Genomic DNA, 50,712 nt, shown 5'->3' with positions numbered 1-50,712 from the left:
TATTTCTAGGATTTATGGACATGTATAATTCTACATATTGATTCATATTATTTGTTACATCACTACTAGCCAGTGTTACTATGTGCTTATGTTTTAAGAGTGAGCCTCTTCAGAGACCCGCTAAGCTGATTTGATTTTCCATTTCCTTTGATGTTTTCATCTCCCTTCCTGAGATGTCAGGGAGGGCATGATCACCTTCTTTTATGGTGTTTTTATCCTTTTTTGAGCAGTCAGGGAAAGCATGATCACCTTCTTTTTGAGGGGTTCTCACCTCCTTGAGAAGTCAGGGAGGTCATGACTTACCTATGTTCTAAAAACAAAAGAAAGTGGGAGATGTCATGGGCCAGAACTTGAAACAAAGTGCTAAGTGGAATTGAGGATACAGTGATTAAATCTAGTTTAGCATTGATTTAATCCTACAACAAATAATGGTTTCCTAGTGATATAATGATTGGTATATACTCATTGTGGGATATCTAAGGAGGAGCTGTCAGGGCCAGAGAGGACAAGTGCATTAGAAGCTTTCTGAGGCTGAGATAGATTCATTCCATCATCTACCTTTATTGTGGCTGGAGGCTCAAGCACAGATCTTTGGATTTGGAGACATTTGAAGGAAGCTAGAGGCAGAAGCAGACAGAAGCAAAGGACTAGCAGCAGGAGTTCTTGGAACTAAGGAGAGAGAGAAGCCTCTAAGAAAGCTAATTGGGCCTCAAGTGAAGGAGTCAAGACTTTGAAGGAGATGATAAAGGATTTGGACTTTAACTCCTGGCTGCATTCAGGGTGATTACATTGAATTTACAGGAAGACTGCTCCCAGAAGCCCTCCAAGAAACCTGCTCCCAGAGAACATTACATTTTAGAGAAGAATATTACAAGGAACTATATGAGCAAAACTACAAAACAATTTCCACCTAAATAAAGTCAGAACTAACCAACTGGAAAAATATTAAGTGCTCTTGGATAGGTAGAGCAAATATAAAAGACGACAATATTACCCAAACTAATCTATTTATTTAGTGCTATACCTATCAGACTTCCAAAAAACTATTTTAATGACCGAGAAAAAGACAACAACAAAATTCATCTGGAAGAACAAAAGGTCAAGACTTTCAAGAGAACTAATTTTAAAAAAATCAAATGAAGGTAGTCTTAACTGTCCCTGATCTAAAACTATATTATAAAGTAGCGGTTATATTCAACATGTAAAGGACTGCTTGCCATCTGGGGGAGGGGGTGGAAGGAGGGAGGGGAGAAATCAGAACAGAAGTGAATGCAAGGGATAATGCTGTAAAAAATTACCCTGGCATGGGTTCTATCAATAAAAAGTTATTTTAAAAAATTAATTAGTGGTTACCAAAACCATTTGGTATTGGCTAAGAAATATGACTAGTTGATCAGTGGAAAGGTTAGGGTCACAGGACAAAATAATCAATAACTTTAATAATCTAGTGTTTGACAAACCCAAAGACCCCAGCTTTGGTAATAAGAATTCACTGTTTGACACAAACTTGTGGGAAAATTGGAAATTAGTATGGCAAAAACTAGGCATGGACCCACACTTAACACCGTACACCAAGATAAGTCAAAATGGGTTCATGATCTAGGCATAAAGAATGAGATTATAAATAAATTAGAAAAACATAGGATAGTTTGCCTCTCAGTCCTGTGGAGGAGGAAGGAATTTGTGACCAAAGAAGAACTAGAGATCATTATTGATCATAAAATAGAAAATTTGATTATATCAAATTGAAAAGCTCCTGTAAAATAAAACTAATGCAGACAAGATTAGAAGGGAAACAATAAAGTGGGAAAACATTTTTAATAGTCAAAGGTTCTGATAAAGACCTCATTTCCAAAATATATAGAGAATTGACTCTAATTTATAAGAAATCAAGTCATTCTCCAATTGATAAATGGTCAAAGGATATGAACAGACAATTTTCAGATGAAGAAGTTGAAACTATTTCTAGCCATATGAAAAGATGCTCTAAGTCATTATTAATCAGAGAAATGCAAATTAAGACAATTCTGAGATACCACTACACACTTCTCAGATTGGCTAGAGTGACAGGGAAAGACAATGCTGAATGTTAGAGGGGATGTGGGAAAACTAGGACACTGATACATTGTTGGTGGAATTGTGAATACATCCGGCCATTCTGGAGAGCAATTTGTGCTCAAAAAATTATCAAACTGTGCATACCCTTTGATCAGTGTTACTACTGGGCTTATATCTCAAAGAGATCTTAAAGAAGGGAAAGGGACCTGTATGTGCAAAAATGTTTGTAGCATTCTTTTTAATGGCTAGAAACTAGAAACTGAGTGGATGCTCATCAATTGGAGAATGGCTGAATAAATTGTGGGATATGAATGTTATGGTATATTATTGTTCTGTAAGAAATGACCAGCAGGATGATTTCAGAAAGGCCTGGAGAGACCTACATGAACTGATGCTAAGTGAAATGAGCAAGACCAGGAGATCATTATATACTTCAACAACAATATCATATGATGATCAATTCTGATGGACATGACTCTCTTCAACAATGAAATGAACCAAATCAGTTCCATTTGTTCAACAATGAATAGAACCAGCTACACCCAGTGAAAGAACTCTGGGAAATGAGTGTGCACCACTACATAGCATTTCCAATTCCTCTATTTTTGTCCGCCTGCATTTTTGATTTCCTTCACAGGTTAATTGTACATGATTTCAAAGTCTGATTCTTCTTGTGCAGTAAAATAACTGTATGGATATATATACATATATTGTATTTAACATATACTTTAACGTATTTAACATGTATTGGTCTTCCTCCCGTCAGAGGAAAAATTGGAACAAAAGGTTTTTCAATTGTCAAAGCTGAAAAATTACCCATGCATATATCTTGTAAATAAAAAGCTATAATAAAATTTTAAAAATAGATATACAAGCTAGTGACATCACACATAGGGCAAAATATTTTAGAGACTTTAAGGTTCTATAGCTATTCAAGCCAGTAATGTCACACATAGGGCCAAGTATTTGTAGAGACTTTAAAGTTCTATAGATATACAAGCCAGTAACGTCATCCATAGGGCCAAGTATTTTAGAGATTTTAAAGTTCTATAGATATTCAAGCCAGTAACATCACACATGAGGCCACGTATTTTAGAGACTCTAAGGTTCTGTAGATATACAGGCTGGTAACGTCACATATAGGGTTAATTAATGGTATGAGTCAATATAGATTTTGGGCTTTCAATTAAAATTTGAGGAAGGATGCCCTAATCCTTGGTTACCAATCCATCAAGTAAACAAAAGGGTTTTATGGAGTTGTTACTACTGGAGCTAGTATACTAGGCTCATGAGTATGTCATTCATAAAGAAGAAGCACAAGACATGATCTTGTTTCAAGGATGGTCCACTTGAGTAGGCAGACAGAATGCAAAGTGTACAATATAAAGCTATATAAATGGCACTATCTGTCAAGGGAAGATGCTTTCTAGCTTCTCTATTACACAGGAAGAGTAGCAAACACTGTAACAAAAGGTATATTTACCTTTAAGCAACAGGGGAAAGGAGGCAGTCAGGTGGTTCCACAGGGCACAGGGCACTAGGCTTGGAGTCAGGAAGGCTTATCTTCTTGAGTTCAAACCTGGCCTCAGACACTTATGTCTGATTCTGCCCAGGTGATCCTGGACAAGTTACTTCACCCTGGTTGCCTCAAATTTTCTTATCCATATAATGAATTGAAGAAGGAAATGACAAACCATTTCAGTATTCTTCCATATTCCCCCAAAATCACCCCTCACCAAAAATGTGATCATGAAGAACCAGACAAGATTGAAAGAATTCAACAATAAAAAGAAGGAATAAGTAGACAACCAGGGTTATGAAGACATTACTAGTCATAGGCACCAAAACTTAGGTTCAAATCTTAGTCTCAGATTTTTCCAAATAACCTGGGAAAGGTTTCCATTATATAATCTTCAATGACTTAATTTCTTTTGCCTCCAAGAATATTCCCCATCTTCATGTCATCGAAAAGGAAAGTCTGTACAGCTACACAGTCCTTCCCCAAACTCTATCTGAGGTTGTAGGGCCAAATCCCCAAGTTGTGGAGACTCTTGCAATTCAAGCTATTGGTTACGCAAGACAGAACTCTGGAAACAGATTGGAGTAGCCTTTGTACATCTGAATTGTCTGTATTAAGATAATAATTAAATCTATGTTGTCAAGACAGAGAGAATAGGAAAGGGGGAAGGGAGAAGGAGGGAATGTGTGCATGAGACAAAGGGAGAAAGGGAAAGACAGAGACAGAGATAGAGAAAGAAAGAGAGAGAGAAAAAAGAGAGAGAAGAAGAAGAAGAAAAAGAAGAAGAGAGTGAGAGAGGAGGAAGAAGGGAGAGAGAGAAGGAGAGAAAGAGAGAGAGAGAGAGAGAGAGTAAAGGAAGAGAGAGGGAAGGGGAAAGAAAGAGAGAGGAGGGGAGAGAGGGAGGGAGAGAGTGATGGAGGTAGACAGAGTCAAGGGGAGAAGAGGGTCCAGGAGAAAGCCTTAGGATACACTTAAAGTTAGGAAGTGTGACTGGATGATGTACTAACAAAGAAGTCTGAGAAGGGGACATCAGATAAGTAGGAGGAGAGCCAAGAAAGAGCAATGTCACAGAAATCCAGGATGGATTGTCAGATCTATTCTTTGAATATACATTTATTAAGTGCTGGGATCGAAGCTATATCTGCTATGTGCCAAGCACCAAGCATGCAAAGAAAGATAAAAGACAGTCCCTTTTTTCAATCTAATAGGGAAGATAACGTGCAAAATATTATGTGACTATGTACAAATAAGCTATCTACTAGAAAAATAATCGTGTTTCCATAAAAAGGGGGGGATTGTTGAGGACCACGCCTAAGTGTGAAGCCTAGAAAGCCTGTAAAGGGCTAAAGGAGATTGTACCATTAAGGGACAGGTTGATTCTCTGAAAGCCCCCCAGCTGTGAATCATAACACACTTGAAGGAATTGGAAATCAGCCTTGGGAATGAAATAAATCGGAGGCAAGAGGGAAGAGGAGGGAGGTCAGAGAATAGAACTGCCTCTCAGTCTCCTTGTATCATCATCATCATCCTCTAACATAAAGGGATCCATTCTGCTGCTCAGAATTAGATCCCCAGGAGCCACTAGCAGGTGGCTCCCGTAACAGACTGGATAAATTAGAGATAATCAACAGGGAAAGGCACTAGAATTAAAAGGGATCAGGAAGGGGTTGCTGTAGCAGATGGGATATTAGCTGAGATTTGAAGGAAGCCAGAGAAGTCAGCAGAGCTGAGGATGGAAAGCTCTCTAAGCATATAGGATGGCCCATGCAAATCCCCAGAGGGAAGATGGAGAAAAAAACAAGGATTACAGCGCCATCAGATAGCAGGGTTTATAAGGTGTTTAAAAAAAAAAAAAAAAAGTATAAGGGGAATCAGGTTTTTAAAGGCTTTGAGCACCATACAGAGGAGTTAACATTTAATTCTGGAAATAATAGGGAGTGCTGGAGTTTATTGTGTCAGTTAATAGATAAGTGCCTACTATGTGTCAGGGATTGTAAACACTGGGGACATTAAAAAAAAAGAGAGCCTCTCTCTCAGCAAGAGACAAGCAAACAAGCATGGACAAAGTATATACAAGATAAATTGGACAATAATTAAGAGAGGGAAGTCATTAGAATTAAAAGGGGTTGGGAAAGGCTTCCTTCCTGTAGAACATGAGATTTTAGTTGTGACTTAAAGGAAGCCAGGAAGAGAGAGGAGAAAAGACTGAGGGGTGTGAGAGGCCTATGCTTCAGAAAGATCACTGGCAGCTGCAGTGGGACTCGTGGCAGGGAGACCAAGCAGTGGGTTATTCCCCTAGTTCAGGTGTGGGGTGATACATACCTGATCTACAGATTAGGTTGGGAAAGGGAAGGGGAGAGAGAAAGTGAGGAGGAGAAAGCCTAATGACTAGGAGGACTGCTGCTGCTGTTGTTTGTTTGCTTGGTTTATTTTTCTCATGTTTTTTCATTTTTGATCTGTTTTTTCTTACGTAGCATGTTGAATATGGAAATATATTTAGAAGAACTGCATGTTTAACTTATCTTGGATTGCTTGCTCTTCTGAGGAGGGATTAGAGAGATGAGAGGGAGAAAAATCCGGAACAAAAGGTTTTGCAAAGGTAAATGTTGAAAACCATCTTTGTATATATTTGGAAAAATAAAATACTATAATAAAAAATATTTACTATTAGTTAACTATATGAGCTACTCCCCCTCCACAGTGTGATACCACTAACTCATATGTAATACTCCATCTCCAGGGTCTCCTTCCCAAGCACTTCCTTGGCTGTCCTTCCCAAGCACCTCCTTGGTTGGATGCATTCCCTCTCCCCCAAGCTTCATACAATCTCTCTCTTCTTTCAAGATGAAGATGTAAGTTTTTCTTAATTCCTCTATATGTTGGTGCCCTCCTCCCTATCCAACAATCTTGTTTTAAATTATTTTGTTAATTTTATTTATATTGACTCTACATATACTCTATGTGTTTGTTGTCTCTCCCATCACAATGTAAATTAGGAGTAAGAATCAGTTCGCTATTGTATTTATATCCCATAGTGCCTGGTACAAAGTAAGTGTTGAATAAGCTCCTTGATGAATCAGTTCCTATTTTTTCCAACTTTTCAATATCCATCAATATTATTGATCCCCCTCCTGGCATTTTAATTATTCTTTATATTATCATCCTTTTAATTCAGGAAGAAAGATGCAGTTGCATGCTAATTTTTGAATACTGAAATGACAATACAATTCAAGGTCATTTAAATTAAGTTAATCAGGAGGCAATATGATATTCTGCAAAGCATAATGGCTGTAGAGTCAAAGGAGCTAGGTTCAAATTCTGCCTCTGTTGTTTTGTGAACATGAGCAAAATCATTTAATTTTCCTTGGTTTCAGTTAGCTTCTCAATGAAATGAGATGTTGGACCTGTTTTCTGAGTTTCCAAATCTATCTACAATCCAATGAAAGACATATAATGTAGAATTTATAACTAATGCAATCTCAGTGCAAGAAATCTCTCTACAATGTGCCCTTGGTGTAATTATCCAGCCTTCATCCAAAGACTTTTAGAGTTAAAGAGGACTTGCTCTCTCTGGCACTGCCCACTCCACTTTTATGTTGTTCTTATTGCCATGTTTTCATTTACATTAATCCCAAATCTGCCTCATTGCATCTTCAACCCACTGCTTCTCTTTCTGCCCTTTGGGGGCTAATAAAAATAAGTCTAATTTCTTTTCACACATGAAAGCCTTCAAATATTTGTCAATCCATCCCTCATCCTGCTCTTGGGCTAATATTTTTATACATAGCCAATAGGGCTCCTAAATGTAGCAGTGGATAGAGTGCCAGGTCCCGAGTGAGAAAGTCTCATGTTCCTGAGTCCAAATCTGGCCTCGGGCACTTAAAAGACTCTGGGCAAATCGCTTTACCCTGTGTCCTTCAACTTCTCGTCTGTAAAATGAACTGAAGAAGAAAATGGCAAACCACTACAATATTGTCAAGAAAACCCCAAGTAAAACAAATGGACAACAACAATGTATCCTGCATATAGCTTACTTTGTATATACATTTGCATGTTGTATTCCCTTTATTAGATTGTAATCCCCAAGTGCTTAATACAGTGCTGGGCACATAGTAGGTACTTAATAAATATTAACTGATTGATTAATCACTTTGAATATATGTACATATAAATAAATATTAACTTTATGCTATATATGTACATAAACATAGCATGTATATATTTCTATTTGTACTGTTTGTTTCTTCAATGAGAATGTAATTTCAATGGGAAAAATTAATTTTCTCATTCTTTATATTTGTATCCCTAACACTTAATATAATAACTGGCATGTGGTTGGCTTTTAATAAATTTTGGGGGCAGCTAGGTGGTGCAGTGGATAGAACACCAGCCCTGAAGTCTGGAGGACCTGAGTTCAAATCTGCTCTCAGATACTTAACATTTCCTAGCTGTGTGACCCTGGGTAAGTCACTTAATCTCAAATGCCTCAGCAACAGCAACAGCAACAACAACAACCAAAAAAAAAAAAAAATGGATGAATGAATGAATTCTTATTGCCTCTAACCTGTGACTGACCAGAGCAGAACAGGGTAAGCTAGAAACAGGAGAGTTGGGAATCAAACAGAACTTTAATTTCAAAGTGAGGGAAATGGCTTGTAAGCAAGCAAGCAAATTAAACACATGCACTGGCCTGGCTCCTAATAGAGGGACCCAAGGCAGTGTTATCTTATCCCAGTGGCTGTAAGGGGTAATCACAACAATAAGACAAGTTTGATTCATAACAGGACTTCACAACCAGAGCTTTTCTAGTCAAGGCTCTTTTGATGCTTGTTCATGCTCAGAGAACACCTGGTGCTGGTCAAAGCAATAGGATAATTATGTGATTTTGAGCTTGCTTGCTGGCCCTTTGCTCTGGAAAACAGTATCTCCTAGTATCTTGATAGTGAATAAATGGTAAAATTTTCACATAAAATTGTACAACTTGGAAAATATTCACTTTACTTTTTGTCTCAATTTGAAAAAACTTCTTAGTCTAGTATCTTTTAATGGAGAACAAAACATATTCCATTAAAGAGCCAAAAAAACCTAGACTTTTTCCTATCACAACCATTACAGGTGTCTTTTTTATGCTGATTTTACATTTCAATTCTGGCTTCAAATTTTGTCTACCTTGAATTATATTCATGTGAATCACAGTTTTACATATAATAGGTATAATCCAGGTGAACCCTCTCCTCTTAACTCAGACTAGAATTCAAACCCCAGATCATACTGAAAATTTCATCTTCAAAGGAGCTTAAGTACTGCCTGAGTCTAATTTTCAAGCCTCTGTCTCTTCTGCTTGGTGTTTCTTTCTCTGAGAATAAATACCTGAACATTAAGAGATGGACTTTGGATCATGGCTAACTCAGGTGATATTAGACATACTGTCTTCACTATAAGAAGTTCTGTAGTGATTCTTGAAGTAGATGATGAAGAAATCACCCAACTCTGGATTTGTTTGCCAAAAGACTAAATCTTAAAGAAGTTATTTAAACAGTAAAGTGACAAGATGAAGGTGAAGTGCTAACTTAGTAATCTCACAAAATGCTCCATATTTTGATATTTTAAGTATTAATCTGCTAGTAATGACAGCAGTTCTAAGATCCTATTTTGTGATTAAGTCTTTATCAATTTATGTTTATTTTTTTTGTGTCTTCAGCATTTCTTTTTTTGTGGAGTAAATGAATATTTGTCCTATCCCTGATCTACAATGCACACTGAAGATCTTCCTGCTTCATTTTGGAGAAATCTTAGACATGAGCCAAATTTAAGCTTTAAGTTATTCTCCCTGGAGCTTAAAACGTGGAAATAAACACCCAAAAAGCAGGAGAAAAATAGTCTTTAAAAATTCTTTAAAAATTACACTGTTAAAGGATTCAACTTGATCGGCATACTTGAATAAAGAGCTAGACTCTTTTAGAAGGAGAACTACTAAACTAAGCAGCAAGGTTTAATTGTTACATATATAAAAATCGTTTTTATAAACAAAACAAAATTTGTTCATATAGATTTTTAAAAATATAAATTGTTGGTTTCCTGTTGGTTTTTATTGCAATATTCTTCAATATCCAGCAGTAAACAATTAAGACTATTAGATGCCACTTACATTAGCTTTGCTTGATGGAAGTGTTCCCAGGGCTTATCATTGAAAACACACAGGAAGAAATCCAAATATGAATCTCAGGGGGAACAAAAGAATCTTTGAGAAACACATTGGAACACATAACTTTATAGAATTTGAGAACACCGTGGAAATTTTCTTTTCTAGTTTTCTGCCTTCTAGGGAAAAAAAAGTTTTGGCCACTTTAAAAAATAATAATTTCCATGTAACTCCTTTGATTTCATTAAACTATACTTCAAAATATGCATCTCTCATCACTTCCTCCTTTTGAAGATTCACAAACTTTAATGTTGCAAATCACCTAAGCACCAATGTCTGACAACATGCATATTTTATGCACAATTCACATGAATATACAAATAACCATAGTGGATTTCTGCCTCAGTAATCCTTGAAAAATTATTTTTCATATTAAGAAAGCCTGAATCATTTTGATTCAGCATTTTAACAAAATTTTTCACTAACCTAAATTTAATGTGCAATGGTGTTAAAAAAAAAAAACAACTTTTTTTTGGACTAACCAGTGCTTGGTTTACCACATTTTTATTTCCTGAAATCAGTTTTTTTCTCTAAGGCTAGTGTTTTTTAAAAATATTTTTGTGGGGTTTTTTCCTGTATATGCTGTTCCATTCACAAAAAAGCATCAGTACTTAGTATATCCTAGTCACGATCCAAATTTTTAAAAAATCACTTTCAGATTCCCCAGAGAGATTCTAAGAATACATTTTATACTCAATACTTCTCAGGAAAAGTTTTATGTTTCAAAGAAATTTTTATTTTTCTTGTAGGAAATGCTCCCCTTTTAGCACAGATGCTAAAATCTCAGCTTGATTCTGGTATAAATTAAAAGATTTGGATTATTAAATATGGATCTGAGGAAGGAAATGTTGCTTCAAAGAAGGATTATCATCTTTTATCCTGTCATGCTGAATGTTATCAGTATGATCAGGATTTTCAGATAATATCTTCTTCATTCAAATTTCAAGTTTCTTGTGAGTTCAGTATAAGTAATTCATCACTGTTTAAAAAAAGGTCTTACAGCTAAGTATTTAGATTTTGTATATGTTTAGACTAGAGGCAATCTCTAATATATTTATTATCAAAAATAGCAACTTATCAAATTTTTTTGTTTTCTCCAATTAATTGGATTTACCAAATGACATGTAAATAGAGTCACCCAGCTAAAGACTAACATAAGAATTGGAAACTGAGGGGATACCCATTAATTGGGGAATTGCTAAACAAGTTATAATATATGAATGTAGTAGAATACTACGATGCTATAAAAAATGATAAAAGGAATGGTTTCAGAAATACCTGGGGAAACTTGTAGAAACTGATATAAAGTAAAGTAAGTAAAACCAGGAATATTGTAAAACAAAATCAATTGTGAAAGACTTAGTGACTCTGATCAATAGAGCAATCTATCACAATCCCAATGGATTTATGATGAAAAATGCTATCTACCTCCAGATATAGAACTAATGGGCTCAGCATTCAGATGAAGTATTTTTTCCTCTTTCTTTTTCTTGCTTTTTTCCCCCAGAACATGACCAATATAGAAAAATGTTTTTGTATGTGTATAAATGTTACATATTATACACCATTTTCTTCTGTTTCTCACCAGTCTTTTACCTTTCACCCTCTTTCCTGTTGCCCTTCTCCCAAAGGAAGAGAAAAACAAGAGCCCCAACTGATTGCCAATGAGGAACTGCTTCTGATTTTCCCTGAAACCTTGTGATTACTGAAGTTGAGATTATAAATATGCTGAACAGACATGCTGAGAATGCAAGTCATTCTCCAGGGTGACTCTAAGTTATGTTCCTCACCCTTCTGAGAAACCCCACAAGAAGAAAAGAAAGGAGCAGGGAAAGTGGTGGTAATAATGGATATGAAGATTTGGGAATCTGCAGTTTAGGGAAGCTTTCTCTTTCTTGTTTCTAATCCTACTGTCTATTCCCTCTTTCTGAGCTATCTCTCTTCAAAGACCTTTGTTATAATGGCTGGTCTGGTGAATAGGTGGTCTCTATAAGGTGTAATATCTACTATGCAACCTAACTGATCCCCCCATTTGCCTGTTACAGTGCCCAGAATTTCCACTACTTTGGATTCATAGGATAATTGAGTTAAAATTGTCAGGGAAGTAGACTTTCTCATTTTATAAGTGAGGACACAGTTGCCTAAAAGTGAAGTGACTATCCTGAAGTGTTCTAATCCACAGGAGAAGCAATGTGATATACTGGGAAGAAAAACAGATTTAGAATCAGACAATGTCACTCATAACCTACCACTTACTAGCAAAGCAAATCACTGAAACTCTATGGTCTTTGATTTCCTCATCTATAAAATAAGGGGATTAGACTATACGAGTTCTGAGTTCCCTTATCATTCTAAATGAACCTTTTTATTTTATATGTAGGGAAACTAAGGACAAAAGTTTTGACCAAAGTTATACATGTCATAAGCAGCAGAGCCAAAAATTCAAACATGGGTTTTCTAGATTTGAACTTTAGTGCTCTCTTTACTATTTAAAGTATCACTAATTATAGTGTAGACCCCCTTAAATATGAGCCACTGAATTATATCAAGTTTCCAATTAGATAAGGACTGAGTTTAGAACTATTTGAATATAAGGAACCATGTTACATAATATCATATAATAAATTTCTTTCTATTCAAATTTCCGATTAGAAAACTCGTCACCCATATTTTTTCTCTCTCACATACCTACATAATGATGATCCTCCAAAAATATCTACTCTGATCCTCTCAAAAAAAAATCTTCTCTGTTCTTTGTTCTGTACTCCCCAAAATCTAAAAAAGAGGAGATGTACTCTTGATTAATGTCTCTGGGATAAAAATGGAATAATCCATTAATCTTTTTAATAGCAGACAATATGCCCTTGATAATAAATGTTATCTTGCTCAAAGGTGTTGGAATGACCCCGAGTTCTTTAAGTGGAACACAAATCTTACCTTGATGAAAAGGCTTCACACATGACATCAGCAACAAAAGGAACCTGCTTTGTAAAGAATAGCCTGACAAAATAGGGAGAGTAATCACTCTATACATGCAATTATTGTTAACATTTAGAAAGTGCCTACTGTACCAGGCACTGTGCTAAGTATTTTTACAAATATTATTTTATTTGATCCTCATGACCATTCTGGGAAGCAGGCCCTAACATTATCCCCATTTTACAGTTGAGGAAATTAGCAAACTGAAATAGATACTTGCCCAAGATGACATTGATAGATGTAGGAGAGTTGGGATTTAGAATCAGATACTCTTGACTTCAAATTCAGCATTCATTTCATGACACCTGAAATCTGGACCATTATAAATAGGAATTTACTGATGAGGTTAAGATGTATCTTATATCATTTGTTTATTGATCCTATTTATTGATTAGTTGATTTTATCCTGTAACTGCTTAAGTGATGGTTCGTTGTCTCTGAACTTAGTTCAGAATTCAGCTGGTCTGGGAGCTAAATTTAAAAATCCAACTCTCCTAATACTCACCAATCTACTGTTGCCTCAAGGAATTTAGCTTACCTTGGGGGATGTGTGTGAATATAAGGGAATAGGATCTGATCTCTTTACACTTACAAGCTATTTTTCAAGAATTTCTGATTTGCTGTCAAAAATCTGGTTTACTACCTTGCACTTTATGTAGCACAATTTTGGGTTATAGTTTACACCATAGTTTATAGTAATAAACCTTTAATGAATGCTTGTTGAATTGGATGGAATGGAAACTGCACAGGGAAATTTCTAACATTTCCAGGAAGCACTTTCAGCATCTATTGGAGTATGTTTCAGCACTTCATTAATTTGGCTAACAGAAAATGATGAATGTAAAAAGTTGCTAGTAAATTTTTCTTTATCCTAGTAACAGTAATTAGCTTACATACTAGACATGGAGTTTCTTTGCTCTACCCCTGCTGCCTATGTTCATGACTACTAGATCACTCAAAATAAGCCCTCCTATGCCTTACCATCAACTGCATTAAAGCACTTTTAAAACTTTGGGACATTCTCATTCTTTATAGTTTAACTTTCATAACTATGTCTGTCTCCTTTAGTTAGATTTTAGATCCTTGAGAGCAGACTGTATTCCTTTTTCTAATTATATCCTCAATACAAACCACCATATTTGGTACAAAGCAATCACTTACTAAAAGCTTTTTTCATTTATTCCCATTTGAACTCCTCTTAGCTTTCTTTTGGCTACTTAGATCTGTTCCAATAATAATCAGTGTAAACAACATTAATATATGTTTCATCAAGCAGAACCAGGAATACACAATAACAGCAAGAATGTGCTAGGACCAGTTATGAAAGACTTGGTTCTTCTCAGTGGTTGCATGATCCAAAGCAATCCCAATAGACTTTATAGAAATAAATCTCGTGTTACCTGAAACCTGAATCATTACAAACAAGCAGGAATTTACTACTGCTATTAAGACTAATCCTGTATCAATAATTTATAGAACCTATTTATAATCATTAATTTTATCCTGTAACTGCTTAAGTTATGATTCTTTGTTTCTGAAATTAAATAGAAATATAGACTAATAAAAAATGCCATCTACATTCAGAAAAAGAACTATGGAAATTGAATGTAAATGTAAATCAATACATATTATGTTCACTTCTTTTTTTGCTTTTGTTTTTTCCCTCTCCAATGGTTTTTCCCTTTTGCTATGATTTTTCTCTCCCAAGTTAATTCATCAAGCAATGTGTATTAAAAATAAAAAATAAATAATTTTTAAAAATATATATATATATATGTTTCATATTAAAGAGTTTGTTCCTGACCCAATAGGAGGAAGATGGGCACTTGGAGGTTTTTGTTTTCTGTTGTGATCAGCCATCCCTATTCTGTTGCCTAATGGAATGATATAAAAATGAATCAAATAACATTCACACAGTAAGAGAGGATCATTTCTTTTAGTCACATTTTATAAAAATTCTTTATGTGGCTGTTTATCCATAATAATAAAAAATAAAGATAGTATTTGAGATTTATAAAGGTCTCTAGGGTTTACAAAGCATTTCACAAACATTATTTTGTTTCATCCCCACAATCACCCTGTGAGGTAGGTACAATTGGTATGATTCATTTTTCATTTTTCATTTTTCAGAAAACTGTGGCTCAGTTCAGGGTGCTAAAGTTGGGCGAGATCTTCCTTAATCCAAGCCCAGTGCCTTATTCACTAAAACATGCTGTTTGGAGGGATAAAGGAATGAAAGCCATTTTCCTCTAAATCCATTCCCTAATTCAGCACATATTATCTGACTCCTCATTTGTTGTTAGGTTTTTTTGCTGTTTTTATTATTGCTCAGTAATTTTTCATCCTTCTGGACTTCATTGGAGGTTTTTTTAGATAAAAGTAGGTATCAGACTGGCTTGTCATTCCCTTTTCCAGCTCATTTTGCAGATGAAGAAACTGAGACAAGCAAGGTAACAAAACTTGGCCAGGATCACATGGTTAATAAATTTGGGGCTGGAATGGAATGAAATAAAAGGTCACCTAGTCCAACCCACTCATCTGACTCACTTTTTTTTTTTTTTTTAAACTTAGAAAGGGTTTGCTCCCATAATAATGAATAGGTTACATTCTCCTCAGGATCAATAAATGGAGGACCATTGGCAACGGCTCTTTACCACCTGCAGCAGGGGCTTCTTAAAGGCCAGGAAGATCACCACACAGGCTACCAGAAGGGTGAGACAGGTCGGGAGGATGAGTACCAAGTAAAGCAGACTAAGATTCACCCTTCCCCACTTGCAATCCTGGGCTATATCCTCAGACAGCTCTACCACACGGACTATATTGGAGGAGAAGTTACAGGTGACAGCTCCCCAGTCTACAATGTACAGGCTCTTCAGGCTGTGGAGGGGACCCCAGCCCTCCAGCCAGCAGCAATCGTACGGATTCTGACTGAGGTAGAGAACGCGAAGGCTCTTTTTGAGTTGGCCAGAGCCGGCCCATTGAGGAAGGGCGGTGAGCCGGTTCCTCCGAAGATCCAGGGTGTGGAGTTCTAGGCCTTCCCAGAAGCGGGGAAAGCTGGTCAAGGAATTGCTGGACATATCTAAGTATCTCAGACTCCCGAACCCAGAGAAGTCCAGCTCCGTGCCGTTGGGATGGAGGCGGATATCTCTGAGAGACAGGACCTGCAACGTGGGGGCAACATCTCGGAGAGGAGTGATGCCCTTCCGCAAAACGCCGCGGTTACCGGACAGGTCCAGGTGAGTGAGGGGCGTCCCTCGGAAAGCGCGCCCTTCCAGGCTTGGCAGTCCACAGTTCTCGAGAAAGAGGCTCCTCAGGGAGGTAATATTTCGGAAGTCGACGCAGGCGGGTTGGCCAATCTTTTCCGAAGGGGAGCAAAAGGTGATTTGATTGTGACTCAAATCAATTGTAGTGATGTTACTGGTGCTGGAGAAGAGGCCCGGGGGGAGCCCCTGAAGCTGATTGTAGCTAAGGTTGAAGTGTCTGAGACTGCTCAGGGAGCCAGGGAGCCTCGGAGCCAAGCGCAGCTCTGAGAGCCGGTTCTGGCTGAGGTTAAGGTCAGAGAGGGAGGGCGGGGGGTCATCCTCTTGGATGTGGAACGTCTGCAGGCAGTTCTGATTAAGGTTAAGGTGGGAAAGGGAAGTCATGTTCCTTAGGAATCCATCGGGTAGGTACCGGAGCTGGTTCTGGCTAAGGTCCAGGAAGTGAAGGGCAGAGAGATCACTCAGGGCAAACTCCTCCCAGAGGTTGACGGTGGTCACGTTGGTCACATTGCCGCTGACGAGGAGGAACTGGACCACAGTGTCTTTGGGGGATGAGACATTGTAGAGGTCCTTATAAAAGCCCATCTCATTGTCCATTAGCAACAGGGTGTGAAGCCTGTTCTGTTGAGGGAGAAAGGGAAAAAAGAGCAGCCGATTGTGGGAGAGGTCCAGCGTCTCCAGCGCAAAGGCAGCGTCTCCACTGTCTGCTATGAACCATTCAAGGCTGTTGTAGCTGATGTTCAGCACCTGAAGCTGGGTAAGACCGAAGTTCACAATGCAGGGAAGGTGGTTAAAAGCCAGATTGAGCCTCCTCAGCCACTTCAGGCCGTCAAAGGCGCCACTTTCGATCTCAAAGATGTAGTTCCTTTGCAAATCCAGCTCCTGCAGTCTCCCCAGGCTCTGGAAGATAGCATCGTCAAGCCTCATGATGACATTCCTCGCTAGAGACAGGGACTCCAGGGAGGAGAGGTTGAGGAGCATCTCAGCGACCATGTCCTCGGTCAGGGAGTTTCCAGACAGGTCGAGCTCCCTCAGGCCCAGGAGAGATCGCAGAGCCGCTCCAGATTCTGTGTAGTTTACTGAGAGAAAATTGTTACTCAGGGCCAAAGAGTGGATGTAGCTGCTCCCCTGGAAAGTGTTTCGGTCAATGCATTCCAGCTTACAATTAACTAGACTCAGCTTCTTCAAGTGGGAATACTGATGGAGGGAATGATACCCCAAGGTCTTGATGGAGTTAGCATCCAGCACAAGCTCCACTGAGTGCGATGGGAGATCACTGGGCACGGAAACTAGGTGTCTTCTTTGGCAATAAGCAATTCGACCCACCTAAGTTTGAAAACATACTGATCAGCAATAATTGTTCACATTCTATATGTTTTTAATTGATTTTTAGAATTATCTCTAGTACCTACAATCCCAGTCATAACCATGTCTCCTTCCACCAACATCACCTGCTGACCAGTTAGTACCAACGGGCAGGTAAACTCAAGAGAGATAATGGCAGCAAACACTGGTCCTGCTTCCATCCCCCTTCCCAGGATTACCTAAGGAACCCCCTTGTGGACATGGCAATTGCTTCTTTCCGTGTTCCAGCCCCCACCTCCTCTTCATAGGCATTGAATAGCCAGAAAAAAGTGTTCAGCACTAACAACCTTGGAGCTGTCAAAAAGTTCAATGATGGGATTCTTTCAACGGAACTGACACTGACTACAGGAGTAGCCATCTGCCTGGCTGCTTTCCATCTAACTTAAAAAACTTCCTCTTTGTTTTCTCCTGTTTGAAAGTAAGATCCTTGACAGCAGGAATTGCCTTAATTTTTCTATTTGTAATCTCAATATTTAGCAGAGTACTTTGCACAGAGTACTGAATAAAGCCCTTTTCAGTCATTTATTTATTCAGGGCCACTAAAGGCCACGATTTTAAGCAAATAATAGAATACATAGTATATAAAACTGGAGGCATATGGTTGGAATTACTCAAATCATCTGAATGTCTCAGCTCACATCTGAAACAAGTGAAATCTGGATACTTATTCAAACATTCTCAGAATTGGGGATGATGAGTTTTCCTTACAAATGGGCCTCACTCCAGAATCAAGAGAACATTGCATATAGCAACAGCAATATTATACAATGATCAATTGTGATAGACTTGGCTATTCTCAGCAATATAGTGATCCAAGAAAATTCCAAAAGACTCATGATGGGAAATGCTGTCCATATCCATAAAAAGAACTGATGGAGACTGAATGCAGATCAAAGCATACTATTTTCACTTTGGGTTTCTTTATGAGTTTTTTCCTTTTGTTTTGTTTCTTCTTTCACAATATGACTAAAGTAAAAATATGTTTAACATAATTGCACATGTATAGCCTAAATATAATTGCTTGTCATCTTAAGAAGGGTGTAGAAAGGGAAGAAGAAACATTGCAATTCAAAATCTTATTTAAAAATGAATGTTTAAAGCTAGCTTTATGGGTAGTTAGAAAAAAATAAGTGTAAAAACACAATGAATCCCAACAAATAGCTGATAAGCTTTCAAGGGCCATGTCTGTGAAAGTACTGTGTTAGGTACAAGACAAAAATGAAATAATCACTGTCCTCAAGGAGCTACATTCTATCGGGTGAAATAAGCATAGTACCTTAAATGTAAACTAAAATGTAAAGATAAAGATAAATAAAAAGAAATCAGGAGAAACACTACTAGTTTAGAAGATTCACTTCCTTTAAGAAAGGTGAATTTTGAAGGGAACAATGGATTCTAAAAGATGAATATGAGGAAAGAATTCATTTCAAGACATGAAAGATAACCTGCATAAAGGTATAAATATGGGAGATAGAATGTTGTGTACAAGGAATAGAAACCTAGAGTGTGTAAAATGTATACAGTAATGTATAATAAGCCAAAAATTGAGCTAAAGCCTTTTTGGGAAGAGCTTTAAATATCAAATAGAGGCATTTGTCTTTTATCTCTTTGGCAATAGCCTTTGCAGCAGGAGAATATCACAGGCTTGTGCTCTAGGAAGATCAATGTCCCATACAACTGCCAGCTATTCTGCAGATGAGCTACTCATCCTGGGAGATCATCATTCTGTTCAGGTCAATAAGAAATTTTGCTCAATAGTATCACTGAGATTCTACAGTACTGAATGTTAGGGGACCTCAAAGGTCATCTTGTTCAACTCCTTCATCTTACAAATAAAGCAACGAAGCCCTAAAGAAGTAACAGAACTACGACTAGATCTTTTGACTTCCAGGCCAATATTCCTCCCAATGCATACTGTGCTGCAATTCTTCTAAGAGCAGTTTGATATCCAATGGCAAACTGGGTAGAAAAAGTTCTGGTTTCTCTCCAAGGAGCAATCACGGTTTGCGGAAGCCTTTTATTCTATCCACTATTTTTCAAGTCTGATAAAAAGGAGGAGCCAAAATGAACACCAGCCTTAAATCTCAAAAAATAGGGTAAAGAGAACAGAAGGGAAATTAAATTCAGTTTAATGAGTTTATTTAGTGCCTATTATGAGGAAAACATTCTGCTAGACTGTTAGGAAAAATACTATGTGGAGGCACTTTGCTAGGCACTGAAGTGTTTATATAAATAGATATGGTCCCTAAATTCCTAGAACTTACATGAAATACATCTCTATTGATGGATTATCAATAAGTCAACTTTCTCTTTACCAAATTCCAGTAACTTGCCCAAGATCATATTTCACCAGAATCACAAAATCTGCAAATCATAGAACCCAAATGATAAGGTTCCTAGAAGTCTGGCAATTCCTTTGTACCTTAAAGGTTAAGAACAACTGGGACTGGTAACTCCCTGGATCTTTCTGAGAGTGAAACAAATACTTATCTGTCAAGGACAGTTGAGGAACAGTCCTAAACTAGAGCAGGCAAGAGTATAAACAAACGGCCAGGAACACAAGACTTTTTTTTTTAATCTGGGCTTTGCCAACTCTAGACCTTCTACATCAATAAGAGTGGAGGCAGAGAACTCAACCAAACTAAACCACTTGCTATTGCTCAATCTCAATTTCTTATCTTCTTCCTCCATGAACTTTCACATGAAGTTCCCCATATTTGACATGACCTTCAGTTTCACCTCAGCTTCTCAAGGCTTTGTTTTCCAAATGGGCAGGGTGGCAGTCTAGAATTCCTGCTGCCTGGAAGGTGGAGATTGGTGAACTGCTTGAGCTTGGGAGTACTGAGCTTCATTGGGTCAAGATGCCTACCCTAAGTCTGGCATCAAAATGGTGAGCCATATCATAGGGACATTGAACCTATTATTGATTGGTTAGCTCTTGGACTTCTAGCTTCCAGTTTGATTCTTAAAGGGAAGGAGAGAGCAGAAAAGGGAAAAAGGAAGAGGAGAAGGAGGATAAAGAAATAGAGGAAGAGAAGAGGAGAAAAAAGAAAGGGGAAGAAGAAAAGGATGAGGATGAAAAAGGGATGAGGAGGAGAAATTATTAAGCTTATGTCTAACTATCTCCTTATGTTCTCTCTAGGGTTGATAACTTCTCTGTGCACTAACTTATTCCCAGCTTCTTGTGATGGCAAAAATAACTATGTATTTAAGACTTTGCAGGACATACTCACCATCTTGCAAACCCCTTGGTATTCTGCTGCTGCCATTCTAGTTCCGTTCTGCAACTCTACAACCAACACAATGAAACTCAGGGAGAACCAAAAGGACAGTAACTCCATCTCAAGAGCAGCACTGTAAGAGGAAAAGGAAAGAGAAATAAGATTAAGGGGGGAAAATATATATACATCTTGGCTATCTGTGTTGGAAGCACACAAGACCTTGGGAGTTGACAGATCATATAAATAGCATCCTTAAGTTAGAAAAATTTTGACTTATTTTTAAAATTAATTATTCTGAACTTAACAAACACAAATATTCATAATCAAAAAAAATCAAAAGCCAAACCAAAAAACAAACCAATCCAAATCCACATATTCACCATATTTGGAAATGAATGCCTCATTCTGCCCCACTAGTCCATCACCTTTGGAGCTTGGTAACATTCTTCATTACCAGTCCTTTAGAATCCTCACTGATCATTGTGTTCTTAAATCTTTCAAAGCTTTTTTTTTTTTTTAACAATGTATAGTAATTGTATAAATTGTTCTCCTATCTCATTTACTTCACTCAGCTTTAATTCATATAAGTTTTCCCAAGTTTCTCTAAATATGTCACTTTCATTATTTCTTACAAGACAATAATATTAATCTACCATAATCTGTTCGGCCATTCACCAATTAATGGGTATCTCTACAGCTTTTAGAGATTTAGTTTTGAGGGAATTTTTTTGACTACTACAAAAAAAGCTGTTATGAATATTTTGGGATAAATAGATTTTTCCCTCTTTTCAAAAATTTCTTTAAGGTATATGTTTAATAGTAGTACTTCTAGATCAATGTTACAGTCTAGTTTAATTTGGGGAATAATTCTTAATTGTTTGCCAGAAAGACTAGGAAAATTTGTAATTCTACCACTAGTATATTATTGTGGCTATCATTTCTTAGTCCTTCCAACAATTACTCTTTTTTTGGTCACTGTTGCCAATCTAGTGGGTATGAGATGGAAACTCAAAGTTATTTTAATTTGTATTTCTCTTGCTTTTAGTTATTTGCAGAATTTTTTCATATGGTTTTTGACAGATTGAATTCTTTCCCTTTAGAACTACAGAAAGATGAAGTCTCAGCTTCTATAGGCAGCCTTTCCTAATCTTTCTTAATTCTAGTGCTTTCCCTTTGCTAACCATTTCCAGTATATCCTGTATATATCTTGCCTATATATGGTTATTTGGGCTCCCCCATTAGAAAGTAAATTCCTGGAGGATAGAGATTATCTTCTGCTTTCTTTGTATCTCCAATGCTTAGCACAGAGCTTTGTACATAACTATCACTTAATAAATGCTTTTTCATTCATTTATTTTATTCATTCAGCACAGTGTATATATGCTATTTGAGGGAAGAAAAAATTCAAAAATTTCAAAAAATTAGAAACAATCTAATGTCCCCAGGTTCATCGCCCTATCCAAGACAGGCTTGCTCAACAAGCCTCAACTTTTCCCTAAAATCCAACTAATGAAAAGCATCAGCCCTTAAGAATTTTGTATATACTGGAGAGTTTGAGCTAAATCTTCTCATCGCTAAGTCAAAGGTGTCAGCAACATAAATACTTTTGTCTTGAAAGATGCAGTCTTATTTACATCCCTTCCTCTTTCTCTTGTGTCAAAGAAGTTGACACATCTGGAAGACTAATTTTAACTTGCTAGAAAGATTTGAGTCGTCACAAGTGAGAAAGGGCTAACAGAAAAGTTAAGTGAAACTATTTAATCACCTTTGATCTTTTGAACTGAGTTGTCATTTCACTTTTCATCCAATCCAGAGTTGTTTTCTTCACCACATAGGGTATTGCCAATTCAGCATTCAAAAATGACTTAATGGAGGCTAGGAATTCCCCATTCATAGGCCTTCCCCTTCCAGAAAGGCACTGCTATATGTGTGGATCATTCAACAGCACAGGACAGCAAATTCTCAAAGAAATCACTTTTTTAATGTGCCTCTCAATATCTTCAATATTCATGGAAACCATAAAGTCTTAGTGCACTTATGAAGCTACTAAAGCTTAATAATTAAAGCTATTAAAGCTTAATAACTACACTTATTAGAAAACAGTTGAATGAGATGTGGTATATAATTATAATTCTTTATTCTTTCTTGCTTTTTTTGCAACATGTCTAATACAGAAATATATTTTGCAGGATCACATGTATCACATTGCTTGACTTCTCAATGAGGAGGGAAGGGGTTGAAGAGAGGGAAAGAATTGGAAACTCAAAAAATTTTAATATGAATATTAAAATAAAGTATAATTAGGAGCAGTTTGATGGTATAGAGGATAGAGCACTAGCTCTAGTCAGGAGAATCTGAGTTCAAATCTGGTTTCAGACACTTGACACTTATTAGCTATGTGATCATGGACAACTCATTTAACCTTAATTACTTCACACATACCTCCCTAAAAAAAAAAGTAGAAATGTTTTCAAAAAATAAAATAAAAGATACAAACCAGGGGGAAAAGTTAGTTCATGTAGCATCAAGCTGCTTGGGATCTTTAAAAGTTTAATACAATTCCTGGAATGCAATCCAGCAAGAAACTGATAATATACATCACACATATATATAGCACTTAACTCACACTAATCTTGTGAAAAAAATAGTGGTTAATAATGATCCCCATTTTATAGGTGAGAGAATTGAACTGAAAGATTAAATGATTTACCTAAGGTTACATAAGCAGAAGTCCTCAGAGGTGAGCCCAGGTTCTTGGATTCCCCCATCTTTGGCTCCCTCCCCTGAACCACAATTTCTTTTGATTTCACATCCCTTTCTCTCCTCACTATACCATGCTGATGAAAGCGAGCCTGAATTTTCCCTAGCACCTTTAAAATCCTATATTCTGAAATTTGTGTGACCTGAGGTCATCTAGTCTGACACCTGACTGAAGGAAGAATCTAGTCTTCTATTCCTCAGCAACTCTCTTAACTCTGAAACCATGTCAGTTCATTCATTTTACCCCATGGAGTAACAGTCTGAAAGGAAAGACAAGGAATATAAGATATTCCCAGCACATATAATAGGGTGGCTCCTGACTAATTAAACATCCCATCTCTTTATTTTTTAATTATTTTAATAGCATTTTATTTTTCCAGATACATGCAGAGTTTTCAATATTCGCCTTTGCAAAACCTTACATTCCAAAATTCTCCCTCTTCCCCCTTCCCAAGACAGCAAGCAATCTCATATAAATTAAACATGTGCAATTCTTCTAAACATATTTTTATCTTCATCATGCTGTGCAAGAAAAATCAGATAAAATGGGAAAAAAACATGAGAAAGAAAAAAAGAAAAATAAGCAAACAAACAATAACAAAAAAAGGTGAAAATAACTATGCTTTGATCCACATTCAGTATACAAAGTTCTCTCTCTCTGGATGCAGATGGCATTTTCCATCATAAGTTTATGGAAAATGCCTTGAATCACCTCATTGTTGAAAAGAGCCACATTCTTTACAATTGATCATCACATAATCTTGTTGATACTGTGTACAATGATCTCCTGGCTCTACTCACTTCACTCGGCCTCAGTTCATGTAAATCTCTCCAGGCCTTTCTGAAATCATCCTGCTTATCATTTTTATAGCACAATAATATTCCATTACATTCATATACTACAATATGTACCATAATAATCAATCATTCCCTTAATTGGCACATCCCATCTCTTTATCAACAAATTTTAATTGGACTCACACACCCACACATACCCCTTCATATACAGAGTAAATCTATATTAGAAGCAGTTTTTATTTAAGGAGACAGACGGGACATGCCCAAAGATTCTCATTTAAATTGTAGGTACCCAAGGAGACAAAGTTTGAGAATTTAAAGGACATCTTCTTTATCCCAGTCAACCACATCTAGAAATCTAATTCTATATACCCTGAATGAATCATTTCCTTTGATAGACTCTAAGCATAGCAGAAATTAATTGCTAGTTTCACCTGATTGCTTCAGGTATAGTTCTATATTATTCTATTCCTTTATTCTATAGTTGATTTACAATCTCTTTTCTTCAGTCATATCTGAATCTTCATGACCCTATTTGGGGTTTCTTTGCAAAGATACTGGAGGAGTTTGCTATTTCCTTCTTCAGCTCATGTTACAAATGAGGAAACTGAGGCAAATGGAGTTAAGTGACTTGCCCAGGATTACATAACTGATAAGCGTCTGAGACTAGATTTGAATTCAGGTAGGTAAATCTTCCTGACTTCAGACCCTGCATTCTATCCATTGAACACCTAACCACCCCATCAAAACCTCTTATTCCTAGCCTAGAGAAGATTTGGATCATCTTTTACTAATTAATCAATCACTCAACAACCATTTATTAATTGTCTACTCTGGGCTAGGTATCTTGAGAATACACTGACAAAAGTAAAAATAGTTCTTGCCCTCAAATAACTTAAAGTATCAGAGAATGTCAGTAACAAGGACATGCTAGTAAATGTTTAACAACCAACTCTATTTTTTAAAAAAAATCTATTTATGACACACTTTTAAATTTAATCTGCAAATAACATTTTCTCCAACACTTTTTTAAGACTAAACAATCAAGAAAATAATAAATCAAATCCCTATTTTCTGCATTTTGTAATTTCCAAGATGTAAATACTCACATTGAAAAACTGGCTTTGAGCTGGCTCCAGCACAGTCCTAGGACTAGACACGTTTTGTATAGTTATATACAAAATAAATATCCTCTGATTTGAGGGGAAAGACAATGGGACAATAGGAAGGTCCCATATAAAAGCTACTGTTTGAGCTGAGCCCTGAAGAAAACTCAGGATCTTGAATGATGAGATGAAGAAAGAATATATTCTAGCATGGGATGACAGACATCACAAAGGAACACAGCAGGATAAAAATGTGTGAGAGAAAAGAAGAGGAAAGTATATATTTGAATCCAAAGACTCTGAAAGATAATCAGCCAATTTCCAACAAAATATTTCCAATGACTAAGAATCCACTTCCTCACAAAGCTATGTTCTTCATTTTTAATAGCTCTAATTATTTAAAATTTCTTCTTTATAATGAGTTGAAATCTTCTCCTCATTTTTCTTAGACTCCTCCTTTGGAAGCATATGCAAATTTCCTCTTCTAATTGACAATCTTTCTGATATTTGAAAATGTGATTCCTTTGATATTCTCACCTCCAAGTTGAGCATCCCCAGTTCTTTCATCACACAAATAAGTTTGAGAGCCTCCAACCTCCTGATCCTCCTCTTTTGGATTCTCCAGTTTGTCATGACCAGGACTGTTCTGGAACCAGCCCAAACTAGCTTTTGAGAGCCAATTGTTAAATTTTCAAGGTGAATATTTTCATCTCAGAAATTATCAAATGCTACAAGTCAGGTCTTGATTTATTGTTTTGTTGATTGTCTAGATTTAAGAAAGTGATAGGAAAATGTTAATATTGCAGATTAAACTTAAAATGTGTTATGGTTACATTTTTCCCTCCAGAGGTACAGAAACTATTTACCAGCACACTACTAGATAATTCTCTCAAAGCACAGTACCTCAAAATAAATACAATATTCTAGATATGACCTAACAAATACAGAATTTAGTAAGACTATAACCTCTATTGTTCTCAACACTCTATTTCTATTAATATAGCCAAAAATGACAACATGCTTTGTGGGAACCAAAACATTCCGTTAATTTATAATTGAACTGGTATTAAGTTGAAACTCTTAAGCCTTTTCCACATGAAGGGCTTCTAAGGCAGGTCTATTTCCCCATTCTATAGCTGTGCAGTTGATTTTTTTAAAAATTGAATGCAATAAAAAAAGGGAAAAGGATCCACATGTGCAAAAACCGTTTGTGGCAGCTCTTTTTGTAGTGGGAAAGAACTGGAAACTGAGTGGATACCCATCAATTGGAGAATGGCTGAATAAATTATGGTATATGAATGTTATGGAATATTATTGTTCTGAAGAAACAATAAAGAAAGCAGGATGATTTCAGAGAGGCTTGGAGAGACTTACAGGAACTGATGCTAAATGAAGTGAATAGAATTAAGAGAACATTTGTACATGGCAACAGTAAGATTATACGGTGATCAATTTTGATGGACTTGGCTCTTCTCAACAGTGAGGTGATTTAGGCCAATTCCGATAGACTTGTGATAGAGTCATCTGCATCCAGATAGAGAACTGTGGGGACTGAAAATGGATCACAACATAGTATTTTCATCTTTTTTGTTAATGTTTGTTTGCTTTTTTGTTTTTTCTCATTTTTTCTTTTTGATCTGACTTTTCTTGTGCAGCATAATAAATGTGGAAATATGTTTAGAAGAATTGGACATGTTTAACATATATTGGATTGTTTGCTGTCTAGGGGAAGGATTGGGGGAGGGTAAAGAGAGGGAGAAAAAATTGGAACACAAAGTTTTGCAAGGGTGAAAGTTGAAAACTTTGCATGTATTTTAAAAACAAAAACCTATTATTTTTTTAAAGTAAAAAAAACTGAATGCAAGATTAAACATTTATCGCCATTAAATTTCAACTTATTAGATTATCCACCCATTGTGCTAGCTTTTTGATATCACTTTGAATCATGATTTTGCCACTACTATATTGACTGTTCAACTTAGTTTGGTTTCATCCACAAATTTGGATCATTCTATCATTTCTCCATCCTTTTGTACACATGGAGATAACTGTGTTCATTCACATTTATCAAGTGATTTAAAATTTACAAGAAACATTTTTCACAATGTTCTTCTTACTACTAATATAACTTTCACCTAAGTTAAGGGCCTTAATATCTCTTGTTTAGAATGAACTTGGATATGGCACTACAATATCCTCTTAATTGGTTTTCCTGCTTCAAGTCTCCCAAATATCTTTTGCACTGCTGTCAAAGTGATTTTCCTTAAGAAAATCTCTAAATACATAAATTTCCCACACAATGAACTCCAGTAGCTCCCTAGTATTTCTAGTTTCAAATAGAAATTCCCCTGTTAAGATTTTACAATTCTTTCCATCCTGATCCACACCTACCTTTCTATCCTCATTATATCTTAACACCTTCCAGTATTCTACCAATCCTTTCTGTTCCTCACACATGACATTTCATCTTTTTGCCTCCATGCTTTTGTATTTGCCATCCTCACTGCCCTCTCTACTTCTAGCTCATAAAGTAGCTTATTTCTTTAAAAATTCACTTTTTACAACCATCTACTTCTATGTCTTTCCTTATCCCCCCTTTTTAGTTCTATCCTTTCCCAAAAAAAATCTTGAATCTATTTTGTGTACATATACACATATGGAAAATAGATTATACATATGTAATAAACATAGATGTGGTCATATAAATTAATATAGACATGTATTGTACATGTGTGTATATCTGTATAGATCTATTTTATATCTATATGTAGAGGTATATGTAGTTATCTATACACAAATATATATCTCTATTCCTTTTGAACTTGAACTTATCAACTAAAGAAGTGAAGTGATCAGATACAGAACAATCTATACAGTAACAATATTAAAAGGACAAATAGCTTTGAAAGATTTAAGAATTCTGATCAATGTAATGGCCAACAACAATTCCAGAGGTCTAATAATAATACATAGTACCCACTTTCTGTCAGAAAGGTGAGGAACTCAAGACAAAGAATGAGAATGTATTTTTGGAAATAGCCAACATGGAAATTTGTTTTGTTTAACTATTCATGTATATTATAAGAGCTTTATTTTGATTTTTAGATAAATGCTTATTAGTTGAAGAAGTTAAAATTTGAAATTAAAAAAGATTTGAGTTCATCAAAGAGCTCTCTGTGTAGGATCACTGATTGATCTAGTTGTCTTCATTTTTTTGGGTTCATTGTTATCATCTATATCATTGTCATAGCATTGTCAGAATTTCATTTCTAAGAGTTTTCCATTCTTTCTCAAGCTATTTTCACATATACTCTCACCTATAATTCTTTGAACTTTTTGAAAGTCTAGAATACATAAGAAACTGTGCTCCATAGTCTCCTTCTTGGCTACCAGCAATCCCATATGCCATGATTGCATTCTCCCAAGGTTCCCCATATCATTTCACCAAATCTTTCTCACTGAGCAAAATTAAGTAGGGGAAAAAAATCCCAGCAGAATAGAGTGACGAGCAAGAACTTAATATCTGTTGTGGAAGATGGACAATGGAGAGCTCCTCTCAAATCCTCCATTTAAGGCAGGTGTCCAGAACAACATCTCATCACTTCCTACCTGGCTATACTCCTGGACTTCATCTAAATCTTATTACCATTCTGAAAGATGATTGCAAGCCTTAAAAATCAAACCTGCCTCTGGGACCTCTCCCTCCTTCTGATTGGAAAAGGTAGGAGTGGACAGTGAGAGTTCCTCCAAGAGTCCACTTAAGAAGGATACTTACGGCAACCATCTCATAATTTCTCACTCCACTGAATTCCTCTACACTTTATTATGTCCCTACAGAGTACCTTTCTTGTTCTCCTTTCTCTTTTCAACTTCTTTTTATTAGTTGTCTTCCCCTATATGACTGGAAGCTCCTTAAGGATCTATATAGATTTGTATCCTTAGCATTTAGCACATTTCCTGGTTCATAGGAGGCACTTAATGAATGTTTATTGACTGAATTTTAAAAAGTCTGTAAATTCATCAGTGTGGGTGAGTGCTCCACCCAATTATATAAACCACAACTCCTCCATGCCTGAGTGAAGTGTCTTTTTGAATTGCTGCTCTCCAAATAAGTTCTTAAATATTGACCAGGCTTCTGGTAACGGGCCTCTCTGGATTTAACTAGGCTGGTCTTCGGGTGATCAGTAAGCCTATAATCAAAGCTTTGCTAACTTGTCAAGCTTGTCAGTCTTGTGCTCCACTAGGGTAGCCTTCAAAATCCAAAAATCACCTCTAAACTATGGCGAACACTTCAGTTTAAAGTTAATAAATAAACTAAAACCTTTTTAATCAATAAAGTTTTTAATAGCTATCTTCTGTTTGATTCATGAATAGCTAGGTGGTGCAGTGGACATCAGGCAAAATCTGATTTCAAATCCAGCCTCAGACATTTACTTGCTGTGTGACTTTGTGAAAGTTACTTCACCCTGTCTGCCTCAATTTATTCATCTACAAAATGAGCTATAAAAGGAAATGGCAAACCACTCCAAAATCTTGACCAAGAAAACCCTAAATGGGATCACAAAGTGTCAGGTACGAATAAAATGACTGACAGTAACAAGAATTCAATTCTTGTTATTGCTTATTGTGTCCAAAGCATATTCTAGGTGTTAGAGAAAATATAAAACTTTGCTCAAAGTCCTTGTCTTCATGGAGCTTCCTATTATATATCTAGAAATATATTAACAAGCAAATAACTACAGGAATATGATTTTATTCCATAATGATAAAACATAAAAGATGAGGATTATATGTGTACTAATGGTCTTTTGTGGTATGAAAACTGTAAGAAAAAAAACTACCTTTTATCTAGTGATCAAGTTTCCAGGAAATAGAAATAGTATTGAAGTTTGACATTAAAGTTTACATCCAGATAAGGAAGACAGCTTAAAACTGAAGATATGAAATTAAAGATGGGCATCACAATTTGAGGCTCCCTTCTCAGAATATCACACCAAAGAAATGACAAAAACTCAAATAGAAAAATGAGTTCCCAACATTTGGGCAAAATGCATGGAGACTTTTATATAAAAGGATGGAATAAAAGGAAGATGCAGTGATATATATACCCAGAAGCTGCTGATCACTTTGTCAACCTTTCCCTTCTCCATGATGTCATCAGTCTGGCTATTCTTCATATGAACTTACTTGGTGATAAAGGTCACGTAGTTGAAGCCACAAGGTATAGTGGAAAGAGCATGGTTATCCCCTCCACATTGCAGGGTTAGGGGTGTTGGTGCCCTAAGATGCAATCTGGAGTATCTGCCTAAAATTGTTTGGCCCTCCTTTCATATCAGAAAAGAAGTCTGAATTATTACGGTATTAAAAGATAGAAATGTTGATATTACACAATACAATATATATTTTATGCATTTCTGAATTTCTAAACTTTTTTCTGTGTCATCTGCTGGCCTCCCCATGTCCTGTCACCTGCGGCTTCCCAAAGAATTTCCATTTAATTTCTTATGCTGATCCGCAATATATCAAAACCATGATGGAGAAAGTCATGATGTGGAAGAGATAACAGTTGGAGTTAGAGTGTCTCAGATCTGATTTACACTGTTCTGAGACTCAGTTTCCTCAGTTATTGAGTAAACAAGTTGCAATAAATGTTTTTATATCTTTTCCAACTAACATTCTGTAATAATTATGGATTTTATTAGGGAACAAATCTCTGAAGTTTGAAATATGAATAAATGAACATCTTTATGTCTGGGTAGTATATAGTACATATACTAGGATCAATTGAACTTTTTAGCTCATAGATTCAGTAGTTAATTTTATTGCTCAGTTGTTTCACTCAGGTCTGGCACTATTTAGAGTTTTCTTGGTTAAGATACTGGAACAGTTTGTCATTTCCTTAATCCTTATCTAAATCCTTATCTAGCTCATTTCACAGATGAGGAAATTGAGATAGATAATAAGTGACCTGCTAGGGTCACTTAGCTAATAAGTATATAAAACCAGATTATAGCTCAGATTAGAATTAAAATTCACCTCCCTGACTCCAAGCCTGCCATGCTATCCACAGCATTATCTAGATGCCCTCAGTACTTGATAAATCTTTGCAAATAAGAATTCCTATCACTTTGTCCTAATCTCTTTTCTGGCCTCCAAATATGGTCAAGTTTAGTAGAAGGCACTAATTAAATAACTAGCAGTTACCCTCCCTGATTCCTCTGTCTTCTGAGAAATGAAATTGTCAGCAAATCAAGAATGTATCAGATGTTCTGCTATTACCAGAAGAAATTTTATAGGATACAGTGAAATAGCTCAATTCATATGTCACTACTGCTGGTCTCTGTCACTTTTGAATTTTACAAAAGGAAAGTAACATTTGTATCAACTATCTGGCCAAGATATGTATTCAATACTCCCATAATGTGTGTTAAATTATTTTTGTTAATTTTTTTAATTTCACCAGTGGTTTTTTTTTTTTTAATGTATCAAGGTTTTGTGGCTATTATAGATTATTTCAGTGACTAGGTATAAGTCCTCCTATGAAACATCATACTATCAATTCCATGGCCAAAATTTTGTAATGAAAATTTTTCTAAAAACATCTCCCCCTCTGAGATTGCTTTCTATTTACTCCTTTTATTTACTCATATGCGCCTGTTATTTCCATTTTGTTCTTCCATTAGAATGTAGAATCTTTGAGAGCAGAACCAATTTCCAATCTTTCTTTGTATCTCCAATGCTTAGCACAGTATCTGGTATATAGTAAACAATAAATGCTGGCTGATTGATTGATCCTCAGCACCTCTGTAAACATCAAAGTTGGGGAATCAAATGATAAATTTAAAATTTGGGAGAGTATTGATTTCAAAGTAAATTCTTCTCCATTCAATTCAAAAAACTTTTATGTGATATATAGCATGTGCAAAGCACTGTGCTAGTATACAAAAATGGAAAACATAGTCCCTGTCTTCGGGGAGTGTTTTCTTCAAGAGGAGGAATAAATATCATAGTAATACATGGAAGCATCTAAGACCAAAGGAGTTATCAGGACAAAACATGATAAAATCACTTGAAGACTGAGGAAGGTTTCATAGAAAAAGAAATATGTAAGTTGGGTTTTAAAGGAAGAAAATGATTTCAACAGGGGGCATTGTGGTTAAAGTTAAGTTTCAAATATGGGGCATAGCCCAAAGAAATCCAAAGAAAATTGACACAAGTCTTAATGCTCATAATCCTGTTTGACCAGAATTTACAGACTGTATAAAAAAAGATTAACATGAAATGATCCCAGAAAGCTAGGTTGGAGCCAGATTATAAAGTACCTTCAATGCCTAGGATAAATAACTTGTATATTTTAGAGACAACAGGGAGCCCCCAAATATTTTTGAATATGTGAATGACATGATGAAATTTTCATTTTGGGGAGATTATTTTGGCTGCTGTGTGAAGAGCAAATAAGAGGGAAGGGAGTTCTGTAGACAAATAGTTACTAAGTTATTACAATATCCAAGCTGAGAAGTAATAAGAGCCTGGACAAGGGGGAATGGTGAAGAGGAAAACAGATACTCTAAATATTGTGGGATTATCCATGACCTAAACCAATTAGAGTAAAAGTGAAGTGATTTCATAGAGGAACACAGCAAGGAATTGCCTTGGTCAGAAAGTCTTTTTGTTGTTATAGAACTCAAGCCTGATCCTGTGACTTTTTTGCTGTTTTTGACCTTGAGTTTCCTAAGAGAGAAATAGTTTCATGATACAATGATATCTCTTCTTCTTGATAGTCCCTTCCATCTCATCTTTTCTCACCTCTCTAGCCATTCTTCTCTGCCTCATTTCCTAACTCCTCATTGTTCTCCCAATCCTTCTGGTTGTTTATATGGTTGTAGTATTCTCCAAGGCTATATCTTCAGCCCTCTTTTCTACCCTTTCTCTTTCACTTGGTGATTGTATATACTTTCTTCTTCAGTTCTCATTGACTTGGTACTTCAGTTATGACTTCTACCTGAGTAATGTTCCCAATGTACCCCTCTGATTATGTCACTCTTCAAAAACCATCAGTGACTCCCCAGGATCTAAGATAGGGTTAGGAACTAGCCCTGTGATTTCATTGACAATAGTTGATTCCCAAATTTATATCTCTACCCCAACCTTTACTCCACAATCCTATGCCCTTGCTTGGGGTCTTTAACTGAAGATTGGATGGCCCCTTCTGAGTTACAGAGGAGAGTCTCATTTAGGTATAGATTAGATTGTGTGGCTTCTGAAGACTCTTCCACATCTGAGATCCTGTGATTTCCACTTACCTGCTGAATAGCTTCTTCTGGCTTGTTTCTACTGGTATCTCATAATTGATGTCTACAAAATTGTTCTTATGATCTAGCCAAAACCTGCCTTTCCACTTGATCTCACTCAGGCTCATTTTTTACTCTTTTCTCTCTTACCCCTCATATCTAATCCCTTGCTAAATTCTGCTGATTCTAACTTTATAAAATCACTTGGTGTCTTCTTCTTCACCAGTCCCCCTTGTCCAGGCTCTTATTACCTCTCAGTTTTTCTTAGGCTCTATCCAGTCTATGCTATACACTGCTACCTGAAGAACATTCCCAATGTATCCTTCTGATCATGTCACTTTTTAAAAACCATCAGTGGCTCCCCAGGGTCTAGGATAAGGATAGAGACTTGTGATTTCACTGATATAGAAAATTCCCAGGTGAAGGAATCCCTTTACCAGTGAAGATCAGCACCTTCTATGCAACTCTAATCACCCAGAACACTGAGAGGTCCATTGACTTGCCAAGAGCACACACCAATAATGTGTCAGAGACTGGGTTTAAATGCTTATCTTCCCAGCTCTAAAGCCATGCTACCTCCCTCCACCTTAGTACATATCCTTTACTAAATACTAATGAATTCCTGATCCTCATGTCTAAAGTATAGCATAATCTGGTTCTGTCTTTTCTGTCTTCTATTCTTCTGTTCTCCTCTACTATCACCCTCATTCTATCCTAGAATATCCCCCCTTTCTATATTACCTTTACTCTTGAGACTCATTGAATTTAGTAATATTTGCTCATATCTATTAGGGAATGACTCTGTGTATGTGTGTGTAAGTATGGATAAGGCTCTGATCTGCCCTTGAGTGAATATTCACATTGGTGAAATCACAAAGTTTTTGAAAGAAAGAGATAAGTTAATGACACTCATGTCACTATAAATAATTATGTTTGCATTCCATTGTTGTTTGCATATTAAAATTAAACAAATACATTGGTACCTGTGACTTCCAATACTAGTGGACATTTATACAATGCATTCCCTCATCTGAGGGACATGACAACCTCGAGATAGGTACTGCATTATTCCCATTTTATGGGGTTCAAATAAAGTTAGTGTCTTGACAAGTTGGGATCACACACCTAGGAAATAAATGTCAAAGCTAGATTTTAATTCAATTCTTCCTTCTTCTAAGTTCAAATCTCTATCTCTTCACACTGATTTTTAATAGAAGAGGTGATAATTATGTACATTTGAAAAGGTTTGAAAAGGCATATCTTTGCCCCAAAGAGAAAACATTCTAGAATGTGAGATGTAAAGCTGAAGCATTATGGACTCAATGGATGAGTTAAAAGAAACTCTGGCTTTTAAGAGGAAATGCATCTATGTAGTGATATATATGATTTAGAAACTTATGATTACATCAAGGGAATTGCTCATATAGAAACTCCCTCCACTAATACACGTCAGCAATCAATCTAATCTAAATTTATTTCAAGCAAATTTTATCAGAGGAGAAGATGAGCATTGAACATTAAGGAGCACAGCAGCATTATGTGCTTTGCCCATGATCATATAGTCAGGGTACATCAGAGGCAGGATTCAAACATGTCTTCTGAATTCAGATTTTTTTTTCTCTATCTAGTAACCCATACTCTCCCTCACTCTTCTTTTATGTTTGATCATTAAATATGATGCATTAGACTAAATCTCTGGTTTCTTTAAAGTATATATTTTGAGATTAGCTTCTATCCTTCAGGTTATCTCTTTACAATGGAACTCCATGTTGCTAGTAATCTGTGTGGTCCGACTATAAATTGTCTTGGAACAGAAATTAATTAATTGAAAAAGCATTTTTAAAACAAAACAAAACACTTTATGCCAAGCCCAGCAGCACCAATTAGGTGGCTCAGTAGACAGAGTGCTGGGCCTAAAGTCAGAAAGACTCATCCTCCTGAGTTCAAACCTTAGACACTTTCTTGTTTTGTGACCCTGGGAGAGCCACTTAACTGCCTCAGTTTTCTTCTCTGTAAAATATGGAGAAGGAAACAGCAAACCACGCCAATATCTTTGCCAAGATCACAAATAAAGTCACAAAGAGTCAGATATGAGTGAAACATGAAAAAATGAAGTTAGGTTTCACCCAGGTCAATTCACCAGGTCCCAAACTCCTACTTTTTCTTTAAACCTGTCCAAAAAATGCAGGACTTTGGCCACAAAGAGAATGGAGTAAGAATGTAGATTGTTCAGTATAAAACTATTCCCTAATGTTCAAAAAAAATTATCACTCTATTTAAGGAGGATCGGTGATGTTACATCTGATTATGGAAAGCATGCAATATATACAACAGTATGTAATCAATGAGTACATTATTATCACTGTTTTCATTTTTTTTCCAATCCAAGAGGTTCACGTATTATCAGGGTTAATGCTAATAGTTGATATTTATATCCTGCTTTAAAGTTTGTAAAGCGCATTACAAATGTTTTTTTCTCATCTGACCCTCATAGCAGCCCTCTGAGGTAAGTGCTATTATTAGTCCCATTTTCCAGCCTAGGAAACTGAGGCCGAGAAAAGTTAAGTGGCTTGTCCAGGGTCCCACGGCTATTCCTGTCTGGGGCACAAGTTGGAACGGAGTCTTTTCTCAATCTAAGCGCTCTGCCATTACGCCACCTAGGACCAGGGAAGTGACTCCCTGACAGCCTTTCCCCGGGGAGCACCTTGTCCTGGAAGCCGAGGGAGATACTGTCGTCCTTCTAGGAGTTCTGTCCATCGCCTGCCCCGGGCCGAGACCTGAGGGGCCCTGGTTTTCAGATATTATATTACAGTCTGTAAGATATTATACTACAGGCTGACGGCTTTCAGCCTCGGCCTGGGGAGGGAAACAGACTGCACCGCCAAGAAAAAACGGTGATCCCGGAGCAGGTCCGGAGAGAGGGGAGCGCCGGGGGAGGGCCCAGAAGGGCTGTGCGGTGCGCGGGACCTGCAATGGGGTGTCCGAGTGAAAGTGAAGATCAGTGAGGTCGGGGAAGCTACACTGACCCCAAGCGGCAGGGGGCCTTGGAGGGGGGCGGGGCATGGTCAGGGCGGGGAGTCCTAGCCAGCCAGGCCCGGGGGAGGGTCCTGCTCAGAACACGCCCACACAGACACACAGCCACGCATATACACGCTCACACACATACATAAACACAATACGCCCCCACACACGCACACGCCCGCACACACGCACGCGCGCACACACACACACAGCCACGCATATACACGCTCACACACATACATAAACACAATACGCCCCCACACACGCACGCGCCCACACACACGCACGCGCACACACACACACAGCCACGCATATACACGCTCACACACATACATAAACACAATACGCCCCCACGCACGCACACACACGCACGCGCGCGCACACACAGACACACAGCCACGCATATACACGCTCACACACATACATAAACACAATACGCCCCCACACACGCACGCACGCACAGACACACAGCCACGCATATACACGCTCACACACATACATAAACACAATGCGCCCCCACACACGCACGCACGCACAGACACACAGCCACGCATATACACGCTCACATACATACATAAACACAATACGCCCCCACACACGCACGCACGCACAGACACACGCACGCGCGCACACACACACAGCCACGCATATACACGCTCACACACATACATAAACACAATACGCCCCCACACACGCACGCACGCACAGACACAGCCACGCATATACACGCTCACATACATACATAAACACAATACGCCCACACGCACGCACGCGCCCACGCGCACGCACAGACACACAGCCACGCATATACACGCTCACATACATACATAAACACAATACGCCCACACACACGCAAGCACGCACAGACACACAGCCACGCATATACACGCTCACACACATATATAAACACAATACGCCCACACACACGCACGCACGCGCGCACAGACACACAGCCACGCATATACACACTCACACACATATAAACACAATACGCCCCCACACACGCACACACACGCACGCGCGCACACACAGACACGCATATACACGCTCACATACATACATAAACACAATACGCCCCCACACGCACGCGCACACGCACGCACGCACGCCGTCCATCATCTCCCCCAGCAGTGACAATGAGAAGTCCCCCAGGGAAGCGGCGGAGGACCCTGGCCGCAGGAGCCTCCTTCAGGAGGGCGGACGCCCGGCCTCTTCACTCTGCCTTGCGGTCAGAGCTGCCACGGGTCGGTCCCCCGCGGTAATTACCGCCGCCCGCCTTGCCTTTCTCCAGCCGCTCTCGCGCTCACCTAACCTGCTCCGAAGCGAGACACTAATGAAGCACGGAATGCGTAAGCACTGGCCCTGCACACGTGAGCCTGGGGCACAGTGACCCCCGTTTGCCGCCCTCCTTTCCCTGTGCCCTCAGAGGCGAGCCCTGGGTTCGGGCTAGGAAGACTTGGTGCTAGTTCTTCACGCTAACGGTCACCACTGGTTTGCTCTTGAACTTAGTTTCTTTATCTGTAAAATGGGCATATAAACCCTATTTACCTTCACAGGGTGGTTGTGAAGACCAAGAGAGATAATGGGTGGAAAGCGCTTTAAAGTCACAAAGCACCTAGCATGCGCTTGCTCATACACTCCCTCACAGAGCATAGATGAGGCGAGGGAGAGTGTCAGGAGCCGGGAAGACCGCCATTCCCATCCTGCCTCTGCCTCCCTCCCACAAACTGAACGTGGGCAAGCCTGCCGTCCCCAAGCCTCAGGTAACACCTTCAGCTCTACCTGCTGGCTAACGGATGGAGGAGGAGCCGAATCCTCCCAGGGTCAGTTTTCTGTTGACAATCACCCAGAAGATGGACAGGCATTTGTGCTGCTCCTGCAGATAATGCTAAGTCCATACTTTAAAGGATAAGACTGGGATAATAAATAGGGAGAGCTACTCTAAGCAAACACTTTTCAAAAGTCCCAGATAGTTCCTGCACAATTTTAGAATGATCATCCTAATAGCTCAGTTTTAGATGATATTTTTAGGCTTTCAGACCATATTATAACTGATTCAGGGAACTGAGAGGCTTGCCCATAGCCACAGCTAAGACATATGAGAGCCCCAGGTTTTTTTGACTCTTAACAGAACCATTCTCTACACTGTCGGGCTCAGCTGACACACGGGGTTTTCTCGTTCCTTCCCTTGATTCTCTATTAGAAGCAGAATCTCCATATAGGGGAAGAAGGAGGAATATATTTAGAAATGAAAGTGATCTTTATAATCAACATCAAATTGCTTGCCTCCTCAAAAAGAAGGAAAAAGAAAAATGAAACTTGATATTTAAAAAAGTGAATGTTAAAAAATTACATGTAATTGGGAAATAAGTAATGAAATAAGTAAAAAAAAGATACTTAAAAAATGAAAGTGATATAAAAACAAAAAAAAGCAATAAAAATTGATTTTTTAAAGACCTCCTCTCCTGTAATCTGGTGCCTGCCTATCAACTGTCTCATTTCTTTTTCTTTTTCTTTCTAATTTCCATACACATCTAGTTAGCATGTTTATAGGAGCAAAAAAGTGTTCCAGAGCCACACTCAAGTGATCAATGCCAGGGTGAAAGGGAAGGACATCAATAAAATGCAGGCACAAATCATATTTCAGAATACATTCAATCATCCATAAGAAGATCCATTTGGCATTCTGCAAGCAAGAGTCTGGTGTGGTTCAGGGGAGCACATGTTCTTTCAGTTTTCAATCTAAAGTTAAGCCATGTCTCTGATGACAATATATTAAGCAGACCAATCCTCGCTTCTGGAAGGGCTCACTATTTGGCTATAATAGTGATAAGTAAGTTATTGTCAATGGCATGGCTCTACCTGCACCATTCAGCCCCTTAGTTTCACTAGTAAAGCCAAGTGAAAGTTTTACTTAAGGCTGGGAATATTTGGGGGATTAATGTCTTTTTTTTTTTCCCAACTTGACCTGAAGGCAAGATCATGATATTTTGTCTTAATCTCCTGAAGAAACTGCAGGCTCTCAGAGCTGCAGGAGGCAGGATTATAAGATAACTAAACTGCTACTACATATCTGCATGCAATGAGAACTTGGTCTGTCCGCTTTTGTGAGTGCCCACATGCATGGGTATGGACACCCATGTGGGATCCCATGTGTTCAGTTACAAGAGCAATCAGGATAAATAAGAAATCTCAGCAACCTGGATCTTTAGCCACTAATCATAATTATAATCACCATACACCCAAGGCTTCTCAGGAGTATATGACTTGTGGCCTGACTTCCAGGTAATCTGGTCAGTTAGATTCTTAGACCTCTGAATGGCAAGGAAATCGCACAACCCAATTCCATCCTTCCCGCAGCTATCTCCAAACCACTCTGACCAGGACTCCCCCACTGGGGACTTCCTTCTTAGACAAGACTACAGAGACCACCCTGATGGGGTAGCTTTTGCCTCCCTTTTCTAGTCAGGGTCATTTCAGAAAAAAATGGGGGACCTGGTCAAGTGATAAGAGGGAGCCTGCACCCCTCCTTATTTGCCTTCAGTCATTTAGGTTTTCTGGGGGTGTAGCTCTATGCTGTGACCCCAGATTTCAGACCCATGTGAGGAGCCTTCCAGGCCTGTGCCTTGCAGACCCCAGGATCATCGATAGTGGGAACCAGCAGGATCCTCCCCAAACACAGGTTACAGGAACCCACTGAGCTCAGAGCGTTAGTGAAGACTTCCCTCTTCCAGCTTTCAGAGCTTTGGCCCAAGTTCCAGCCTCCTGCCTCACAAGGCTTTCAACCCTCCAGGATTTGGGAGAAGATACTCACAGCTCCAGGGGGCCCAGGCAACTCCCCAGGGTTCATCCTCTCCAAGGGGGGCTGCTCTCCTGAGACCTCGGTGCTCTCCTAGAGAGCAGAGAAAGCAAAGGGCGGCCGCATCTCTCTCAGGCATCAGATTAATTTAGCACTTGCGGAAGGAACTGACGGAAACTGAAGTCACATGGAGACCCAGGGTGAGCAGCAACAGATTCAGCACTTACAACAGCCTGAGGCTTGCACATTGCAGCAAAGAAGGAACTGGGGGTGTGGGGAGGGGGAGCAAAGGCAGAGGTCACACCTATGGATCACCTGACCTAGCCATCAGTTCTGGGACTCCTGCTGCAGGAGCAGGGGCAGTGCAAATGAGAGCTTCCCTAGGAGCATCTCTCCTTCCCTTGGGAGACTTGTGACAAGCCTCTCCTAGACCAACAGCTTCGGGGCAAGATCCCTCTGGCTTCAGTTTCCCCTACTATAAAACAAAGGAACTGGGCTTCTGCACCTCGAAGACCCCTTGCAGCTCTAGGTCGCATCATCTATCTAAACGGGGCTTCTGCCTTTTTGCTCCCCCTGAATTTAGTTTTACCTGAAAGGTCCATTTAAAGGGGAAAAAACAGCCAGATGTGGAGAATCTTCTGAATAGGCTGGACACGGTCCTCTGCTCATTCTATAAATATTGACGAGGCACATTAGCCTAGTGAAGACACAGGACTGTAGTGAAATCACAAAATTTAAAAAAGCTATAGCAGCTCCCTAATAGAACTGGAAAATCAGAGGGAATCATGTGCTCAAACCCAGGTCTCAGGCCCGCAGTATTTTGCTCAAGCCCCTTGGGCTTTCTGTAAGACTGGACAAGGGATTTTGATGCAAGGTGCGTACCTGTGTGAGGGTTAGTGCCAGCATGATAGCTATGGAAAGGAAAAACATTTTCCTTCTCCAAGAGAAAAGATGGGTGTTATTCCCACACTCTCCAAAGAAACAACTCCAGGCATGTGGAGAAAGTTTTTGTAATTTGTAATGTGTAATTACACAATTGTAAATTGTGAAAATTTGTAATTACAAATAAAAATTTGAGTGATAGACATTGTAGAGAAAACCAGTTCCTCGATATGCCTCTGATTTCCAGTTCACCTCCCTACAGTCTTCACAGAATTTCTCTGTTATATTCTCAAGTGAGAATATAACACAATTTTACATGTTAGGAACTTTAGAATTGCACATCAAAGCACTTTGTGAAGTCTAAGGAAGGAGATTGTTGACTACAAAAAGAATCATGAAAGATTATATGGAGGAGGAATGACTTGAGCTGGTTTTTAATGAGTAGTTGGAGTTTAACAAAGAGGGGGAAGAGCAACATTCTAGTCTTGAGCACAAGCATGAGAATGAATGAGAATAGGACTTGTTCAGAAGGCAAAGAACAGTCCAGTTTGGACGTTGCTACAGAATATAGGAGGCAGTAAATAACCCTGGAAATGTAAGGCTCTGCCCAGTGGAGAGGGTTGATTGACCAGTGAGCTCCTAATACAAATTCAACTGATGGTTCATTCATTCATTCAATGTATGAATCACATGTCAGATGCTATGGAGGACATGAAGGAGGAGAAGTGATTTCTGTTCTTAAAACATTTAGAGTCTTTCTGAAGAACAAGACATAAACACAAACAGTTTTAAAAAGTAATTTGGAACAGTTAATACAAGAGACATTGTAAGGCAAATTTCTTAACTTGCTTTAATGATTTCATCCTTTAAAAGATGGAGGAACCATCATGGGGAATTTTACTCTCATCTGATTTTCAACAAGGAGGAACTAGTAGGTGGGTGGAGAATGATGATGGGAACCTTTGGGGGGTGGAGGGGCCACCTCATCTTAGAATCAATGATAACAATAGGAAGGTAAGTTGGAGATAGTCTGATCTATACACATGCCCTGCTCTGTTTTTATCAATGATTTATTTACAGAGTAATAAAAATGGGAGGAGCAGCTAATACATTAAATGGTAGAATTAGAACTTTACAATCTAGGACACTTGGATTTAATCAGTAAGATCAAAGTCAGTGGGAATAAGTGTAATGTCTTTTATACCTTCAAAAAATAACTGCAGAAGAACATAATGGGAAAGGGTGTGTGTGTATGTGGGGTGTGTGTGTGTGTGTGTGTGTATAAACACATATGTGCATATATGCACATATAAATATGTGATATAGTATATTACATACGTGATATGAAATATATATTTATGAGGTATGTGTATATACATACATACACACATACATGTATGCATACATATATATGATATATAGTATTATATATATTAGGAAATAATATATATTTATGAGATGTGTGTGTGTGTGTGTGTGTGTGTGTGTCTGGGAAAATGAACCTAGGGTTTTAGAGGACTGAGAGATCAATGAATCAGTAGTATGATATGGAAACCAAAAATCTGGAGCTTCATTAAGAGAAATGCAAATGCCAGGAATAAGGAAATAATAGTCCCTCCACATTCTGCTTGAGTCAGACTGCATTGGAGTACAGTTTGATGAACCACAGCTTAAGAAAGACTTTGATAAAGTTGAGAGGATCCAAAGGATGGCAACCAGTATGGAGAAAGATCTTGAGACTATGTTATATGAGGGTTAGATGAAGGAATTAGGAATGTTTCAGTTGGAAAAGACATAAGAAGAACATTCGGTTTTCAAGTTATTTGAAGAGCCAATACATGAAAGACAAATTGGGCTCATTCTGTTTTAATCCCAGAAGGCAGAACCAAATAATGGAAGGGGATGGAGAACAAAGAAATCAATTGAGCCTTGAAGCTGGGGAAACTTGCCCAAAGCTAGAGCTGTTCACCAGTGGAAGGGGCTACTTCATCAAGTGGTGAGTTCTCCCTCACAGAAAATCTTCAAGCACAGTCTGGATGAGCAGCTAACATACTACACCTTCTGAAGTTTAATAAATTTCTCTTGATTGACTGATAATAAGGGGTATTCCTTTCATCAATGGACTAAGCCATATGGTCACCAAGGTTCCTTCCAATGCTAAAATTTGATGATTCCATGACTTTCAAAAATGAAAATCTGAAAACAGAAAGAGAATCTGTTACAAAGGGGAGGAAAAGGAAGATTTGTCTAAAGGCAAAATGCACAGGAAAAAAACAAAATCTGCTCCTATCTTAATATGACTGTTTCTTAGGTATATGCTTGCTCACTGGAATTGATGTGTAGAGGAATCAGATAGACCAGTGTTTAAATGAAATCACTTTGGCAACCATGTGGAGAATCGATTAGAGAGGAGAGAGACCTAATGCGGGAAGAACAACTAGAAAGCTACTACAATAGTTTAGGCTAAGGATCTGGACTAAAGAGATAGCCATGGGATTTGAGAAAAAGGGACAGTTGTAAGAAATGTGGAGGTAAAACCATCTAAGTGAGAGTTTGGAATGGTCAGAGAAAGCTACCCAAAGTTGTATTAATATTGACAAAAACATTACAAAGATTGAAATGAGGCTCCATATATATCAAAATGGGCAGCTAAGTAACACAGAGGTGAGAACACCAGGTCTAGAGTCAGGAAGAATTGTCCTCCTGAATTCAAATCCAGACTCAGACCTTCCTAGCTCTGTCATGCTGGGCAAATCACTTAATTCTGTTTGCTTCAGTTTCTTCATCTGCAAAATGAGCTGGAGAAGAAAACAGCAAACCACTTCAGTATCTTTGCCAAGAAAATCCCAAATAGACTCATGAAATGTAAGACATAACTGAAAAACTTTACAACAACAAAGCATTTATACAGTGCTTTCTATATGTATCAGGCACTGTGCTATTATCTCATTTGATTCTCACAACAACCCTAGAATGTAGGAATTGTTATTATTCCCATTTTACAGATGAGGGAGCTGAGGCCTTTAGAGAAAAAGTGATTTGCCCATAGTCACACAGTAAGTATCTAAGACTGGACTTTAACTGAGGTCTCCCTGACTCTGGCACTATGCTATCCAGTGGCCTATACTGGCACAGATTAGATAGATAGATAGATAGACAGACAGACGGATGGATCAGTTAGACATTGTGATAGATAGATGGATCATCAATGGATATAGACATATATGCATGTGTATATATATGTATATACAAACATATATATGTATATGTTATACATTAGGGTTTTTTTTTTAATATTTTACATGCCTGTAAAGTAAGCCTCGTTTGTGACTCACAACAGCCCCAAAGTTAACACAACAAATGTTGTGCTGCTTTGTTGAGGGATTTGTTTATGATCACATAGCAGAGGCAGTGTTTGAGTCCAATTTCTCCTCTATCTACTGATGCCATTCAAGGCAATTTCAAGGCTAGAACATGAACTCCTGATTGAATCTACTCAAGAAAAGTCAGGATATCATCTCAGCTGGACCTTCAAAGGAACAAGCGACTCTAAGAGGAAAAGGAGGAAAACATTGCAGACAAAGGAGACAAGCTTTGCAAATGCATAGGCAGGATCTGGAATGTTGAGTTCAGAGACAGTTTGTTCCCCCTGCATGTAGAACATGTGAAGGAAAGTAATATGAAGTCATTCTGGAGAATTGTACATGTTTAACTTATATCAGATTCCTTGCTGTCTTGGGGAGGAGAGTAGAGGAGAGAAGAGGGAGAAATATTTGGAACACAAGGTTTTGCAAAGGTGAATGCTGAAAACTATCTTTGCATGTATTTGGAAAAATAAAATATTATTTAAATAAAAAAAATAAATCATTCTGGAAAGGCAGTTTAAAGCCATTTTAAAGAAGGCTTTGAAAGCCAAAATGGGGAGTTGTTTTTCATATATTTGGTCCTAGACAATAGAGATCTACTGACTATTTCTGATGAGGACATACCTTTGTCATCTGTATGAAGCATGTATTAGGAGAGAGACTAGAAGTAGGGGAACCAGTTACAAGACTAGTCCTAATAAGGAGTGATAGGGACCCGAACATGGCATTTGCCCTTTTGAATTAAATTGAAGTTTTATTTCCTCTTAAAATTCCTTCTCTATATTTTCTTTGTCCTCTGCTCTGGGAAGGTACTTTCCTACAAATTTCATGTCTCTCCCCTGCCTTTTGGAATGAAGTGACTGTTAAAGAAGCATCTGCCACCCTTGCTCGTCCTAGTCACCAGCACATGACCAGGGGATTTCTCTTAGTCACATCAACTAGCTACTAGGCCAGGGGTGGCAAGTAGTTTCATTTCCCTCATCTGGAGTGTAGTTTTAAGAACCAAAAATCAAAAAGGGAAAGAAGGGAGCCCACTACCCATCTCAGCACCACTTCCTCCCTTAGGATAGCGCTTAAGGGCTAATGGATGTGGAAGACTGGGTACTCGGAAGTTCTTAGGTGAAGTTCCCTTAGCCCCCGAAAAATGCAGGCAAAAGTGATGAAAGACCTCCAATCTTATCTGGTTTTGTTGTGCTACGTAGCACTATAGTGTGCAGAGCACCAGTTTTAGAATGAGGAAGACAAGTACATGGACTTAAATCTAGCCTCCGACACTTCCTAGATGTATGATCCTGGGCAAGTCATGTAACCCTATGTGTCTCAGTTTCCCCATCTGTTACATGAGCTGGAGAAAGAAATGTCAAACTGCTCCAGTATCTTTGTCAAGAAAATCCCACGTGGGTTTAAGAAGAGTCAGACAGGACTGAAAAATAGTTGAACAACAACAAAAATATGCTAAAGGCATTAGATTTAGCTTCAAAGAACTGGGGCTGGAATCACAATTGTATTACTTGCTGCCTTATGTGACCTTGAACTAGTCCTTATCTCCCTCAGATCTTCAGATTCCCCACTGGTGAAATGAGGACACTTGGACTGCATAACTCTTTAAAGTTCTTTTCACCTCTTAAACTTTCAAACCACCTATCCCCAGAAGAATGTCAAGCTATATGTGGGCCTTTAGCCTTTTCATAAAAATTGTGAAAGAAGGGGATTCTGCACTCTCCCCCAGGCAATTATTCCAGTGTTTAATAATTTTCAGAATATAGTAGTGTACCACCTTGAAGAAAACTAAGTGTAATGTTTTATTTTATTTATTTTTTAAAATAGCTTTTTATTTTCAAAATATATGCAAATAAAGTTTCAACATTCACCTTTGTAAAACCTTGTGTTCCAAATTTTTCTCTTTGCCTCCTGCCTACTCCTCTCCCTTAGACAGTAGGTAATCCAATATAGATTGAACATGTGCAATTCTTCTAAACATATTTCCACATTTATCATGCTGCATAAGAAAAAATAGATCAAAAAAGGGGAAAAGTGAGAAAGAAAAAAAAAGCAAACAACAAAAAAGGTGAAAATATTATGTTGTGATCCACATTCCGTCCCCATTGTTCTCTTTCTGGATGCAGATGGCTCTCTCATCACCAGTCTATTGGAATTGGTCTGATTCATCTCCTTGTCAAAAAGAGCCAATCCATCACATTTGATCATCACATAATCTTGTTGTCGTTGTATACAATGTTCTTTGGGTTCTTCTCACTTCTTTTCTTTTCTTTAAGCTTTTTATTTTCAAAACATACACACAGATAATCTTTCAACATTGATCTTTGCATAGCCTTGTGTTTCAGACTTTCCCCTTCTTCGCCCATCCCCTCTCCTAGATGGCAAACAATCCAATACATGTTATACATGTTAAAATATATGTTAAATCCAATATGTCTAAACATTTATACAATTCTCTTGCTGCAAAAAAAAAAAAATCAGATCAAAAAGGAAAGAAAATGAGTAAGAAAACAAAATGCAAGGGAACAACATCAAATAGAATGAGAATGTTATGTTTGTGATCCACATTCAGTTCCCACAGTCCTCTCTCTGGCTTCTACTCACTTCTAAGTGCAATATTTTAAAGCTTAAAGCTTTGACACTAACTGGGAAGTTAGGCAGAGGGTACCAATTCCACTAAGTATTTTTTTATTCTCTTCTCCAAGTAATTTGCATATTTCATATTTGTCATGACAGAAAAGAAGGTGAAAGGAATCCTCCTCAATCAAATATCAGACTAAGCTTAGCAGCTTGAACAAAACAAAAAGCAAAAAACACAAACACCAAACAGACTTATCTAAGATTAAAAGCTTCAAATGGCTGGCCAACAGGATGTTGCTTTAGAGTTTAAATAAATAAATCACATAAAAGATTGGAGTGGTTTTACATAAAAAAGATGGCTATGTAATAATTTATGTTCTTTGCTTATAAGAGGGATTCTTAATTTAAAGTGCATGGGTGGGACACTTGAGGAGGTCCAGGAACTGGAATGGGAAAAAATTGTCTCTATTTTTACTAATCTCTTAGTGACATGGAGCATCTCAATTCAATCCAATTTATTAAGCACCTACTTTGTGCCAGGAACCATGCTAAGTTCGATGTATATACATTTTTAAAAGAAAAGTTCCTTTCTCTCAAGCAGCTTCCGACTTAATGGGATAAGAAAATATACAAAAAGAAGCTGAAGGAGGCATGGAGACCATCTCAGAGCATCCTCCATGGAAACATCTTGTTCCCCAGAATTAACATCAAACATAGCTGCAGGTGGAAAGTAAAGTGAGTTGATAGCCCACTTTCTGCCTTCATAAAGGCAGGCTCCAATCACAGGCCAGAGAAGGCTGAGGGCCAGAAGGACATCTGGCTCCATGGGGTTAAAATCAGGCAGAGCCACGGATCATTATCGTTTGAAACACTATTCTGAGAGGAACTCCATGGATCGTCAAAGGTGTACATGACACGCAGGCAGAAGAGTAAGAAACAGAAGAAAATATGGGCAACTGAGCAGGTGGCAGGCGCCCAGGTGCAGAGGCCCAGCAGGTGGCAGCAGAGAGCACCCCTGCCCCAGAGGGGGTAATGCCGTGGGGAAAATGCCCGGCCCCCGCAGCCTGATGGCATCGCCTAACCAACAGATGACATCAGGCTTTTAAAGGGGAAGCATCAGAAACAGGGTTCGAGCTGAGATGTATCCCTAGAAGCACAAATTACCCTGGACCTATGCAAGTCCTATGTCCAAGAGCGGCAAGGGAATCTGTGAGAGTGAACATCCTCTAAGTAAAATTAAATGGCTTCTTAAGGATTTCACATTCTAAAAAAGTAATAGAAGGCCTTCTACAAACAGCAATTATTTATACCATCTTAAAGCCACAGAGCTTTTTTTTTTTTACATTTTTCTCATTTTAATCTTCATAAACAGCTCAGTCAGCTAGTAAACCCCTCAGTCTTCCAACTCTATATCCAACAAGCTTTTCATGACATTATCTTTCCTCTCACAGAACTAAGCCAAAGAATTAAAGGTGGGGTGAGGAGGATAGTGGGAGATAAAAAAGAATAAAGGAGAGAAAGAAGGATGTATAATGTGTTAGAATACCCTCTGTTGACCCATCTTGATGATGGCAGTGAACCCCAGAAGCTATTGAGGGCCTCCATTTTGTGGTTCCCAGCTGGCTTGCTGGAAAAAAATCACATTGGAACCAAGCTGCAAATAATCCCAGGGCCAAGATTCTCCTAAACTGTTCATAAAACTCTTTTGACTCTTAAATCTTCTGGCTAAAATTCCTAATTGTAAGTTTTCTAGCCACAGCTCACAAATGCAAAATCGTTCCCACCGCATGCCATGCAGAGCTGAGACAGGTGAAAGGGAAGAATTGAGCCTTCATTCACACTGTTGTGGAAGGACAAAAAATTTCCAAAGACTTTTCACATTCCCCTCGGGCAGTTCCAACTGATCTGCTAGTTTACCTTGCTGGCCTGAGACCACCGACCATAAGTTGGCTCCTTACTAAGCCTGTGAGGCCACAAAAGGGAAGAAAAGAGGAAGGAAGTCAGCCTGTCAAAGCAGCCCTGGAAGGATAGGAAAAAGAGATCACAACTTTGTTTTATTAAAGCAAGAGGCCCCAGGGCAGAGAGCCTAGTTCTTCTTCCTGTGTCAAGTGTGGTTTACTTTTAAGTGGTACAGGTTTGACCACAGGCAAAGAAGTAGGATGGAACAGCTACCCACTGAATCTGGAAGATGCATCAGTTTTCCATTTTAGTGACTAGGATGTATGGTCAAGAAAAAGGTCTCAAGGGCAGTGCAAAGCATTCTGGGAAAGGCTGTGGGGAGCAGTTGATTTTAACTGGCAGTTGGACAGTTAACCAGGGTTTGTGGGTAGGGTGGAGTCAGATTGGGGTGAGAAGAGAGGTTTTTTTTTTTTTGGTTCTCCTTCACCATGCAACACAAATATGCATACTAAATGAACCAGAGAACAAGAAACTTAAAAAATTAGCAAACCTCTGACCTCAATCCATCCTAATCCATCCATCATCATCCCCAGCCTTGGTCTTGATCTGTGTTTACATCAGAATATCAATATTTATATCAGTATATACTCTTGAAATTACAGAAAATGGCAAAACTAACAAGCAGAACTAATAACGGGCATGATTTCTAGAAAATGGCACCCATTATTGACCTATGGGAGCAACTGTAGCAGGAAAATTAAGGAACAAAAGGGATGTGGTAAAGTCTCTCTGTGCAAATGCCTCCCAGAATCCACAGATAGAGCCCCTAACTGACCCGATCAGTTTGCTCATGCTTTTCATGTTCTCTCAGCCAGACAGACGGTGAAGGCCGCAGGTGTCCTTATCTTTAACTGGGGGTTTTCATAATTCCTGACCAGCTTCCAGGAGGGAGTAATTTTAGGGCTTACTTACTGCTGCTGTGCCGCTAACCCTCCGGCAGGGGGCAGGCTAGGACCTGCATCAGCAGTTGTCTCCTGAAATCTGAAATTCCCCTGTGTCCTTTCCTGGGAAGGAGGGATGCTGTGGTTGTGAGGCGTCCTATAGGTGGTGATCGGATCATGCAGAGGTGTAAGCAGCCTTGGAGATCGTCTGTTTTGTAATTGAGAAAACTGACACTCAGAGTTAAAGGGACTTTTCTAAGGTAGTAAAGTGGCAAAGCCAGGATTAAAATCCAAGCTTTCCACCATGCTGCCTCTCCAATTGGGGTACACGTGTCAGTTGGTTTTCTAAACTTCATTTTTTTCTTCTTTGGTGCAAAACAAGGTGGGAAGGAGAGACATATTTGGAAATGACTGGAATGGAAAAATATGAGGAATCAATAAAAACTTAAAAAAAAAAAACCCTCTCTCACAATAATGCTCATATGGGATCTCAGAAGCCTCAAACTCCTGGCTTATAACTTTTCCAGGAAGTGGCAATGGTCTCAAATTGCTCAAGTTCCCCAGTTTGTTTGCTTGTTTATTTGTTTGTTTTTTGTCTTAGTGAGTAAAGGACTTCCCAAGAGTCCTGACTCAGAGGTAAAGTGGGATACTACCTAATAATATAGC

At 38.3% G+C, this 50,712-nt stretch overlaps 1 protein-coding gene across 2 annotated transcripts; it reads right to left on the bottom strand.

Moving 5' to 3' along the window:
* Positions 1–14,688: 14,688 nt before the first annotated feature.
* On the bottom strand, positions 14,689–40,532 carry NRROS (negative regulator of reactive oxygen species). 2 transcript variants are annotated; one of them, XM_051985539.1, is made up of 3 exons: positions 40,395–40,532; positions 20,617–20,737; positions 14,689–17,344 (listed from the first exon to the last, which is right to left on the bottom strand). In XM_051985539.1, the coding sequence occupies exons 2-3, from the start codon at positions 20,722–20,724 to the stop codon at positions 15,377–15,379; spliced, it is 2,076 nt and encodes a 691-aa protein (XP_051841499.1). In that variant the 5' UTR covers positions 20,725–20,737; positions 40,395–40,532; the 3' UTR covers positions 14,689–15,376. The 2 variants fall into 2 exon arrangements, with proteins under 2 accessions (XP_051841499.1, XP_051841500.1); XM_051985540.1 differs by lacking the exon at positions 40,395–40,532 and having other exon boundaries at positions 20,617–21,881.
* Positions 40,533–50,712: the final 10,180 nt, after the last annotated feature.

This window comes from Antechinus flavipes, chromosome 3, assembly GCF_016432865.1.
Source record: "Antechinus flavipes isolate AdamAnt ecotype Samford, QLD, Australia chromosome 3, AdamAnt_v2, whole genome shotgun sequence".
Classification (NCBI taxonomy): domain Eukaryota; kingdom Metazoa; phylum Chordata; class Mammalia; order Dasyuromorphia; family Dasyuridae; genus Antechinus; species Antechinus flavipes.
The sequence above is the reverse complement of the archived record's forward strand: the minus strand, read 5'-3'. Positions and strand labels throughout refer to the sequence as shown.

Excerpts from the sequence above, each read along its gene's own strand:
- NRROS (XM_051985539.1), bottom strand. The coding sequence starts at position 20,724 with ATGGAGTTACTGTCCTTTTGGTTCTCCCTGAGTTTCATTGTGTTGGTT. Across the intron at positions 17,345-20,616 it reads ACCAAGGGGTTTGCAAGATG|GTGGGTCGAATTGCTTATTG; the intron begins GTGAGTATGTCC and ends TTTCAAACTTAG.